This window comes from Lolium perenne, chromosome 3, assembly GCF_019359855.2.
Source record: "Lolium perenne isolate Kyuss_39 chromosome 3, Kyuss_2.0, whole genome shotgun sequence".
In the NCBI taxonomy this organism is placed as follows: domain Eukaryota; kingdom Viridiplantae; phylum Streptophyta; class Magnoliopsida; order Poales; family Poaceae; genus Lolium; species Lolium perenne.
Window position 1 is genome coordinate 224033409 of NC_067246.2, and position 72089 is coordinate 224105497.

The following is a 72089-nucleotide window of genomic DNA, read 5'->3' on the forward strand; positions in this document are numbered from 1 at the left end:
ATCAAGTGTTTTCGTTGCACACCAAAATTACTTTGCCGCATACCAAAATTGTTTTCCTGCAAAACAAAGTTGCTTTGTCGCGCATCAAAGTTGTTTGTTAAAAAATTGCGTTGAAACATATGAAAATATGGTCTAGTTTCAAAGCTCTCGTCGTTCGGATTCTAAAAGTGAAAACGGATTGTAATTTCGCCGCACGGTTTAAAAGTTACAGTTTTTTTAAACGACAAAGTGATATGAGCTAGCCTACCATTTCTTTGACAGCTGGACACATCTTTCCTTTTGTGTGAGCACTTTCCATTTTGATATGACTGCTCAGAATGACTAACGGGCATGCAGCCGCTCGCTAGACGTGTCCATCTAAAAATCCTCAGTTTTTTTGGAATCACTCTCTCGAATGTGCTCATAGAGGTATGGTATGTGTATAGCTGGGCATGGGCAGCCCGGCCCAGGCGGCCCAACCTGACTCGGCCCAAATATCCTGGGTCGGGCTGGGCTTGCATGTCGGGCCTGGTTTGGGCCTGATATTAGAGCCCGAATGTCGTGTCGGGCCGGGCTTGTATGTCGGGCTGGATTCGGATCTGATATTGGACCCCGAACGTCGGGCCAGGCAGGCTTGCAGAAAACAGAATTTAGGCTTAGTTCGGGCCGGACTTGTCATGTTGGGTTTGGCTTTTGTCTATCCGGGCAAGGTTCGGGCCTAGCATATAAGCTCGAAGGTTGGGCCGAGCCAGGCTTGGGCCTGGGAATTTAGGTTGTGGCTTTTTCGTGGCCCGAATCCTGTCCCGGACCGAGAAATGTCAAGGTGTGGGTGTGCATACGTTTATAGGGGTGCGTGTATGTATGTATGTATGTATGTATGTATGTATGTATGTATGTATGTATGTATGTATGAGCCTATTTGTTTGTACCGTGTTTCGCAAAAAAAAAAAACAATATAAGTCATACAAGGCATCATTTTTTATTTTTTATAATTAGTGAAAATTAATTAATTTATATAGTATAAAATGGGTTACTAAGGGAAGACATATAGGGAGTATATTATAAAACTAGCACTAGACCCAGAAGTAAAAAAAAGGAGAATCATCAGACACCTCCTCAACCGTCCCATCCACTTAAGTCAGTGAATTACCCGCGTTCGATCATGGTTCGGTTCGCATGTATCAAAAATTCATAGTATGTACGGTTGGTCCCCTACATTTTTTCATGTAGTCTACCGAAGTAGTGAAATATGGTGGAAAAAATCCGTCAATGGTACAATATATTCCCAAATGTAACATTTTTCACTGCATATTTAACATATTTATCTGTGTATGTAACACTTTTAAAATGTTACATCGTTTTGTAACATTTTTCTGTAGTGTATCATGTTGAAATATTGGTTCAACATTTAGTGGCCCACATTAGATTTCAGATTTCCTTGTAAATTTCAAAGCCCACATTGTGGCAGCCCCCGTAAGCCGTAAGTTTGAGTCCAAGTTGGTGACAGCTTATTAGAGAGTGGCAAGAGGTGGAAAGTTTAGTCTCACATGAAAAGTTGGGAGGAAGTTAGACCACCTTATAAGGTGGGTTGTTCCACCACTAGTAAGTGAGTGAGAATTGGAGTAGTACACGCGCTCCTCCTTCTCCTCGCCCGTCTCGTCACGACGCGACGCGCGTCGCGATCGTTGTGAGTGGATTGAGCCTCGAGCCGAGACTTTCCTTTCTTCTGAGTCTATTTAATTTCTTACCCCGGCTACCGCAGAAACACATCCAATACACGAGTTAGGGTTTCCACCTTTCTATGATTGCGCCGCCATCGTAGCCTACTCCATCCCGCCCGTCGGCGTGCACCGACGAACGGGGGAGTAAATCTCCGGAACCACTCGCCTTTGTGATCCTGTACGGGTGAGGGCAAATTAGATTTTTGGGAAGCGCTCTGTGCGACTGGTCAAGCTCTTCACCACGGGTCGTCTTCCGTCCAAGTCGGACGGTGCTGCCTACCGTCGTGTTCAACGCCGTCTACTTCGACATGTCGTCCATGTCGTCAACAACGTTGTCATTAACAACGTTACTGTTGCGACTTCATCTGCTACACCTCCACCGCCACCGTCACCAGATCGGTACGTGCATCATATCTCGATCTGTTTAGCGATAGATGTTTTATTATTTGCGCTGCTACTATTCATGTTGATTAATGCATCTTGTATGTTCGAGTTTCACATGTTATTAGTTGTTGTCGTTATGTTTAATATTCTAAAATTAATCATGAAAATTGAGCCTAATTATCCAACATATCCAATATTTTTTTCTAACTTATCCAACATTACAAGGATGCGTATGTAACATTGATGGAATCTCTATGCATCATATACACAAAAATCATTGTATCGCTTTGTATGTACTTACATAACAAAAACAAAGAACACATGTAACATATCATGACACTGTATGTAACATCAAAAAAATCTCCCACAAATTGGTCTTCTCTATCAACAATAGAGGCAATATACCCTAGATAAATCGAGCTCATCGATGACCAGTCCATCACTTTGGAGACCATTTGGAGAGGAGTAACAACAATCGTCTACCAATCGGCAGAAACGCGAGGCCGCTGGCGGGAGGTCGCGGCCTTTGGTGATGTGTTGGTGTTGCCTGCCAAAACCCACCGGCGAGCAGCGACGGGCAACACGGAGAGCCGGGAGGCTCCCAGGACTGCTGGTGGGCCATGGTCCCTCGGGCGACGGCCCGCAATGCTCCGGCACGCACGTCCAAGCTAGTGCAAGGGCGTGCCACCTGACCTATACCTGGTCAGGAAGGTGATGGATTGCTTCGACTAGTTTCCTGCATGGCATACACGTAAACATTAAATACAAGCCTCGATCGGCTCTCAGGTTATCCTGTGAATCGGCTCAGGGAGCCGATCCACCCATGATTCGCATTGAATCTACGATAACATGGTGGTCCTGCTTGATCAATACTAAGCTAAAACGATCTACGACGATTTAGGGTTTTCACCACATAACCGGAACGTCCTACACGTAATTGAGCCTGCCAGATACGAAAGATGACAGAAAACCAACCCTAGAAAAGGCCTAAAAACCAACATGGAGTTGATCCTCGGAACATCCCTTTTAGGATCAGCAAACCGTACCTTACGCACTACTGGATCATTCAATCCATTTGCAAGGCCTAACCATATGGATATCAAACTAATCCTTGAAGAACAAGGAACAACCGTAACAAATCGAATCTACTAAATAAAGACTAAGCAAGGTGCTGCCCTTACAACTAAGATGGGTGCAAGGGCAGCTAGATATCCAGGGGTAGCATGACTAAGCAAATACATCAAGAGAGTACCGATGCTAACCCTAAAATATCTATGATAACGGTGCTGCTCGCCATCAAAAAGGCTTCAGTACGAGCAACACATGAACAACGAATAAACAAGATACTGCCTAGATCGCACGCCTAGATTGATTTGTTGTGAACGTGATCGTCCTCCTTTCTCAATAACCCTAGATACATATTTATAGTCCGTAGACTCTCTAACTTGGGAATAATCCCAACCGTGTACGAGCTAAACTCTATCTTTTAATTCTAACCGACACGTAACCTACTATATTTTACAGATACACGGGCAATCTAGCCCAAACTCTTGCACGAGGCCGATTCATGAATATTTCCCGTGTATATTCTCCAAGCCCATCTCAATCACGGCCCACCTCTTGACTTGGTTAAAATCAGGTGATAACACATGCCCCCCTGGTTTTGGCAATGATAATTCCAAAACCACTCTGTTTTTTCTTCGTAGGGCCATGTCGTGGCAGAGCAAAACCGTCGCAGTATCCTTTCATCATGATGCCTTGCCTTCTCAACTTCTCTGCATGATTTGACAGTTCTTTGGCACCACTTCCTTGGAAACCGTTGTAGCATTAAATCTCCACTATATCCCCTTTATTTAACCGCGCCGAGCAGTTCGCCTCTTCATCCTCTCGCTCCGTACTAGCCATCGGCAAAAAAAACCCTTCCTCTGTAGCCATGTCTTCCTCCTCCTCCTCCTCTGCCTCATCGGATCTCTCCTCCTCATCTTCTTCCTCCCGTGAGCCCACGCCGGAGTGGGACTCGCTGGCGGTGTACGACCTCCGCGCCCCAGAGAAGTGGGACATCGAGGACCATGATTCCTCCGTCTGGTCCGAGGATGACAAGTCCTTGACCGACGGAGACGACGATTTCCAGTTCCTCGCCGATGGGGAGCTGGAGGAGGAGAGCGAAGATGACCTCTTCTCCTGGGACGACTTCACCTCCTCCGTCGAGGAGGAGGAAGAGGAGGACGACGACTCCTCCGACGAATATCCGCCGGCAAAGCGCATCCGCGCCGGGTCGGATGACAACGACGATGACGACGACGACGAGGAAGAGGCCCCCGTCGAGGGCTACGGGAGCATCGACGAGGAGCCCGCCGGCAGCAGTGCCGACGGCAGCCACGACGGTGACGACGAGGGCAGCGAGGGCCCTTAGATTAGCGACTACTAGCGTAGGACTAGTAGTAGTAATCGGCTCCTCTTTTGTTCTTCTTTTCTTGAGCAATCGGCTCTTCTCTGTAAAAACCCCTTCTATTAATGAAGAAAATGTTTCTATATCGATTTTTTTTTCATATCAATTTTGCCGATCGTCAAAGCAAGTCAACACGCAAAGAGCCGATGGCAGCGCATCGGCTTTTACCATAAAACGCGAGTAAGGCCAAATCAGTCTCCTATTCACACGGTAACATGCAATCTTCGTCTGAGATAATGAACTCAGATCCCCCAAATCGCCGTTCGAACAGATCCAATTCACGGCCACGCGAATCTTAGATCTCAATCCCGCAGATTCAACTCCTCAGCGAACCCAATGGCAGAATCATGCCACGCCAATGCCACGGTCTCTGGCCTGAAAGTAATCTGTTAACTGCTCAGTTGAGCTTGTTCCTCTAGAGTCGATGGCTGTGCATCGGCTTTTAATCTGAAGTCGATGTCTGTGCATCGGCTGTACTCGTGTCTTGTTGTTTTGCATATTTTCCTAAAGTCGATGTCTGTACATCGGCTGTGATTTGTCTGTAAAATTTTTTTTTACTGGCCGATTTTATGCATCGGCCCCCATATTTCACTGTCCATCATCCCACATGCTTGGGAAATATTTCTTGAGATGTTGACCATTGACAGCTACTGGTAATTTAACATCGTCCAGTTCCTCGAGCATGTATGCATTACCCTTCAAAACATGGTCGACTCTGTACGGTCCGTGCCAATTAGGAGACCATTTACCATATGCTTTATCCTTAGTTCCTAATGGCAACACAGCTTCCCATACTAGATCACCAACCTGAAACTCCTTTGGTCTCACCTTCTTATTGTATGCGCGAGCTACCTTGGCTTTGTTCTCTTTAATCTTCTCCAACGACCAAAGTCTGAGTTCCGTCAGATCCTCAATACTATCACTCATCAGGGCTGCATATTCTTCAGTTGTTAGATCATTCTGAAACGTAACACGTCTCGATCCAGTCGTAATTTCCCAAGGCAATACGGCTTCTTGTCCATAGACCAGCTGGTATGGCGAGGTTTTTATAGCCCCATGACATGACATGCGATAAGCCCACAAAGCTTCTGACAATACCTCATGCCACCGTCTAGGGTGCTCGTCAACTTTTCTCTTAATCAGCTTGATGAGGCTCTGGTTGGACGCTTCAGCTTGCCCATTTGCTTGAGCATAGTATGGGGACGATCGGATCAGCTTAATTCCCATGTCGTCGCAGAACTTTCTGAACTCTTTAGAAATGAAGACCGAACCTCCATCGGTCGTGATAGTCTGGGGAATTCCGAATCTATGAATGACATGTTCTTTCACAAAATTGATGACATCTTCTGATTTTACTGACTTCATAGGGACGGCTTCCACCCATTTAGTGAAATAATCTGTAATGGCCAAAATCCACTCGTGGCCTTTACTCGATGCAGGATGGATTTTGCCGATCATATCCATGCCCCAACCTCGAAATGGCCAAGGCTTGATGATGGGGTTCATTGCTGATGCGGGTACCATCTGAATTTTCCCAAACATCTGACACGCTTGACATCCTTTATAGTACTTAAAGCAATCCTCAAGCATGGTGGGCCAGTAAAACCCTGATCGCCTGATCAGCCATTTCATCTTATGAGCCGATTGGTGAGTTCCACAGGCGCCTTCGTGTACCTCGTGTAAGAGCCGATTCGACTCGGCTGGTCCCAGGCATTTGAGAAGTAACCCCTCCAAAGTCTTGTAGAACATGTCATCTCCTATAAGGACATATTTCATGGCCTTGTACCTTATCCGTTTAGGTGCCCCTCCGAGCCGAATCTTTCAAGTAATTGAAGATATCGGCTCTCCAGTCATCCTGTTTCGACAATCTGCATGGCCTGATGAACCCGGCGTCCAACATCTTCTCGGTCTCTTTCTTGACTTTTTCTAGAATATCGGCCTTCATCTGACGTGTACGTGGCTGGAACGGCCGAAATCCTTTATTGAGAGGGAGTCGATGCTCAATGATGCTTCTATCTAACCCAGTCATTTCTGTGTAATCCCATGCAAAGCAATTTGGGTATTCTTTCAACAGAGCTATCATCATGCTCCTCAGATGTGGATCTAACTTTTTGCTGATAAAAGTTGGTCGTGACTTATCCCCAGGACCAATGTCAACCTCTTCTAGCTCATCAGCCGATGTAAACCCATACCCTAGCTTTCCGTCACCTGCTAGATCGATGCTTGATAACCCACAAGTATAGGGGATCGCAGCAGTCTTCGCGGGTAGTATAACCCAATTTATTGATTCGACACAAGGGAGACAAAGAATACTTGGAGGCCTTAACAGCGGAGTTGTCAATTCAGCTGCACCTGGAAACAGACTTGCTCGCAAGAGTTTATCAGTAGTAACAGTTTTATAGCAATAGCAGTAGTGAAATAACAGCAGTAGAGTAACAGACACGGCAGTAGTGATTATAGTAAACAGCAGGATTAAAATACTGTAGGCACGGGGACGGATGACGGGCGTTGCATGGATGAGAGAAACTCATGTAACAATCATAGCAGGGCATTTGCAGATAATAATAAAATGGTGTCCAAGTACAAAGCAATCAATAGGCATGTGTTCCAATTATAGTCGTACGTGCTCGCAATGAGAAACTTGCACAGCATCTTTTGTCCTACCAGCCGGTGGCAGCCGGGCCTCAAGGGAATCTACTGGATATTAAGGTACTCCTTTTAATAGAGTACCGGAGCAAAGCATTAACACTTCGTGAACACATGTGATCCTCACATCACTACCATCCCCTCCGGTTGTCCCGATTCTTGTCACTTCGGGGCCATTGGTTCCGGACAGCGACATGTGTATACAACTTGCAGGTAAGACCATAAACAATGAATATCATGATGAAATAATAACATGTTCAGATCTGAGATCATGGCACTCGGGCCCTAGCGACAAGCATTAAGCATAGCAAGTTGCAACAGTATCATCAAAGTACCAATTACGGACACTAGGCACTATGCCCTAACAATCTTATGCTATTACATGACCAATCTCATCCAATCCCTACCATCCCCTTCGGCCTACAGCGGGGGAATTACTCACACATGGATGGGGGAAACATGGCTGGTTGATGGAGAGGCGTCGGTGGTGATGATGGCGATGATCTCCTCCAATTCCCCGTCCCGGCGGAGTGCCAGAACGGAGACTTCTGGCTCCCGAGACGGAGTTTCGCGATGTGGCGGCATTCTAGAGGCTTTCTGGCGACATCGACTTCTCCCCCATGCGTTTTTAGGTCGAAGGCAATATATAGTCCGAAGGAGGGCGTCGGAGGCCGGCCGAGGGGGCCACACCACAGGGCCGCGCGGGCCCCCCTGGGCCGCGCCGCCTTATGGTGTGGGGCCCTCGGGCCTCCACCTGACTTATCCTTCTGGCTCTGTCAGTTTTCTGGGAAAATAGGACCTTCTGCATAAATTCCGAGGATTTTCCTGAAAGTTAGATTTCTGCACAAAAACGAGACACCAGAGCAGTTCTGCTGAAAACAGCGTTAGTCCGTGTTAGTTGCATCCAAAATACACAAATTAGAGGCAAAACAATAGCAAAAGTGTTCGGGAAAGTAGATACATTTTGGACGTATCAACTCCCCCCAAGCTTAGCTTATTGCTTGTCCTCAAGCAATTCAGTTAACAACTGAGCGATAAAAGAACTTTCACGAACACATTTGCTCATATGATGTATATATTCTCATGCTATGGCTAATACTTAAGCAGTTCATAATGAGATACATGCAAATAAGATCATCTAATAGCTATGTCAATCATGGAGAGGTACCAACAATTAATAATAAGCATCATGAATCATGTATATAAGCAGGATTGCAATGTTCATAAGAGAAAATGATAAAGTGGTATCTCGCTTGCCCGTATTTGATCGGCAAAACATAAATGCCCAGGCACCTCTGGAGTTCATAGAAAGACTAGAAGTAGTGATTGTCAAAGATAAAAGCATCAAAGTTATACCACAATCAATCATATTTTGAGACAAGCATATTATACTAAGAATGATAGTTGTGCTCTCAAGATAGTGCTCAAAGAAAGAATGGAGACACAACATAAAAGTAAAAGATTGACCCTTCGCAGAGGGAAGCAGGGATTAACATGCGCTAGAGCTTTTCATTTTTAAAACAGGAGTAAAATTATTTTGAGAGGTGTTTGTTGTTGTCAACGAATGGTAATGGGTACACCAGCTACCTTGCCAACCGGACTCCCAAGAGCGGCTCCCATGAATTATTTTTATGTTTATGTGGCACTCCTTCCAACCTTTCTTTCACAAACCATGGCTAACCGAATCCTCGGGTGCCTGCCAACAATCACATACCATGAAGGAGTGCCTTTTTATTTTAGTTTTATTATGATGACACTCCCCCCAACCTTTGCTTACACAATCCATGGCTAACCGAATCCTTCGGGTGCCGTCCAACAATCACATACCATGGAGGAGTGTCTATTTAAGTTAATTAATTTGGGACTGGGAATCCCATTGCCAGCTCTTTTTGCAAAATTATTGGATAAGCGGATGTGCCACTAGTCCATAATGAAAGTCCGTCAAAAGTAAATGACAAGGTTGAAAGTTAAACACCACATACTTCCTCATGAGCTATGAAACATTAACACAAATTGAGAAGCATTTTGAAGGTTTTAAAGGTAGCGCATGAGAATTTACTTGGAATGGTTTGAAATGCCATGCATAGGTATTTATGCTGGACACTTTGGAACAACTTGGTTTTCAGGTGTTTGGAAGCACGAGCAGCGTTCCCGCTCAGTACAAGTGAAGGCTAGCAATAGACTGGGGAGCGACAAATCAAGAGAGCAGTAACTGTCATAATCATGCTTGCGGCAAAATAAATTAACGGAGGCATAAAAGTGATACAAGAACTCTGAAGCAATATAAATCATTGAGGCTTAATTGACTTTTATTCAGTCATATGCATGCGTGAGCATGTGCCAAGTCGATATAAATGAATTATTCAGAGGAGGATACCACAATGTCATACTTAATTATGAATAAAACAATGCAAGCAAACATCCATGATATGCTACTCATATTAATAAATTGGAGCTAAACATGAGAGATCATGAACTACTAGACTTTCTCAAATGACATATACCTCACATGAACCAATTAAGCATGCTCACATGGATGAGTATATGTACAAAAATGAAAACAAATAGAGTTCATACCAGCCTCTCACCACAATCCAATTGCCGTAGATCGTCATTATTGCCTTTCACTTGTGTAGCTTGGATAATATAAAATGAAAACCACGCTCCAGCCACCGAAGACCATTGAACTCAAGATGAACTTTACAAACCAAAGAAGAACAGCAAATATTTTTGGTGTTTACGAATTGGGAACGAGAACAAAAGTAAACAAGCGAACAAAGCAAAATCTTTTTGGGTTTTCTTATAGCAAACTAGCAATAGAAAATAAAGCGAAACAAATGCAAGAAACCAAAGCAAACAAATGGTGAAGAGAAACAACAGAAATATTTTTGGTCTTTTTGTGTTTTAGGAAGGAAACAAAGCAAAAACAAGAAACGGCAAACTAGAAAAGTCACATAAACACAAAGCAGCAGAAATTCGTCAAACTTGACAGCAGTACAGTACCCGATTTTTAATAAATTCTTCCACTCCTCAAATCGAAAAGTGTTCAACTAATGAAAGTTAGATAATAACCTGGGGAACATGCACAAAAATTGGCTTCGTAAAATACTGTTCTGGCTATATTTGAGAATTTTTTCGGTAACAGTCCAGAATCTGTTTTCAGGCAGCACTTCCCCAAATACCATCTCCCTCTCATTAGAAAACCACTCAAACCAACAAAACAAGTATATACAAGTATCCAGCAATCATAATATGCAAAGAATGAGTGATGCCGGTATACCTCCCCCCAAGCTTAGGCTTTTGGCCTAAGTGGAGTTCAATCCCATCGAGACCATGAAGTAGCATCTCCGTAGTACGACGAAGATGGGTCATATTCCGGGTATGTGCTAGAAGAAGCACCCGGATACGTGACGGTGTAGTCGTAGGAGGGCTCGGCGTCCTCGGATTCATGCTGCTGGTGGAAGTCTTGTATCTTTATCTTTTCCTCCACCTCCTCCTTAGTGCGCGACCATGGTTCCCTGTCAATGCTAAACAAATCTTGCTGGGGTAGAGGGATTTCCTTCTCATCCCCGTCAGCAAACAACATTCTATAGACCATATTATCTAAAGTGGAATCAGCGGTAACAAAATGATGGCTTTTCATAGCAGCAATATCAAGCCTCCTAGGGGTTAATGGCACATCATTAGAATCAAGAGGAAGTCTTAAATGTGTTAAAATGCGCAATGCAATAGTTCCTCCAAAAATAGGTCCCCTATTAGACAGGCGGCGAGCAATAAGAGAACCAAGATGATAAGATGTTCGTCCAGTAAGTGCAACATTCAAGAAAGCAAGATGGTAGCTAGAAATATTGCTAGTGTTCTCCCTACCAAGAATGCTAGTAGCAATGTAATAGGCAAAATACTTAATGGCGGGGAGTTGAATGTTCCTTATCTTGCCACGCTGAATGGTGCGACAATCATCATCGGTGATCCCTCGATAGAGCTCCAACAGGTCCCGGGGGTTGTCATCAATCCTCCTTGCTGTACCTACAGGGGCAATTTCCAATGCACGACAAAATTCTTCCAACTCCATAGTAATAGGGTTACCATAAATCTTGAATGCAACTGTCGGCACATATTGCTTGTTGTGGAACTTGAAGCTCTCGACGAAGATTTTGGTGAGCATGTAGTATTGCTCCCTTTCATCTCCCACATAGGCGGCTAAGCCCGCCCTGTTGACAAGGGTGGAGAAATCATCCAATATCCCTGCATTTCTCAGAAAATCATAACATGGGAAGGATGAAGCATTAGGAGCCCCATTGTCCTCTTCGGGCGCGAAGCTAGGCGCGATGATATCCTCATTGTAGGATCACCTAAGTCGGGTGGCGGTCCTAGAAGGCCTCCCGGTGCTGGTTGTTCCCCTCTGAAACAATTCTCCAAAGTTGAACTTCTTCATCTTCCTTTTCTGAAATTTTTCAACAAACAATATAAAATTTGATTTGGTGACATATAATCAAGGGGAACTACTATAGGAACTTTCTAGAGTGCTAATCATGCATCAAAACTAGTTTATACAACTTAGAACAAGCATGCAAGCTCACTAAACATGTTACCTACTGCAGCAAAATATTCAAGATATACTCAACCAAACAAAATTCTACTTGGATAATCGGAGGAGTCACATACCGGAGAGCAAATGTGCCAAATTTCAGACAGAAATCTGGGTTGAGCAAAGAGATCGAAAAATTCTGAGCTCTTGAGCAAAAACGCGAGTGAGAGAAAGCTGGTGCGAGTTTTTTCGGGAGAGAGAAGATTCTGGGAGAAAGAGATGCTAAAGTGGGGCAAGGAGGGGCCCACACCACAGGGTGGCGCGCCCCCCCCTCCTTGGCCGCGCTGGCTGGTGGTGTGGCACCCTGGGGTGCCCCACAGGTCATCCTCTGGTGCTCCCAGGTGCCTCTTCGAAAAATAGGACCAACGGCATAATTTTTGTGAATTTTTGAAAACTTTGAAAAATGCACATTTCTGGATATTAAGATTATTATTACTGGCCAGGAAAAAATTGAAATCTCTAATTAACTAAGGAGTTTTGCAAATCAAAAGTGCTACAGCAAGTAAGACAAGTGGAGGGAGAAAGAGATGTTGTTTACCTCATCTGTGCATATAAAAGGTATTCGTTAACAAGGTTGATCAAGTCTTGCCACCGAATAATTTTTACATAGCATAAGAAGAAATAAACCTCAAATCAATCATGTTACCTTGAATTGTATTGATATGGATCCAATCATAAGATTTTGATAACCTTCTTTAGGCTCATATATAGGACAATCGATAGTTCCAACTTTGATAGTTCTCACATTAGAAATAGTATTGACTCCACATACTTTATCAATCCTCTTGGGGAAATAAACAGTATGCTCCTTATCATCAACATTGAAAGTAACCTTTCCTTTATTGCAATCAATAACAGCCCCTGCGGTGTTAAGAAAAGGTCTCCCAAGAATAATAGACATATTATCATCTTCAGGCATTTCCAACACAACAAAATCAGTTAATATCAAGCAGTTATTAGTAACTTGAACAGGAACATCCTCACATATACCAACAGGAATAGCAGTGGATTTATCAGCCATTTGCAAAGATATATCAGTAGGTATCAACTTATCTAAATAAAGTCTCTTATAAAGAGAAAAAGGCATAACACTAACACCGGCTCCCAAGTCACATAGAGCAGTTTTAACATAATTATTCTTAATAGAACAAGGAATAGTAGGTATACCTGGGTCGCCCAACTTCTTTGGCACTTTGCCATTGAAAGAGTAATTAGCAAGCATAGTGGAAATCTCCTCATTGGGGATTTTCCTTTTGTTAGTAACAATATCTTTCATATACTTTGAATAAGGAGGCAATTTAATAGCATCAGTCAAAGGGATTTGCAAGAATAAAGGTTTCATCCAGTCACAAAATTTATTATAGTGTTCTTCTTCCTTTGATTTTAGTTTCTTAGCAGGAAAAGGCATTTGCTTTTGCACCCAAGGTTCTCTTTCATTACCATGTTTCTTAGCAATAAAATCTTCTTTAGTATACTTTTTATTTTTAGCATGCTTTTCAGGTTCATCTTCAACTTCTTCTTTATCAAAAGCATCATTCTTATCATTATCATTATTATTATCATGTTCATTACCACTTTCAGTTTCAGCATCGGAAATAGAAATACTATTAGGATCATTAGCAGGTTCAGAGGATCCTACAATATTTTTATGTTTCTTCTTCTTTTTCTTCTTAGAATGAGCACTAGGTTCAATGCGTTGAGAATCTTGTTCAATTCTTTTGGGATGCCCTTCAGGATATAGAGGATCCTGGGTAGAGACACCACCTCTAGTTGTTACTTCATAAGCATGTTTCTCTTTAGAATTATTATTTAGCAAGTCATTTTGCACTTTAGTGAGTTGATCAATTTGAGTTTGAATCATTTGAAAATGTTTAACAAGCATCTTAACATCATTGGAGGTTCTCTCCACAATATCATGCAAATTGCTAATAGCTTGAGAATTTTCCATTAGATGATTCTCTACTCTCATATTAAAATTTTCTTGCTTAACAATATAATTATCAAACTCATCTAAGCATTGCGCAGGAGGTTTTGAATATGGAATATCTTCCCTAGTAAAGCGTTGAAGGGAGTTTACCTCAATCATGGATGAAGGGGTAATTATCTCACATATATCCTCTATGGGAGGTAGATTCTTCACATCTTCAGATTTAATACCTTTCTCCTTGAGAGACTTCTTGGCTTCCCTCATATCTTCATCATTCAATTCAATTAAATGTAGGATAATGTTGCATAGAAAACAAAAAATTTCCTACCGCGAACACGCAATCCAAGCCAAGATGCAATCTAGAAGACGGTAGCAACGAGGGGGTATCGAGTCTCACCCTTGAAGAGATTCCAAAGCCTACAAGAGGAGGCTCTTGTTGCTGCGGTAGACGATCACTTGCCGCTTGCAAAAGCGCGTAGAAGATCTTGATCACGATCGGTTCCGGCGCCACGAACGGGCAGCACCTCCGTACTCGGTCACACGTTCGGTTGTTGATGAAGACGACGTCCACCTCCCCGTTCCAGCGGGCAGCGGAAGTAGTAGCTCCTCTTGAATCCGACAGCACGACGGCGCGGTGTCGGTGGCGGTGAAGAAGTCCGGCGGAGCTTCGCTAAGCTACGCGGAAGATATGGAGGAGAAGGGGGCGGCTAGGGTTTGGGAGGGGGTGGCCGGCCACTCAAGGGGGGCGGCCAGCTTGTGGTCTTGGGGTGGCCGGCCCCCTCCCTTGGCCCCTCATTATATAGGTGGATCCCCAAGGGTTGGTGTCCAAGTCTTCGAATAAGACCCGAACCAAAAACCTTCCATAAGAGGGGGAAACCTAGCCCATCTAGGACTCCCACCAAAAGTGGGGTTTCCACCTCCCATATGGGGGGGTGGCCGGCCCCCTAAGGGGGAGTCCACTTGGGACTCCTCCCCCACTAGGGTTGGCCGGCCATGGAGGTGGAGTCCCATGTGGACTCCACCTTCCTTGGTGGTTTCTTCCGGACTTTTCTAGAACCTTCTAGAACCTTCCATAGAACCTTCCGCGACATTTTAATTCACATAAAATGACATCCTATATATGAATCTTATTCTCCGGACCATTCCGGAACTCCTCGTGATGTCCGGGATCTCATCCGGGACTCCGAACAAATATTCGAACTCCATTCCATATTCAAGTACTACCATTTCAACATCCAACTTTAAGTGTGTCACCCTACGGTTCGTGAACTATGCGGACATGGTTGAGTACTCACTCCGACCAATAACCAATAGCGGGATCTGGAGATCCATAATGGCTCCCACATATTCAACGATGACATTAGTGATCGAATGAACCATTCACATACATTACCAATTCCCTTTGTCTCGCGATATTTTACTTGTCCGAGGTTTGGTCATCGGTATCACTCTATACCTTGTTCAACCTCGTCTCCTGACAAGTACTCTTTACTCGTACCGTGGTATGTGGTCTCTTATGAACTTATTCATATGCTTGCAAGACATTAGACAACATTCCACCGAGAGGGCCCAGAGTATATCTATCCGTCATCGGGATGGACAAATCCCACTGTTGATCCATATGCCTCAACTCATACTTTCCGGATACTTAATCCCACCTTTATAACCACCCATTTACGCAGTGGCATTTGATGTAATCAAAGTACCTTTCCGGTATAAGTGATTTACATGATCTCATGGTCATAAGGACTAGGTAACTATGTATCGAAAGCTTATAGCAAATAACTTAATGACGAGATCTTATGCTACGCTTAATTGGGTGTGTCCATTACATCATTCATATAATGATATAACCTTGTTATTAATAACATCCAATGTTCATGATTATGAAACTAATCATCCATTAATCAACAAGCTAGTTTAAGAGGCATACTAGGGACTTCTTGTTGTCTACATATCACACATGTACTAATGTTTCGGTTAATACAATTATAGCATGATATATAAACATTTATCATAAACATAAAGATATAAATAATAACCACTTTATTATTGCCTCTAGGGCATATCTCCTTCAGTCTCCCACTTGCACTAGAGTCAATAATCTAGTTTACATTTGTAAAGATATAACACCTTGGCCTTCCGGTGTTTTATCATGTATTGCTCACGGGAGAGGTTTTTAGTCAACAGATCTGACACGCTCAGAAACGTATGTATTTTGTAATTCATTTGCGTCTCAACGCATTACTCATTTCCAAATGAGTCGGCATTAAATATGTTTGATCTTCTGGTGGAACCTTAATTCCGCTGTCTGAAATATATCACTAATATTGTCACACACAATATAGCTTCAAAATTCTGACTCTGTCGGAACTACACCAAGTTCTCAAAGAACCTCTTGACTTTAACATCCTTTGTCATTTGTCAAAACAATGACATATTCTGCCTTCTTTTGTAGAATCCGTCACAATATTTAGAACTCTTCTAAATCTAGCATAGACAACTTCTAGCTCATTGTGCTACCTTTTAAACAACACTTAGTCTAATTTGAGATTTGAAATTATATTTTATATGTGACAAAACCAATATCGGTGTAACACCTTACAACAATTTGTTTGTCATTTCTTCATACAAAAAAATATATATATCCTTAGTTCTTCTAAAGTACTCAAGGAAATTCTTACTGTCGTCCAATGATCATCATATGAATCATTCTGGTATATGCTCATAACACTTTATAGCACATGATATCTGATTGTGTACATATTATTCGTGATCTATAATCACTCATGTGTTTTTACTCATTGAGTGTCAGATACACTCAAGTCTTGTTAAAACTTTAACATGACAAGAATATTTTCTTAATATTTCTATATTGAACCATTTCAATATCTATTCTATGTACTTTGACTTAAACTTATTTATGTGTTTCAATCTATCTTCATAAATCTTGACACTAAATTTGTTTCAGTCCATATCCTTTCATTGAAGTTTAATTTTCAATGAAACCTTTTAATCAAGTATATAATTACATCATTTATAACCAACTATATGTCATCTACATAAGTATTATAAATATGTCTCAGCGCTCCCACTTAATTTCTTGCAAACGCAAGCCTCTTCATCGTCTCTGATGAAATCAAAAACTCTTTGACTATTTCATCTGGTGAAGATTCCAACTCCGTAATACTCACTTCATCCAATTGAAGTTCATATACCTATCTAGTATTTCACGGACCAGCAAAACTCTTGGTTTGTATCTAGTATACACCTTTAATATACACTTCTGTTAAGTAGTGTATTTTGCCATCCTACTAACATATCTCATAAAAGAAATATGTAGTGATTACTAGAATAATCCATATAGACTATAAGCATTGCTACGGAAGATCTAATCTTATCGTAGTCAACTCTTTGAACTTTGTCGTAAACAACTTTTCAATAAGTTGAGCTTCTTCAAGGATATTTCATCCAAGTCCATCAATTTCATAGATCCATTTACTTTCAAAAAGTATTCATCTATCTTGGATTTTATGGCGTATAGCCATTTTAACGAAGTCAGGGCCCATCATAACTTCTTTGTTTGTAGTTGGTTTATCATTGTTCAAAATCAATCCTTTGTCCACAAATCATTTATTTGATCACAAAGTAAACCATACCTACAAGGTTCAATATGTACTTCGATCTCCATGGCTAAAACACTTTGTAGTCATGAGAGCCATGATCGTCGTGGCCGCTTCCGAAACCAATTCCGATGCTGCGCTACTCTGATCATTATGCTTAGGTTCATAAACCTTATCAAATTATATTGTCCTCCCACTCAAATACTTCACTCGAAACAATTTCTCGGAAATAAGAAACATTGACAAACACTTTTGTCTTTGTCTCGTGGGAAGAATTCCCAATTAAATCTCTGGGATAACCAACAAAGACATTCATCCGATTTTGGTTGACTATTAGGGTTTATACCCATGCCATAACTTGTATGGTGTCATTTCAACGGATCATGATGATGCTCTATTCAGTGTAAAAGCGGTAGTCACTAAAGCATAATCCACAAAAATATAATGGCATCAATATTTTATCTCATCATTGATCCAACAAAATTTGGATATATCTCTTGGATACTTCATCATCACTATGATACTCCAAGAAACGTAAGTTGTAGAACAATTTCATAACTCTCTTAGATGCTCGCTAAAACTCGTAATTCAAATATTTCCACCATGATCCAATCATAGATATTTGATTTCTATTACGATGATTTCCACTTCATACTGAAATTTATTTGAATCCATTCAAATGTTTCAAACTTCTTCCTTATCGAATATATCCACATATATATACTCAATTCATTGTTTGAAGTTTTCATGAAGTAGAAGAATCTCCCGCACACAACTATGCCTAGTGAACCACATACATCATCATGTATTTTTCACTAAGTTTGTTGCCCGTTCAACTCTTGGCCTATGAACGGTATTTTAATCATTCTCTTTAGAAAAGATTTGCAAGCGCCAAATGATTCAAAAAATCAAATGACTCCAAAAATCCATTTGCATGGAGTTCCTTCATGCGTTCCTTTCAAACATGACCTAAATGGCGGTTCCACAAATAAGTGGAATTCAAATCATTTGCCTTATGGCATTTTAGCGTCAGTGTTATGTATGTGTGTTTCACCATTAAGATTTATAATAACTTATCCATCGTACATGGAGTAATGTCATAATTTGAACAACTCATTGTTTTAAATTGACCAGAGCAAAATAACAATTTATTAAGCTCTTTATTATAAATTCTAAGGGCTAGATAGAATGCCAACGATGAACATAATAACACTTTATTTTTGTTTCTGACGTGCATTCCTATCATATTCCTTGTCAGTCACTTAGGCCATTGTATTCTTGTATTGCGTTGTTTTGTATGACACTTCATACCAACCAATATGGTACTAATACCCAAGAATTTCATTGTGTGACTTAACCAGGAATACAACCATAACATGTATATCATTTATATACACCTGAGCTAGACTTTCTAGTCTTTTCTTTTCTTTTTGCCAAAATATCTTTTGCAGTTTCTCTTTTAGCTTTCCTCATTATTCAGAAAAACACTTCAACATTAATAACTTCTAGGTTTGTTGGTCAAATACCAATAACCTTGAGGTTCTTACTTTGAAGTTGATCATCATATGACAAGTGTTCCAGATTTCACTATTAGTAACTTTGTAATATGATGAACAATTTCACTCATAATTTTATCCATTATATCATGACGACTTTCCGAGACCATGTCTGTACATGCTAGGCTCGTAAAGTTTTAACCTTGGTATTTGCATGTGCAAATCTAGCTTGCACCCGTTGTATGCACACGTAGAATCTATCACACCCGATCATCACGTGATGCTTCGAAACGACGAGTTTTAGTAACGGTGCATATTAAGGATGGTCACTTCATGGATATGCGAATATCGTTAGTGCTCCAATAGTTGGAGGATTGTGACGCCTTGCGTCTTCAACCTTCGTACATTCCCATAAAACTTATGAGTTCATGTAGTCTCACCAAATTATATTCTATCATCTTGCAATAAGGTCTTAGATATCACATATATCTCATACCTTGATTATTTCTGAAAACTAAATTTTCAGCTCCTTACTTTTCAAACAGATTTGAACTTCAAGTTTCACGGAGACAAGATAACTTTAGGTACTAATTGAAACCATAGCTCTTTGAATCAACAATGTGAGGTTTACTAAAAGTTTGCAATAGGACTTAATCAATTCTTGATTCTTTAACAATACGGTACCAATCCGTAAAGTTTCTTGTCAGATTTTAACAGTATTTCTATCTCAATAACAAGACTAGCGCATAGTAGAAAACGGATGCCAATTCTACAAAATTAATTCAAAATACTATTCAGACTATGTTTATGATAATTAGTTCATGTTTTAATCTAATTACTAATGAACTCCCACTTAATACAACATCCCTCATAGTTGTTAAGTGGTACACGATCCAAATCCACTACACCAAAACCGATCATCACGTGAGATGATGTAGCTTCAATGGTGAACATCAACATGTTGATCATATCATCCATATGACTCGTGTTCAACCTTTCGGTTTCCGTTGTCCCGAGGCCATGTCTGTACATGCTAGGCTCGTCAAGCAAACCCAAGTATTCCGCGTGTGCAACATGGCTTACACCCGTTGTATGTGAATCGTTGAATCTATCACATCCGATCATCACGAGATGCTTCAAACGATTTAACTGTTACAACGGTGCATACGAGGGGAGAACACTTTATTATCTTGATATTAATGTGAGGGATCATCTTATAATGCTACCGTCGCGTTCTAAGCAAAATAAGATGCATAAAAGGATTAACATCACATGCAGTTCATATGTGATATGATATGGCCCTTTTGTCTTTGCGCCTTCAATCTTCATCTCTAAAGCACGGACATGATCTCCATCATCAACGGGCATGATCTCCATCATCGTCGGCGTAGCGTCAAGGTTCATGGCGCCGGCTTCATGGTTGTTCACCTCATGTAGCAACTATTACAACTACTTTGAAATACTACTCAACATGAAAATTAAAGACAACCATAAGGCTCCTGCCGGTTGCCACAATACAATAATGATCATCTCATACATATTCATCATCACATTATGGCCATATCACATCACCAAACCCTGCAAAAACAAGTTAGACGTCTCTAATTTGGTTTGCATATTTTACGTGGTTTAGGGTTTTTCGAGAGTGATCTAATCTACCTACGAACATGAACCACAACGTTGATACTAATGTTTTCGATAGAAGAGTAAATTGAATCTTCACTATAGTAGGAGAGACAGACACCCGCAAAGCCTCTTATGCAATACAAGTTGCATGTCGAACGAGGAACAAGTCTCATGAACGCGGTCATGTAAAGTTAGTCCGAGCCGCTTCATCCCACTATGCCACAAAGATGCAAAGTACTCAAACTAAAGATAACAAGAGCATCAACGCCCACAAACCATTGTGTTCTACTCGTGTAACCATCTATGCATAGACACGGCTCTGATACCACTGTAGGATAACGTTGCATAGAAAACAAAAAATTTCCTACCGCGAACACGCAATCCAAGCCAAGATGCAATCTAGAAGACGGTAGCAACGAGGGGGTATCGAGTCTCACCCTTGAAGAGATTCCAAAGCCTACAAGAGGAGGCTCTTGTTGCTGCGGTAGACGATCACTTGCCGCTTGCAAAAGCGCGTAGAAGATCTTGATCACGATCGGTTCCGGCGCCACGAACGGGCAGCACCTCCGTACTCGGTCACACGTTCGGTTGTTGATGAAGACGACGTCCACCTCCCCGTTCCAGCGGGCAGCGGAAGTAGTAGCTCCTCTTGAATCCGACAGCACGACGGCGTGGTGTCGGTGGCGGTGAAGAAGTCCGGCGGAGCTTCGCTAAGCTACGCGGAAGATATGGAGGAGAAGGGGGCGGCTAGGGTTTGGGAGGGGGTGGCCGGCCACTCAAGGGGGGCGGCCAGCTTGTGGTCTTGGGGTGGCCGGCCCCCTCCCTTGGCCCCTCATTATATAGGTGGATCCCCAAGGGTTGGTGTCCAAGTCTTCGAATAAGACCCGAACCAAAAACCTTCCATAAGAGGGGGAAACCTAGCCCATCTAGGACTCCCACCAAAAGTGGGGTTTCCACCTCCCATATGGGGGGGGTGGCCGGCCCCCTAAGGGGGAGTCCACTTGGGACTCCTCCCCCACTAGGGTTGGCCGGCCATGGAGGTGGAGTCCCATGTGGACTCCACCTTCCTTGGTGGTTTCTTCCGGACTTTTCTAGAACCTTCTAGAACCTTCCATAGAACCTTCCGCGACATTTTAATTCACATAAAATGACATCCTATATATGAATCTTATTCTCTGGACCATTCCGGAACTCCTCGTGATGTCCGGGATCTCATCCGGGACTCCGAACAAATATTCGAACTCCATTCCATATTCAAGTACTACCATTTCAACATCCAACTTTAAGTGTGTCACCCTACGGTTCGTGAACTATGCGGACATGGTTGAGTACTCACTCCGACCAATAACCAATAGCGGGATCTGGAGATCCATAATGGCTCCCACATATTCAACGATGACATTAGTGATCGAATGAACCATTCACATACATTACCAATTCCCTTTGTCTCGCGATATTTTACTTGTCCGAGGTTTGATCATCGGTATCACTCTATACCTTGTTCAACCTCGTCTCCTGACAAGTACTCTTTACTCGTACCGTGGTATGTGGTCTCTTATGAACTTATTCATATGCTTGCAAGACATTAGACAACATTCCACCGAGAGGGCCCAGAGTATATCTATCCGTCATCGGGATGGACAAATCCCACTGTTGATCCATATGCCTCAACTCATACTTTCCGGATACTTAATCCCACCTTTATAACCACCCATTTACGCAGTGGCGTTTGATGTAATCAAAGTACCTTTCCGGTATAAGTGATTTACATGATCTCATGGTCATAAGGACTAGGTAACTATGTATCGAAAGCTTATAGCAAATAACTTAATGACGAGATCTTATGCTACGCTTAATTGGGTGTGTCCATTACATCATTCATATAATGATATAACCTTGTTATTAATAACATCCAATGTTCATGATTATGAAACTAATCATCCATTAATCAACAAGCTAGTTTAAGAGGCATACTAGGGACTTCTTGTTGTCTACATATCACACATGTACTAATGTTTCGGTTAATACAATTATAGCATGATATATAAACATTTATCATAAACATAAAGATATAAATAATAACCACTTTATTATTGCCTCTAGGGCATATCTCCTTCATTAAACCCCTCTTCTTCAATATTGGCGTTGGAGTTGGTTCAGGTGTATTCCAATCATCATGATTCCGGCTTATTTTAGCCAATAATTCTTCAGCTTCGTCTGGAGTTTTTTTCCTGAAAACACAACCAGCACAACTATCCAAATATGCTCTAGATTCAATGGTTAGTCCACTATAAAATATATCAAGTAGATCATTCTTTTCTAAATCATGTCCAGGTCGAGCTCTGATAAGAGAACAAAATCTTGCCCATGCCGCAGGCAATTTCTCTTCATCTCCTTGGTCAAACCTATAAATTCTCTGTAAAGCAGCATGTTGAGCACTAGCAGGAAAGTATTTTCGAAAGAAAACATCACGCAAATCAGATGGACTTTTAATAGAACCAGGAGGCAAATTATTATACCAAGTTTTAGCATCATCCTTTAATGAGAAAGGAAAATTTTTAATGACAAAGTAAGTACGCATCTTGTCATCATCAGAAAACAAGCTACTCATAGAAGAAAGTTCATTCATGTGCTCTACAGCACTTTCTTTTTCAGTACCACAAAAGGGTGCTTTCTCTACAATAGCTATATGAGATAGATCAAGAGAAAAATCATAATCTTTATCCTTAATGCATATAGGAGATGTGGCAAATTCAGGATCAGGAGATAGCTTACGTCTAACAGTATATTGTGTAAGAAACTTTTTAATGTTTCTTGCATCAGCAGTAGCATTGCATCTATTAATAAGATCATCATTAAGCTCCACATAATCTTCATCAGGATCATCACTAGAATAATCAAGTTCAGGTGAACTAACAGGTGTAGTGGCATTTTCATTAGGAGTTTCAGCATTTTCAATTTGTCTAGACCTAGCAATTGTAGCATCTAGAAAGGATCCCAACGAACCACTATCATCAAGCACAGCAGAAACATTATCAATATTATGAGAGTTTTCAGATTCAGCAGACCTACCAGCTTGTGGCGGTGAAACAAGTTGACTTATCACAGATGGTGAATCAAGTGTAGCAGAGGTACTCAGAGTTGTACCTTTTCTTGTAGTGGATGGTAATATGGCGACTTTAGAATCGCGAGCTTTACCCATGATGGAGAATTTGCAGCGAACAATATCAATCCAAGTGAACTTCCAAATAAAGCTATGCTCCCCAGCAACGGCGCCAGAAAACAGTCTTGATGACCCACAAGTATAGGGGATCGCATCAGTCTTCGCGGGTAGTATAACCCAATTTATTGATTCGACACAAGGGAGACAAAGAATACTTGGAGGCCTTAACAGCGGAGTTGTCAATCCAGCTGCACCTGGAAACAGACTTGCTCGCAAGAGTTTATCAGTAGTAATAGTTTTATAGCAGTAGCAGTAGTGAAATAACAGCAGTAGAGTAACAGACACGGCAGTAGTGATTATAGTAAACAGCAGGATTAAAATACTGTAGGCACGGGGACGGATGACGGGCGTTGCATGGATGAGAGAAACTCATGTAACAATCATAGCAGGGCATTTGCAGATAATAATAAAACGGTGTCCAAGTACAAAGCAATCAATAGGCATGTGTTCCAATTATAGTCGTACGTGCTCGCAATGAGAAACTTGCACAACATCTTTTGTCCTACCAGCCGGTGGCAGCCGGGCCTCGAGGGAATCTACTGGATATTAAGGTACTCCTTTTAATAGAGTACCGGAGCAAAGCATTAACACTCCGTGAACACATGTGATCCTCACATCACTACCATCCCCTCCGGTTGTCCAGATTCTTGTCACTTCGGGGCCATTGGTTCCGGACAGCGACATGTGTATACAACTTGCAGGTAAGACCATAAACAATGAATATCATGATGAAATAATAACATGTTCAGATCTGAGATCATGGCACTCGGGCCCTAGTGACAAGCATTAAGCATAGCAAGTTGCAACAATATCATCAAAATACCAATTACGGACACTAGGCACTATGCCCTAACAATCTTATGCTATTACATGACCAATCTCATCCAATCCCTACCATCCCCTTCGGCCTACAGCGGGGGAATTACTCACACATGGATGGGGAAACATGGCTGGTTGATGGAGAGGCGTCGGTGGTGATGATGGCGATGATCTCCTCCAATTCCCCGTCCTGGTGGAGTGCCAGAACGGAGACTTCTGGCTCCCGAGACGGAGTTTCGCGATGTGGCGGCGTTCTGGAGGCTTTCTGGCGACTTCGACTTCTCCCCCGTGCATTTTTAGGTCGAAGGCAATATATAGTCCGAAGGAGGGCGTCGGAGGCCGGCCGAGGGGGCCACACCACTGGGCCGCACCGCCTTATGGTGTGGGGCCCTCGGGCCTCCACCTGACTTGTCCTTCTGGCTCCGTCAGTTTTCTGGGAAAATAGGGCCTTCTGCATAAATTCCGAGGATTTTCCTGAAAGTTAGATTTCTGCACAAAAACGAGACACCAAAACAGTTCTGCTGAAAACAGCGTTAGTCCGTGTTAGTTGCATCCAAAATACACAAATTAGAGGCAAAACAATAGCAAAAGTGTTCGGGAAAGTAGATACGTTTTGGACGTATCAATGCTCAACACAGGCGAAACGTATGGCGAGGATAATATGGGCCGATTGCTGGAATCGGCCTCCATTTTGATTGCATTGCTCAATGAAGGTTTACATCTTGTTCGTGCTCTACTATATCTACGTGACATGCTTGAGTTGAGATCATTACTTCTTATTTTTTGGGGCCGATCACAGGGATCGGCCTTTCCACGTACGTCCATAGACTTTGCTCTTGCTACACTGTCAGGCCGGTGGATAAGACCAGCCTCACCCCGTTTTTTGTCACTTCGATGCGCTCACAGCCGTCCAAACTGACTCCAGAGAGTGGCTCTTGGTCTTCCGCTTCCCAAATGTTCATGCCAGCCGTTGAGATTTCGGCTGAGTCATCTGCATGGACGACCTCCACTTCATCTCCATCCCACTGTATCAAGCATTGGTGCATTGTGGATGGAATGCAGCAGTTGGAGTTAATCCAATCCCTCCCTAGCAGGACAGCGTAGGTGCTTTTGCTGTCGACGATGAAGAATGACGTGGGGATGGTTTTTTGGCCTACAGTTAGATCCACGTTCAGAACGCCTTGCGCTTCTGATGCTTGGCCATTGAAGTCGCTCAATGTGACGTTGGTTTTGATCAGATCCGCGCTAGAGCGTCCCAGGCGACGTAACATGGAGTATGGCATAATATTGACTGCCGCTCCCGTGTCGACCAACATCTTGTTGACAGGCTGCCCGTTGATATAACCTTTCAAGTACAGGGCCTTCAGATGTCTGTAGCTCCTTTCTCGCGGCTTTTCAAAGATAACTGGCCGTGGGCCGCAGTCAAGTTGTGCTACAGATGCCTCTTCTGGTCTTGGAGCACAAAACTCCGACGGAAGTATGAACACCATGTTTGTGCCAGCCGATGCCTTATCATCGGCTTTCTTTGGTTTGGGGCGCCATTCTTTCTTCTGTGGACGACCCTCCTCGTCCAAAGTTTGCTGAATTTTCGCGGCCAGATCGGGCCACGCCTTCCTCAACGTGTGCAGGTATAACCTCTCGGCTTCCTCCAGGCTACGTAGCCGCTGAACCCTGCGCTTTTGAGAGTGACTGAGTCCATCAGGGAACCACCTTGGTCGGTGGTATCTATCTCCTTCTTCATCTTCTAATTCCTCGAGATCTTCCACCCGAGAGGACTCAGCTTGCTTGTTCCGAGATGGGAGGGGCCCTAGACGCTTGAACACTGACACGTCTCCTGCGTCCTTCTTCCTCTGTCTACATTCTGGGCAGCTGTCGATTGTAGGCAATCGGCTCATTCCCGAGTCCCAGCAATGTTTAAAGAAAGGACAATCCTAGTGTCGGTCCATGTCTTCGCGCTCCCTTGACCTTCCCTTAGTGCGGCGCTCATATCCTTCATCGTCTCTATCATACCGACGATACTTTCTGTCGTTTTCATCGTACCGTCAGCGTCGGTCGTACTGAAGCTCATACTTGTTAAGGAGATGATCGGAGAGTGGTCGTTGGTACCGCACGCTTCTCACTTGTTCCTCGGTGACGTACCGTCTGTCATCATATCGGGGCCGGTCACGTGGACCGGCCTCCTCCTTTTCCTTACCACGAGAACGACTGCTCTCTTCTTTGTCCTTGCCAGGGTGGTATACAGGCCCTGCCATGTTAATACTGAACGAGAAATATGGCTGGCGTCTCACGGGGTGATTGCATTCCACCATGTTAACAGCAGGAAACGGTTGCGTGTCCACTTTCATGGCATACTGGCTGAAAATCAGACGGCCTTGTTCTATCGCCATTTGGATCTGCTGACGCAACACTTTGCAGTCGCTGGTGGTATGGGTGAACGAGTGGTGCCACTTACAGTATGGCCTTCCGTTCATCTCTTGGGCCGTAGGGATTCTATGGCCTTCGGGTAACTTCAGCTGCTTCTCCTTAAGCAAAAGATCGAAAATCTATTCAGCTTTGCTCACGTCGAAGTCAAACCCTTTTGCAGGACCTTGTGGTTTAACCCATTTGCAGGACACGGGGTTTGCCCCCCGAGCCCATTCAGCCACGGCTACTTCCTGGTCTCCTGCAGAGTCTTCATCCTCTTCTGCCTCAACCAGGCTTACCGGGCGTTTGAACTTGTCCTGGTACAATTCTGGGTGGCGCTGTTCATACAATGATAGTTTCTGAACCATATGCGCCAGTGAAGTGTACTCCGCTTGGGAAGCCATGTCCTTGATCGGCGACGCGAGACCCAACACTGCCAGATCAACTGCTTCTTTCTCATTCAAACGAGCCAAATAACATCGGTTCCTTACAGTCCTGAAGCGCTGAATGTATTCTGACACCGTCTCTCCACGCCTCTGTCGTACTTGTGCCAGATCGGCAATGCCAGCCTCGGAAGCCTCTGAGTGATATTGCATGTGGAACTGCTCTTCCATCTGCTTCCACGTCCGGATTGAATCTGGTGGCAGCGAGGTGTACCACCCAAAAGCCGATCCTGTGAGAGACTGCGCAAAAAACCTTACGCGTAGCTGGTCTGATGCTGAGATCATGCCCAACTGTGCCAAATATCGGCTCACATGCTCAATCGAACTAGAGCCTTCTGAGCCACTAAACTTTGAGAACTCAGGGAGCCGATACTTGGGCGGCAGTGGAATCAAATCGTACTCATTGGGGTACGGCTTAGAATAGCCGATTGCCCTCCTTTTCGGCACCATGCCGAACTGATCTCTCAAGATTGCACTGATTTGGTCCACTGTAGAAGCTGCAGGGGCTGAACTTTGCTGATTCGTTGCGGTGGCATATTTAGTCAGCCACGCCTGTTTATCGGCGTCTACTCCAGAAATTCCTCTTGTGGCTCCAGAAACTCCTCCTGCTGTAATCTGGTTCGTGCGCGCCAAGTTATTGCAGTCTGGCACATACATGCACGTGTATCCATGCGGGATTTCCTTAGGCGGTTCCAGCATGAACTGGTAATCAGCAGGATCGCCTCCAATCTTGTAGACGACGAACGCCGGTGAACCCGGCGGTTCTGGAGCTGCTAGCGAGAACGGCAGCTGCGGTCTGGTGTGGAAAGGTATCTCTCCTTGGTGAGTCCCTAGTGTAGGTCCTGACGGAGAGTACTGATGCTTCATGATTTCCTGGACCACGCGAAGCGCAACGCGCTCGAAAGCGTTCACCAGGCTCTCGGAATGACGGTGTAGCGAATGAGCTACCATGTAATTAACTTCCTGGCGTAGAGCTCTGGTGCGTTCTTCTGAAGCGGTAGATAGATCCACCCCATCGAGAGCGCCTTCAGCTGAGAACCCTTTCCACCTAACGCCACGTGTACGGGTTCTCTCGAAAGAGCCGATGAGGTCGGCTTCGAAGAGAGCTTTGAGCTCATCGTATTTCTTCTTGAGCTCTTCGGTCAGATCTTCGTACGTGACTGGGTCTTCCGCCATCTCTGATGCAGATGTCGATGCAGTTGATGTAGAAGAACGTCCCACCGGGCGTGCCAGAATGTGTTGCCTGCCAAAACCCACCGGCGAGCAGCGACGGGCAACACGGAGAGCCGGGAGGCTCCCAGGACTGCTGGTGGGCCCTGGTCCCTCGGGCGACGGCCCGCAATGCTCCGGCACGCACGTCCAAGCTGGTGCAAGGGCGTGCCACCTGACCTATACCTGGTCAGGAAGGTGATGGATTGCTTCGACTAGTTTCCTGCATGGCATACACGTAAATATTAAATACAAGCCTCGATCGGCTCTCAGGTTATCCTGTGAATCGGCTCAGGGAGCCGATCCACCCATGATTCGCATTGGATCTACGATAACATGGTGGTCCTGCTTGATCAATACTAAGCTAAAACGATCTACGACGATTTAGGGTTTTCACCACATAACCGGAACGTCCTAGCCTGGCAGATACGAAAGATGACAGAAAACCAACCCTAGAAAAGGCCTAAAAACCAACATGGAGTTGATCCTCGGAACATCCCTTCTAGGATCAGCAAACCGTACCTTACGCACTACTGGATCATTCAATCCGTTTGCAAGGCCTAACCATATGGATATCAAACTAATCCTTGAAGAACAAGGAACAACCGTAACAAATCGAATCTACTAAATAAAGACTAAGCAAGGTGCTGCCCTTACACCTAAGATGGGTGCAAGGGCAGCTAGATATCCAGGGGTAGCCTTACTAAGCAAATACATCAAGAGAGTACCGATGCTAACCCTAAAATATCTATGATAACGGTGCTGCTCGCCATCAAAAAGGCTTCAGTACGAGCAACACATGAACAACGAATAAACAAGATACTGCCTAGATCGCACAGCATAGCGCTTACCCGGAAGAAACCCTCGAAACAAGGGGTGGCGATGCGCCTAGATTGATTTGTTGTGAACGTGATCGTTCTCCTTTCTCAATAACCCTAGATACATATTTATAGTCCGTAGACTCTCTAACTTGGAAATAATCCCAACCGTGTACGAACTAAACTCTATCTTTTAATTCTAACCGACACGTAACCTACTATATTTTACAGATATACAGGCAATCTAGCCCAAACTCTTGCACGAGGCCGATTCATGAATATTTCCCGTGTATATTCTCCAAGCCCATCTCAATCACGGTCCACCTCCTGACTTGGTTAAAATCTGGTGATAACAGTTGGCCACTGGGCAGTGTGCACGCACTGACGCACCATAGTTGCATGTTTCTTGTCAAGAATGGTGGGGGCATGTCGTGCTTCAAGGCACCAGCATATTGGCCACTGACCGACTGATCGATAATAAGCTTTTTCCTAATACAATGAAGAAAATAACTTCTCTTGTTTTTTAGATGATCTATTCGCAAAGAGAAGGAAATTTCTTCTTTTTTATTTTTTTTCCTCCAACTCTTCATAATCCAGTTTGGCAAAGATAATGCTGACATCACACATACATGCCATTACTCGTATTGTAGTTGTACTTCGCAGCGCCAAATAAATAATCGGGAAGCATAGTACTCAGATACTCCCACACGCTAGCTCACAAAGCACGTGTATTTTTGAAGGCACACTAATTTGAAAAGTAGATGCACAATTGTATGTGAAGTACACAATAGTATGTGAAGTACACATACATACTATAGGTTGTAATTACAGCGTTGAAAAAGATTTGTCAATACACTAATATTCAAAAGCTCCACCCACAAGACCTAAAATTCGCACGGCTTCCTTGGGTCAAGGGCTCAAATTTGTTTCACTATATGTAAATTAGAATTCCAGTAAATCTTCTTGCAGAAAGATTCTCACAAGAGTTGAGAAGTCATTTAAAAATAAATCCTAATGGCCCGTTTACTGTCATGTCCTACAAATAATTTCGGCAGACAACTAAGTTAGATTCACATTCTCTTTAGGGTTGAGCACAAACCATTTGACAGTAAACAACCTACATAATGACGATTCACCAATCCTAACTACTAGAACAGTTATCAAGTTAACGTGTAACTCAACCGTATAGTGCAAGCAACCATGTCAACGAGCTACTAGCTAAGTAGGGGCACTGACATCAGGCATACACTACAGCAGCTTCAGATTATAACTGGTCATTATGCAGATTGAAAGAGGATTCAAGCTACAAAACTTCATTTAGCAAAAAGTCGGCCTTGCTTAAAACAGAACACTGGAGTTTGCATACATGACAAGGTCTGTTTCAATTCAACTCCTAACATCGAAATAGTAAGACATATTGTCGACCACCACAACTCCAGATAGGTGAAACCAATTTAGAAGAGAGATGTTCCCTTGCCCTTCTTGTCTCCACCGATCTCAAAGTGCTTGCACCTCTGCACAAAGGAATAAGAAAGACTGAGTAAGCACAACAGAGCACAAATATACATGTTTTGTTCGAGAGAGTAAATGAACAAACCTTGATGGCACGCTGGGAGTAGTGCTTGCAGCTCTGGCACTGCAGCTTCAGCACAATCTTCTTGGTGGTTTTTGCCTGAAGGAATTCACAGAATAAGAATCAGAAAACTGCCAATAACACAAAATAAGATGTATAAATTGAAGTGACGCCAAATGATAGATGACACTCACATTATATGCCAGTCAGACAAATCCTATCCTATAATTTTGTTTGGCAAATCAATAGAGAATCAGAAGAAATAAGCTGTAGTACCTTCTTGTGGAAAACAGGCTTGGTCTGACCACCATATCCTGACTGCTTCCTGTCATAGCGACGCTTTCCCTGGGCAGACAGGCTGTCCTTACCCTTCTTGTACTGAGTGACCTTGTGAAGGGTGTGCTTCCCACACTCCTTGTTCTTGCAGTAGGTCTTCCTGGTCTTCGGAACGTTCACCTATAAATCATTTGATAGATTAGACTCATACTAAACTTAGATTAAAGGAAATCAGGTACTAGGTCCAGATGACGTTGCAGTAGTAATAAAACACAACAAAGTAGGCAACTGTTACAAAACATAGAGCCAAATAATATGATGCAGACTCAAGAAGATTCCGCAGAAACATGCTAATAGTTGGCATCAAAAGGGTAATCAGGTCTCAAAGATTTCATGCTATCATAGGACCCCACAATTCTAATCACAAATACCAAGCAAGAAGAACTGAAATTGCAATACAAGTTACATAGTAAAGTGATAATCTCGCCATGAAAGAAGATCTGTCTTATATCATCCAAGATAAAAGTGAAAGATTGTAATAGATACAGAAATGGTAATCAGCTAAATGACTGCCTAAACTGCACATTATTGCAATACATAACTACATACAGCTAATTTCACCAAGTAAATCACTAGAAACTCCACAAGACTAGACCAAATTTAGCTGTGCAAAGCTTAACACCCATCAAACAGTTGAACAGTATAATAAAGAAGCTGAGAGTTTACTCTACCAAAATGCATCAAGACTACAATATCCTACGGCACACTCAGGATCCTCAGAATATCCAAGCACAACCCCTAGATACCGAAGGGCTTGAGAATCGATCGGTTCCCAACTAGGATACAGTAGAGCACAGGCTACCTTTGCCAAGTGATTTTACATTGCTAGCAACAAAACCTTATCAATACAATTTTTCTGTACCAGCGGCCTGGTTAGATACATGCGAGTATTCGACACACCACAATAAACCTACAGGTTCAAAGAAATTGAAGAACACATGGATAGGACCGACGCAAGGTCGACTCAGATCTACCACAAATGATCGAAAAGGAGGGGCCGAGGGAGCACATCATATCATCTAGTTGCGGCAAAATCCAACGATTTGGCACCTAGAAAGACTACGATCTCGCAGGAATACCGAATCGAATACTGAAACGAGTTCAAACCGCGCAGATCAACGAAATGTCGGAGAAGAATGGCCAGGAACGTACCATCTTGGCGTCGGCGAGCAGGAGGCGTCTGCTGCGGCGAGGACGGGGAGATGGCGGCGCGCGTGCTAGGAGCTCGGGCAGCGGAGCTGGAGGGACTTTATATAGCGGAGGCTAGGGTTTCGGCGCAATAAGGCTCAGGGCGACTGGGCTATTGCATATGGGCTGAATCCAGTGACCAGATAAATGGGCTTCACGTTCTACAGAGAACAGTGAGCTTTCTTCCGGAAATAAATATATGCCGCCCAAAGCGACACAATGCTCCCGCGCGGCCTGAAGGAACCCGCTAAAGAGCCGGCCCATTTGACGGTTTTTTTTCTTTTTCCAGTTTTTTTTCTTCATTTTTCTTTAGTGTTTCTTCCTTTTTCTTTTCCGTTTTCTTACTTTTTATTTTATTTTATGTTCTATGTTTATTTATTATTAAAAATATGATTTAAAATTATGTTTATATTTGAAAAATGGCTAGGTCTTTTTTAAAGAAATGGTTAGATTTGAAATTTGGAGACTTTTAACAAGTGTTCAGATATTGAAGTTGTGGATTTAAAAAAAAAACTTGCAAGTAGGAATCAACATTTTGAAATACATCAATATACGCACTCACTCAATTGTACATAGGTCTCTCGTGCAACGAGATATATGAGATCAGATCCATCCTTCTTTTGGGTTACCGGTGGAGGATGATGCACTTGAAACTATATGTGAAACTTAAGCCAGCTTTAGAAATTGAAATTGAACTTATGCTTATATGAAGTAACAAGTTAGAATGAAAACGAGAGAAGAAGAAACTGTGAGGCTTTTAGATGTTCTCCATTATACATATCTTTTTGGTCTCTTTCACGAAAAAATAGGTTTCAGATAATGCCTCTCGTGTATAAAACATGAAAGCTCGAACATACGTAGTACATCATTGTAAGATGATGTACTAACCTAATTGCAGTCCAAACAGCATTTCAAAATATATTGTTGACAAATGGAGATCTTGTTCTGTTGATTATAGCATTGTGCACTTTATCTAACCAGTCCTAAGGAAGTCGATTTCTTAAATAGCAACACATCATTCACGTACTAAATCATGTACATATAACACACATGTACTTTGTATATGGCATGCAGATATAACTAAATAAGAGTGTGATTTGAGTTAAACACAGAGGACTGGAAACCAAGCAGGCCATGGCCTCGAGCGCTCATGCGGGCGCTTGGGCGAACCCTAAGTCCACCCCCGCCTAGGCCCTCGCCCCTCCTTCCCCCGCTGCTGCCGCCGGCGGGAGTCGCCGGGCAAATCCTGGCCAGTGCTGGCGGTGGCGGACCTCCCTCTCCTCGCTCTCCTGGTCACATGCGCGGGCGGCGTGACCGGAGGAGGCATCTTCCGCGCGGATCTCGGCGCATCCAGGGTAGGCTGACCGGTGGCCGACGAGGTTCGTGCTCCTCGAGGCGGCATGGGGGAGCGATGTGGGCGTCGTCTCCGTGGGGGGCGGAGGTCGGCGGCTCCTGTGCTTCCCCGACGAGATCTGACCCGGCGGCGGTCGGCCCTCGTGGCGACGGCGACTAGCGACGATGGCGCAGACGTCTTGGCGCAGCAGGCAACTATGGTTGGCGTGAGGGGTGCTATTGGACGGCCGTGTCTGCGGGATATGGGCCAGTGGCCTGATCTAGGCATCGGCCTGCTTCGGGTGTGTCTCAAGTCGCTGAGTGGCCGGTTGCGAGATTGAGGATGTCGGGGCGGCGGCCCTGGACGGTGGGATCCTTGTGGGTTGGCGGGCGAGCCCGAGGTTGTGGTGCTGGCTGGAGCCATGGACATGGGGTTGTCATGGTGCTAAGTGTGCTACGCTTTGAGGGATCGTTGCGGATGCCACCTCGGTGGCGTCCCTCGCCATGTTTGGGTGGCGGAGAAATGATGTCGAGAGGAAACTCTCGCCCTAGATCTTCCTGGGCCACGACGGCGGCGTCCATGGACGTTGTTTCCTTCTTGAAGGTGTCGTTGTGGCTTCTCCCGGCCCCTTTCGTGCTTCGGGTGAGAACCCAAGATCTCTGCATCGGGCGGTGGCAGCACTCCGGTGTCGTGATCTTCTTGAAGACTTCGTCTTGGAGCTCATAGCTCGCGGCTCTCTGCTGGTTGTGTGGTGGAGGTGACTCTTTGTTTGGCAATCTTCGTGTTGAGCTACTTGTTGGAGATATGCCCGAGAGGCAATAATAAATTGGTTATTGTTATATCTTAGTGTTCATGATATATGTTTACACTCCATGCTATAATTGTATTAACCGGAAACATTGATACATGTGTGTTGTGTAAACAACCAGAGTCCCTAGTAAGCCTCTCATTTAACTAGCTTGTTGATTAATAGATGATCATGGTTTCCTGATCATGAACATCATATGTTATTAATAACAAGATTATATCATTAGGTGAATGACGTTATGGACACACCCATAGTAAGCATAGCATGAGATCAAGTCATTAAGTTCAACTTGCTATAAGCTTTCGATACATAATTACCTAGTCCTTCGACCATGAGATCATGTAAATCACTTATACCGGAAGGGTACTTTGATTACATATAACGCCACTGTGTAAATGGGTGGTTATAAATATGGGATAAATATTTGGAAAGTATGAGTTGAGGCATATGGATCAAGAGTGGGATTTGTCCATCCCGATGATGGATAGATATACTCTGGACCCTCTCGGTGGAATGTCATCTGATTAGCTTGCAAGCATGTGACTAGGTCACAAGAGATGACATACCACGGTACGAGTAAAGAGTACTTATCGGTAACGAGGTTGAACTAGGTATGGATATACCGATGATCGAACCTCGGACAAGTAAAGTATCGCGTGACAAAGGGAATCGGTATCGTATGTAAATGGTTCAATTGATCACTGAGTTATCGTTGAATATGTGGGAGCTATTATGGATCTCTAGGTCTCGCTATTAGTTATTGATCGGAGAGGAGTCTCGATCATGTCCACATAGTTCTCGAACCGTAGGGTGACACACTTAAGGTTTGATGTCGTTTTAAGTAGATATGGAATATGGAATGGAGTTCGAATGTTGTTCAGAGTCTCGGATGGGATCCAGGACATCACAAGGAGTTCCGGAATGGTCCGGAGAATAAGATTCATATATAGGAAGTCACTTTCCAAGTTTGGAAATGATCCGGTGCATTTATGGAAGGCGCTAAAATGTTCTAGAACCTTCCGGAAGAAATCACCATGGAAGGTGGAGTCCCGGTTGGACTCCACCAACCCTAGCCGACCACCCTAAGGGGAAGGTTGAGTCCATGGTGGACTCCACCACCATGGCCAGCCATGAGGGAAGGAAAGGAAGGAGACTCACTCCCCCTAGGTTTCACCCTTTGGAAAGTTTTTGAGTTGGACTCTTATTCGAATCTTTGGGCTAACCCTTGGGGTTCCACCTATATAAAGAGAGCGAGAGGGAGATGGCTGGCAACACTTGGCCGCACCACCAAGGGGCTCCCTTGGCCGGCACCCCAAGCCCCCCTCTCCCCAAACCCTAGCCGCCCCCTCCTCCTGCTTCTCCCGTAGTGCTTAGGCGAAGCTCTGCCGGAGATCTCCACCACCACCGACACCACGCCATCGTGCTGTCGGGATTCCGAGGAGGATCTACTACATCCGCTGCCCGCTGGAACAGGGAGAAGGACGTCGTCATCAACACCGAACGTGTGACCGAGTACGGAGGTGTTGCCCGATTGTGGCACTGTCAAGATCTTCTACGCGCTTTTGAAAGCGGCAAGTGATCGACTACATCAACAACGAGATCTAATCTTGTAGGCTTTGGAATCTTCGAGGGTTAGTCTCATGATCTTCATCTCGTTGCTACCATCTACTAGATTAGATCTTGGCTTGTTATTCGTTCTTGCGGTAGGAAATTTTTTGTTTTCTATGCTACGAATCCCATTAGTGGTATCAGAGTCGTGTCTATGCATAGATTGGTTGCACGAGTAGAACACAATGGTTTTTGTGGGCGTTGATGCTTTTGTTGTTTTTAGTTAGTGTACTTTGCATCTTGCGGGATGGTGGGATGAAGCGGCCCGGGCTAACTTTACATGACCGCGTCTCATGAGACTTGCTCCACGCTTGACATGCAACTTGTATTGCATAAATGGATTTGCGGGTGTCTGTCTCTCTCACCATAGTTAAGATTCAATTTACTCTTTGAACTGACAACATTAGTATCACCGTTGTGGTTCATGTTCGTAGGTCGATTGGATCTTACTCGAAAACCCTAAACCACGTAAAATATGCAAACCAAATTAGAGGCGTCTAACTTGTTTTTGCAGTGTTTGGTGATGTGATATGACCATGATGTGATGATGATTATATTTGATGTATGAGATGTTCATCATTGTATTATGGCAACCGGCAGGAGCCTAATCGTTGTCTTTAAATTTGTTAAGACATGCGTGTCTATTCATCATGTAATAGCTTTATTTCAAGTAGTTGTTATAGTAGCTATAAGTGATGGACAACCATGAAGCGGCGCCATGGACCTTGGGTGCAATGCTGGTGATGATGGTGATCATGCTCGTGTTCTTTGGAGATGGAGATCAAAAGCACAAGAAGAAAGGACATATCATATCACATATTATGAATTGCATGTGATGTTAATCCTTTATGCATCTTATCTTGCTTAGATCGCGACGGTAGCATTATAAGATGATCCCTCACATTAATATCAAGATAATAAAGTGTTCTCCCCTCGTATGCACCGTTGCTACAGTTCGTCGTTTTGAAGCATCTCGTGATGATCGGATGTGATAAATTCTATGTTCACATACAACAGGTGTAAGCCATGTTGCACACGCGGAAATACTTGGGTTTGCTTGACGAGCCTAGCATGTACAGACATGGCCTCGGAACACAAGAAAACAAAAGGTTGAACACGAGTCATATGGATGATATGATCAACATGTTGGTGTTCACCATTGAAGCTACATCATGTCACGTGATGATCGGTTTTGGTATAGTGGATATGGATCGAGTGCCACTAAACGACTATGAGGGATGTTGTATTAAGTGGGAGTTCATTAGTAATTAGATTAAAACATGAACTAATTATCATGAACATAGTCTAAATAGTATTTTGAATTAAATTTGTAGAATTGGCATCCGTTATCTACCATGCGCTAGTCTTGTAATTGAGATAGAAATACTCTTAAGTCTAACAAGTAACTTTACGGACTGGTATCGTATTGTTAAAGAATCAAGAAATGATTAAGTCCTATTGCAAACTTTTAGTAAACCTCACATTGCTGATTCAAAGAGCAATGGTTTCAATAAGTACCTAAAATCATCTTGTCTCCGTGAAACTTGAAGTTCAAATCCGTTTGAAAAGTAAGAAGCTGGAAATTTTGTTTTCAGAAATAAGCGAGGTATGAGATATATGTGATATCTAAGACCTTAAATTTTGTTTTCAGAAATAAGCGAGGTATGAGATATATGTGATATCTAAGACCTTATTGCAAGATGATAGAATGTAATCTGGTGAGACTACATAAACTCATAAGTTTTATGGGAATGTACTGTAGGGATTCGTAGCATAGAAAACAAAAAATTCCTACCGCGAGAACGAAAACCAAGCCAAGATGCAATCTAGAAGATGGTAGCAACGAGGGGATCACGAGACTAACCCTTGAAGATTTCCAAAGCCTACGAGATTAGATCTCGTTGTTGCAGAAGATGATCACTTGCCGCTTTCAAAAGCGCGTAGAAGATCTTGACGGTGCCACAATCGGGCAGCACCTCCGTACTCGGTCACACGTTCGGTGTTGATGAAGACGACGTCCTTCTCCCCATTCCAGCGGGCAGCAGAAGTAGTAGATCCTCCTCGGAATCCCGATAGCACGATGGCGTGGTGGCGGTGGTGATGGAGATCTCCGGCAGAGCTTCGCTAAAGCATATGCGGGACAGGTGGTGGAGGAGGGCGGCTAGGGTTTGGGGAGAGGGGGGCACCGGCCACTAAGGGGTGCGGCCAACTAGGGCTTGGTGTGGCCGGGCCCCTCCCCTTGTCCCTCTTTTTATAGGTGGAACCCCCAAGAGTTGGGCTACAAGTCTTCGAATAAGAACCCAACCCAAAACCTTCCTGTAAGGGTACATTGCCCCTATGTGTGGTTTTGGTAATTAATGACAACCCCTATGGACTAATGTTTTCATTGAGTTTATATGAAGGAATATTCCATAGGTACTACTTGCTCTCCATGTGTTGGATTCAAGTATGGATGCCATGAAGATAAAGGTATATCTTGTGTATTGGCATCAAGATCATCGGTATGAAGATATATATATGTGATATGATCAATAAGAAGAAATGAAGATGGAGTTCTTATGTGGAACTCAATATTAGCCATGCTCTATCTTATGTGAGTATGTGAAGATACAAGGTTGAGTTGGGCAAGTTCAAGATGAGCGTCTCAAGTGAATCACATACTTGAAGCTTGCCGTCCATTTGATGATAATGGACTTGTGAAGATGTGCATCAATGGATCTTTCCCATCATAGTGTATGGGGGAGCATTTGTGAGTCTTCACGAAGCAACATTGGTCAAGTGAGGCATTCCGGCTTGAGTGAAGCTTGAAGAGTTATCATCAAGATCAAGCGGGATGCGCAAGGCAAAGGTATGGCCTTGCTAGGTTTTCCTTTTACCGGTCTCAAGGTGGATGTTGGGAGACCGGATTATAGGATAGATAGCCGCACTATTAAGAGGGGCTTTCGGTTGAATAACTTGATCACATCGTCTTAGGGAGCTCAATCCTTTGCATACTTTGCATATCCTTATTGCCTCTTGGTGTTTCTCTATGTGAGGTTCTTGAGCTTGTTGTTAGCTTTACAACAAGCCCAAGTTCATCGAAAACGGAGTTCGCATGCATCTTCTATTGCGTTTTTGAGGTTGGGTGATTTTACCGGTTATTCATGATATAAGGTTCTACCCTTTTATATTCATGATAAAATCCCCTCCTACAGTTTCTTGAGTTTGCACTTTCTATTGGATAGCATTTGTTATTATCTTTCCAACGAAATTAGTTTCATGTCAATCGGAGTTCGGGAGCAATAGTTATTAAAGAAAAGGTAAAAGAAGAAAAAGAAAAAGAAAAGAAAAAAAAGGGGAACGGCTGCCCGGTTGCCGCCCGGCCTGCCGGGCCGCACGCCGGCCCACTCGGTCGACCGGGCGGCCACCGACCCCTTGACCGGCCTGCTGTGCACAGTGCCCCGGCCCGACCGGGGGCCTCGCCGGCCTGCTCGCCCAAGCGCTACGGGCCGCCTCCTCGCGCCGCTGGGCCGTCGCACTCAGAGGCCCACCCGCGGCCTGCTTCGCCCCCGCGCGCCGCTGGCCAATCCGCCGCCCGGCGCTGCTGGGCCGCCGCCGCCCACGCGGCCCGGGCCGCTCCCCGCGCGGCCTGTGGCCTTTCCGCCGCCCAGTGCGCTTCTGCCCCGCCCGGTCGGTGGGCCGGTCCGACCGGACAGGCCACCGGCCTCTCCGGCCCAGGCTCCGGTCGGCCGGCCTGCTGGCCGGCCTGGGCACTTTTTTAGCCCGATTTTAATGTGATTTTCACTCGGTTTTCTCCCCAACGGTTATTTTTCTCCCTAGACTATAAATAGCCCTTCTTCCACCTTGAGCAACAACTTCTTCCCCTTTCTCTCACCTCCATTGTTGCATTTGAAGAAGTTGCTCTCTCCCTTGATTCCTCCAACCATTCTTGCTCATATTTGAGGATTTGAGAGAGGAGATCTAGATCTACACTTCCACCAAACCGTTTCTTCTCTAAGTGAGGGAATCTCTTGGGATCTAGATCTTGGAGTCTTTGGTTGACTTTCCCCCTTGTTCTTCCTCTCCAATCTCATCCTAGCATTCGTTGCTTTGGTGGGATTTGAGTGTGAAGGACTTGAACACCTCCGGTGTTCTTGCGTTGCATCATTGCATAGTGTTGAGCTCTCCACCACGATTTGTTCGAGTGAGAAACCGTGAGCTTGTTACTCTTGGAGGGTGACCTCCTAGTTGGCTTGGTTGGTGTCCCGGTGATCTCTTCGTGGAAGATTGTGAAGGGGCCCGGGCTTCTCCTTCGTGGAGCTTGTGAAGTGGTTGTGGAGCTTGCCATCTCCGGAGCGGAGGAAAAGCTAACCATAAGGAAAGGGACATTATCCTTCGTGGGTGTGGTTCGGAGAATAGGGTGAGCCTTCATGGCGCGGGGAATCCTTCGTGGGACCTCCACTCCTCCAAACGTGACGTACCTTGTTGCAAAGCAAGGGAACACGGGAATACATCCTCGTCTCTGCGTGCCTCGGTTATTTCTATACCCGAGCTCTCTTTCCTTGTGATAGCCATCGTGCTTGAAGTACATATATCTTGCTATCACTTGTGCTACATATATCTTGTGCCTATCTTGCTTAGCTCTAGTTGCTATTGTTACACTTAGTTGAGCTTACCATATTTAGGGTTTGTGCCTGTAAACTAAACGATAGTTTAATTCCGCATTCTTACAAGACAAATCCGCAAGAGTTTGTAATTGCCTATTCACCCCCCCCCCTCTAGGCGACATCTCGATCTTTCAATTGGTATCAGAGCAAGGTCTCTCCTTGTTTAAGGCTTCACCGCCTTGAGAGTAAAGATGTCGGCTAGTATAGTGCACAATGACACAATTGTATTTAATGGCACAAATTATCTTTTGTGGCGAAATTGCTTGCTTTGTAATCTTTGGACCTTGTGTCCACATATAGAGCAATTTCTAGATGTCGGTTTTTCTCCTCCGATGGATTCTCGAGATCTATCTTTAGAGGATGAGAAAAACTTACATCTTGAAGCTCAAGTATCTAATGAGCTTTTATTCTCCTTGAGACCCGATTTTCGTAGGTTCTTGATATATATAAAGCGAAAATCATCTCATGAGATGTGGATCAAGCTTAAGGAAATGTTCGGTGGATCCACTTCTAAATTGGTCGGTGGTGACTCCGAGGAGCTCTCTTCCCCTTCACATCATGAAGAGCTCCAAGTTGCTTCCACCTCTGGTCGTGATGATATATCATCTACTTCCACTTCACCAACGTGTTGCAAGACACAAGGTAATGATATGGTGAGTGGTGAGGGAAATTGCAATGTTGATATTGTGCTCAATAGTGATGACTCTTCATCTCTATCTCATTGCAATGTTTCCTCTTTGGACTTAAACACATCGAGCATTGAAAATAATCTACATGCTTGTGTTGATAGTCCTTGCATATCATGTGTAAATTGCTTACATAGATCTCATGATGATATGCTTGCCTTGTCTTGCTCCCATAATCAAAATGCTTCTATTTCCTCTAGTTGCTTGTTGACTAACAATGTAGAGGAAACCGAACACTATATGGATCAAGACATGATTTCAAATGAGGATTCAAGAATATCTTCATCTTCATCCTCCGGTATGCACATGTGCCTTATGGCAAATGGATCAAAGGTATCTCCTACTTTGACTCCTAACACGTCCTCTAATGATGAGAATGATGATGATGATAATGATGAAGTATATAATACCTTGGTGCATGATATGGCAATGGTTTATGCTTCTCTTCGTGGTAATAAAGAAGCTCGTGCTAATCTCGAACACTCTATGGATACCTTGTATAAATATAGGGAAACCATAGTGGAGTTGGAGTCCCATATTGAAAATGGGGAAATGAGATTCACTCTCCTCAAGCATGAGCTAAAAGATGAGAAGCATACTAATTTTATGCGTACACAAAAAATTGAATCCTATGAGCTTGAAAATGAAAAATCTATTGATGATGCTTGTGCTACTAACTCTAATTCTTGTGAAGCATCGACCTTAAAGGAGAATGTTGAGCTAAGGGCTCAACTTGAGTTGCTAACTAGCAATTATAGGAAGTTAGAAGAAAGTCATAAAAAGCTCTCGGGCTCTCATGATGACCTTCTAATTTCCTATGATGGGCTTAAGTTAGCTCATGAGGCTAGTATCACTAAGGTAACATCTTGTGAGCCTCATGTGGACATTAGCACAATCTCTACTACAAATGCTATACTGCCATGTGCTAGTCCTTGTAATCCATCTAGTCAAACTAGTGATACACCTTGTGTTGGATTACTCACTTTGCCTTGTTGCTCTAACAATGAAGCTTCTACTTCCTCTAGTACTTGTATTTCTACTAACCATGTAGAGGAAATCAAAGAGCTCAAGGCCCAAGTCCTTTCTTTGAAGAAAGACTTGGAAAAACGTCATGAAGGGAAATCCGCACTTGACAAGATGCTAAGTGTGCAACAATCCCCCAATGACAAGAGTGGGCTTGGATTCAACTCCAATAACAAGAACAAGTCCAAGAGCAAGAGCAACAAGAAGAAGGGCCAAGACAAAGTCAAGGATCCGGCCAAGTTGGTTTGCTTCAAGTGCAAGGTTGAAGGGCATCATGTTAGATCATGCCCATTGAAGAAGAAGAAGCACTTGAGTGAGAAACAACAAGGGAAACGGCCACAAGGTCAAGGTCAAGCTCATGCTCGACCTCAAGTTGAAGATAGGCCACTTCCCAAGAAGAATCAAGTTATTGTTCCCCAAGAGAAGAAATCAATAAAGAAGAGAAAGGGGAACACTTGCTACTTATGCCGTGAGAAGGGGCACTTTGCTTCTTCTTGCTTAGGTGGTACCTCATCTAACCCTATAATTGTTGATAATGATTATTCTCTAGGGAAGGATAAGGATGGCAATGTGTTTGCCAAGTTTGTTGGAACTCAAAGTGGGTTCAAGAAAAGAACCATTTGGGTTGCCAAGCCTATTGTGACTAATCTCTTAGGACCCAACTTGGTTGGGGACCAACAATCTCAAACTTGATAAATAGGTACAAGTGGAGGGCATTGGAGACTTGGCTACTTCATGAAGAATTAAGGGATCTTCATACATTATATTTTTACCAAGCCAAGTCGTATGGATTATCATCTATATCTTATATCCAATGTTCCTCTTTGCGGTAACTTATACTTCAACTCTTCATGTTTATTGTAAGTTACTTGCCCCTTTTGCATGTTTGGTTTTGTACCAAATATGTGTATGTATGTGTTGTGTCTTACTTGCTTATCTTGTGTATTCAAGTATGTTTGTTTGACTCACCATATACTTGTGTATTGTTTTGAGCCTAATGCATCTTGATGATATCTTATTTGGCTCTCTTTGAAGTGATTAATGGAACATCCCATTTTGGGGGAGTGATATGCTTTGTGCATCTCTCTTTCTTTAAAATGTGTGTACATGGGTACCACCACTTAGTATTGATATTGCAAGATTATCTAGTCACTATGTGGTGTGTCATACTCATGAGAAAATCAAATTCTAAATATCCATTAATCATCTCTAGTTGAATTTTAGTTGCCTCTTATTTAGAAGAACTGTTTTATCACATTATGGGGGAGTAATATGTTTTGTACATATCACAAGCCTAGAAAATGTGAACATATGAGGTTATGCCACTTAGAGTTGATGCTCTTAATTACCTTGTTCCTAGGTGGCATGTTTGCTCAAACAAGCTCCACTTGTAGTAAAAAGATTTTATTGCTCATCTTTTGGCTCTTGTTTGAATATGAAATTCTTGGTGCGGTTTTTCCTCAAATACATATCTCTATATCTTATTTGGGACACCGTTTGCTTCAAGTTATTCTAATCATTGCCGTGCGTGATTGTGTGACTAGTTGAAGTTATCAAGAATCTTCATCCGTGCATAGTGCATAATTCTATATACTTATCCTATGCCTTTTATTGAGAAGTTGATCCTTACTATCATTGTCAATACTCCACCGGAAATTATTTCCAATATACTCATTGTCTTTGACAATTGATAACCTTGTATGTGGTTGAATTTTTGGATCATCTTCACCTTGGATTGTTTCTTACTTTCTTATTTTATTTCCAAGAAACCGTTGTTGCTCCCATATGTCTTCCTTGTCCCTTTGAAAAATCTTTTGATAAATCCTCTTGATTCATATCAAGTGTTTGTTTTGGAATACATAGCTTTTCTTTACGGTACATTGTGCCATTGTGAAAAGTGAGGGTTTGGTTTATTTGTTCGAACCTTGCTCTTTTGGGGAGTTTTGCTATCTTATTCCTTCTTCTATGCTTTATTTGTTGAATGAGATAAGATCTTTGAGCATGTTTACTTTATTTCATCCTTTATGCTCAATGGTATCTTCTTAGTTCATTTGTTGAACTTTGTTGAAGAAATCTTTTGTGATTTGCTTCTTAGATATAATTTGGACAACAAATTTGTTTTGTGAAACCTCTATGCCTTATTCAATTCTTTTGGTGTTTTGTCCAAAGTATATCTTTCTTGGATCTTTAAAAGTTTTGGTGCATGCTTATATGTAATTTGTTTATACTTGTAACATGCTTGCTCTCTTTTGATCCATTATGTAGGATATACTCCATCAAATCCTAAATGGCTAAGATGTGCATGAAATTCAAATTTCATCTAAATATGCACATGTTTATATGGAGTGTGTCCTATATATTGTGGTTAGTCTAACCATGTTGGACCCAATAAGTTTGGGGACCAAGATGTACTTGAATAATGTTTTAGGTACATTGGAGATGCAATGGAGGCTTGTCTCATCTATAAGGAAGGTGTTGTCACCATATGAGGATTGGAGTCAAGCTAGGATGATCGATGAACTCTTATCTACTACATCAAGCCATTGCCATCTCGGTAACAAGTATCTTATTCATGCACTCTCATATAGCATCCAACCTCTTGTAGGTTGTATCTTGGCATGAAATTATTTATTTCGAAAATATTGCGGTTCTTGAAAAACCTTTTTAAAAGTAAAAACTTCTTATTGAACATTTGAGTAATTTGAGAAGATGCATATGATAGGTTATATATATATCATATTGTATGATTCACCTATCACAAATATGCCCTCTAGCAATTTATTGCATATCAATTCCTCAAAGAGCTCTTGTGTGCAATATTGATGAAATTGCAAAATAAATCCATATTTATGATACTTGTTGCCTTTCTCAAAGCACTCCAACTAGCTCTACTTCCCTTATTGTTAGTTGTGATGTTTTTGAGGTTTAACTTGGTTGAAGTTCATTCATATACCATAAGTGAAAATTGGAGCCATAGGCTATATATGCTTCTTAAGCAAACATCCTTTGGTATATTTTATGACTTCATCTTGGATATCTTGTCTTATCTATTTTGTTAACCTCTTGTGTGTGCATGTTTCTTTATGGATCACTTTGTCCACTTTAGAAACTCATATACATAAGAGCGTTAATCCATCACCTTGATATCTTTGTTCTTTGCCAACTATCTTCTTATCCTTTTGATTTTAGTGTTATTGGTAAAGAAGATTTATGAGTGCTTGGTTTATTTGTTTCTCTTCATGCACTCATATCTCGTAATTGTTGGACTCAAGTTGTTCTTGATAAGCATATTCTCTTTATCTTTGTTGTGTTCTAAATGATATATAGGGAGTAAGGATTCCATGTTTGTGCATATTGTATTCAAACGCAAACATTATAAATTGTGCACAAACCTTGGGGAGCTTTCTTATTTTTAGAGCACTATATCTCTCTTATCATGATATCTTTGTTTGTCCAAGTGGATCTTTGATTGCTCATTTCACCATGTTATCTTTATGCAATCTTTGATCCTCAATATAGTTTGACTTCCTTCAAGTATTCATCATTGGATATGTGCACTTGATTCCACTCAAATTATGAGAAGTGCACACTTTTGGGAGGAACTCACATTATATTGGCCTTCTAAATTTTTCACCCATTTTGACAATCGATGCCAATGGGGGAGAAGTTTAGAGGGTTTAAGGGAATGGTTTTATACTTAAGTTTGGTTTGTGCTTAAGTGTTTTGCCTCTCATGCATTCCATATTTATATGCCTTGCATGGTTGTATATACATAGTGGAAACTATCCCAAAGGTTAATCTTGACAATGTATGCAATGAATTCATGTTCATCACACGTGCATACATTGTGGGGGAGTTTTCTCTATATATATTGGTTCTACTCACATCCATTGCATTTGTTGTAGTTGTGTGAGTAGAGCCGGTTTTGATATGGGCAAGTAGCTTTGTGTTACTTGACCATATCAAATACAACCTCTTGTACACAACTTATTCTCGGATAAGTTGTGTACTTGTCACTAATATTCATTATATAAACCCTCTTATTGTGGTTGTCATCATTTACCAAAATGGGGGAGATTGTAAGGGTACATTGCCCCTATGTGTGGTTTTGGTAATTAATGACAACCCCTATGGACTAATGTTTTCATTGAGTTTATATGAAGGAATATTCCATAGGTACTACTTGCTCTCCATGTGTTGGATTCAAGTATGGATGCCATGAAGATAAAGGTATATCTTGTGTATTGGCATCAAGATCATCGGTATGAAGATATATATGTGATATGATCAATAAGAAGAAATGAAGATGGAGTTCTTATGTGGAACTCAATATTAGCCATGCTCTATCTTATGTGAGTATGTGAAGATACAAGGTTGAGTTGGGCAAGTTCAAGATGAGCGTCTCAAGTGAATCACATACTTGAAGCTTGCCGTCCATTTGATGATAATGGACTTGTGAAGATGTGCATCAATGGAGCTTTCCCATCATAGTGTATGGGGGAGCATTTGTGAGTCTTCACGAAGCAACATTGGTCAAGTGAGGCATTCCGGCTTGAGTGAAGCTTGAAGAGTTATCATCAAGATCAAGCGGGATGCGCAAGGCAAAGGTATGGCCTTGCTAGGTTTTCCTTTTACCGGTCTCAAGGTGGATGTTGGGAGACCGGATTATAGGATAGATAGCCGCACTATTAAGAGGGGCTTTCGGTTGAATAACTTGATCACATCGTCTTAGGGAGCTCAATCCTTTTGCATACTTTGCATATCCTTATTGCCTCTTGGTGTTTCTCTATGTGAGGTTCTTGAGCTTGTTGCTAGCTTTACAACAAGCCCAAGTTCATCGAAAACGGAGTTCGCATGCATCTTCTATTGCGTTTTCGAGGTTGGGTGATTTTACCGGTTATTTATGATATAAGGTTCTACCCTTTTATATTCATGATAAAATCCCCTCCTACAGTTTCTTGAGTTTGCACTTTCTATTGGATAGCATTTGTTATTATCTTTCTAACGAAATTAGTTTCATGTCAATCGGAGTTCGGGAGCAATAGTTATTAAAGAAAAGGTAAAAGAAGAAAAAGAAAAAGAAAAGAAAAAAAAGGGGAACGGCTGCCCGGTTGCCGCACGCCGGCCCACTCGGTCGACCGGGCGGCCACCGGCCCCTTGACCGGCCTGCCAGGCACAGGCCCCGGCCCGACCGGGGCCTCGCCGGCCTGCTCGCCCAGGCGCTACGGGCCGCCTCCTCGCGCCGCTGGGCCGTCGCACCCGCAGGCCCACCCGCGGCCTGCTCGGCCCCGCGCGCCGCTGGCCAATCCGCCGCCCGGCGCTGCTGGGCCGCCGCCGCCCACGCGGCCTGGGCCACTCCCCGCGCGGCCTGTGGCCTTTCCGCCGCCCAGTGCGCTTCTGCCCCGCCCGTTCGGTGGGCCGGTCCGACCGGACAGGCCACCGGCCTCTCCGGCCCAGGCTCCGGTCGGCCGGCCTGCTGGCCGGCCTGGGCACTTTTTTAGCCCGATTTTAATGCGATTTTCACCCGGTTTTCTCCCCAACGGTTATTTTTCTCCCTAGACTATAAATAGCCCTTCTTCCACCTTGAGCAACAACTTCTTCCCCTTTCTCTCACCTCCATTGTTGCATTTGAAGAAGTTGCTCTCTCCTTGATTCCTCCAACCATTCTTGCTCATATTTGAGGATTTGAGAGAGGAGATCTAGATCTACACTTCCACCAAACCGTTTCTTCTCTAAGTGAGGGAATCTCTTGGGATCTAGATCTTGGAGTCTTTGGTTGACTTTCCCCCTTGTTCTTCCTCTCCAATCTCATCCTAGCATTCGTTGCTTTGGTGGGATTTGAGTGTGAAGGACTTGAACACCTCCGGTGTTCTTGCTTTGCATCATTGCATAGTGTTGAGCTCTCCACCACGATTTGTTCGAGTGAGAAACCGTGAGCTTGTTACTCTTGGAGGGTGACCTCCTAGTTGGCTTGGTTGGTGTCCCGGTGATCTCTTCGTGGAAGATTGTGAAGGGGCCCGGGCTTCTCCTTCGTGGAGCTTGTGAAGTGGTTGTGGAGCTTGCCATCTCCGGAGCGGAGGAAAAGCTAACCATAAGGAAAGGGCCATTATCCTTCGTGGGTGTGGTTCGGAGAATAGGGTGAGCCTTCGTGGCGCGGGGAATCCTTCGTGGGACCTCCACTCCTCCAAACGTGACGTACCTTGTTGCAAAGCAAGGGAACACGGGAATACATCCTCGTCTCCGCGTGCCTCGGTTATTTCTATACCCGAGCACTCTTTCCTTGTGATAGCCATCGTGCTTGAAGTACATATATCTTGCTATCACTTGTGCTACATATATCTTGTGCCTATCTTGCTTAGCTCTAGTTGCTATTGTTACACTTAGTTGAGCTTACCATATTTAGGGTTTGTGCCTGTAAACTAAACGATAGTTTAATTCCACATTCTTACAAGACAAATCCGCAAGAGTTTGTAATTGCCTATTCACCCCCCCCCCCCCCCTCTAGGCGACATCTCGATCTTTCACTTCCATATGGTGGGAAACCTACCCAAGGTGGGATTCCCACTCAAGGTGGACTCCCACCATTCCTTGGAGGGGGGGTGGCCGGCCACCAAGGTGGAGTCCACCTGGGACTCCTCCCCCTTAGGGTTGGCCGGCCATGTTAGGTGGAGTCCCTCTGGGACTCCACCTTCCGTAGTGATTTCTTCCGGACTTTTCTAGAACCTTCTAGAACCTTCCATAAATGCACCGGATCATTTTCAAACTTATAAAATGACTTCCTATATATAAATCTTATTCTCCGGACCATTCTAGAACTCCTCGTGATGTCCTGGATCCCATCCGAGACTCCGAACAAAACTTCGAACTCCATTCCATATTCCATATCTACTCAAACGACATCAAACCTTAAGTGTGTCACCCTACGGTTCGTGAACTATGCAGACGTGGTTGAGACTTCTCTATGACCAATAACCAATAGCGGGATCTGGAGATCCATAATGGCTCCCACATATTCAACGATGACTTTAGTGATCGAATGAACCATTTACATACGATACCGATTCCCTTTGTCACACGATATTTTACTTGTCCGACGTTTGATCATCGGTATCTCTATACCTTGTTCAACCTCGTCTCCTGACAAGTACTCTTTACTCGTACCGTGGTATATGGTCTCTTATGAACCATTCATATGCTTGCAAGCTAATTAGACGACATTCCACCGAGAGGGTCCAGAATATATCTATCCGTTATCGGGATGGAAAAATCCCACCGTTGATCCATATGCTTCAACTCATACTTTCCGGATACTTAATCCCACCTTTATAATGACCCATTTACGCAGTGGCATTTGATGTAATCAAATTACCCTTCCGGTATAAGTGATTTACATGATCTCATGGTCGAAAGGACTAGGTAACTATATATCGAAAGCTTATAGCAAATGAACTTAATGACGTGATCTTATGCTACGCTTAATTGGGTGTGTCCATTACATCATTCACATAATGATATAACATTGTTATTAATAACATCCAATGTTCATGATCATGAAACTATGATCATCTATTAATCAACAAGCTAGTTATACAAGAGGCTTACTAGGGACTCCTTGTTGTTTACATAACACACATGTATCAATGTTTCAGTTAATACAATTATAGCATGGTATATAAACATTTATCATAAACACAAAGATATATAATAACCACTTTATTATTGCCTCTTGGGCATATCTCCAACAGTCTCCCACTTGCACTAGAGTCAATAATCTAGATTACATTGTAAGGTACCTAACACCCATGGCATTCTGGTGTTGGTCATGCTTTGCCCTAGGGAGAGCTTTAGTCAGCGGATCTGCCACATTCAGATCAGTGTGTACTTTGCAAATCTTTACTTCTCCATATTCGATGTATTCGCGAATCGAATGAAAACGTAGCTTGATATGCTTCAGCCTCTTGTGTGTGACCTTGGTTCTTGTGCATTGGCGATGGCACCCATGTTGTCACAATAGATGACTAGTGGGTCCAATGCACTAGGAACCACACCAAGCTCAACAATGAACCTCTTCATCCATACCGCTTCTGATGAAGCCTCTGAAGCTGCTATATATTCCGATTCTGTTGAAGACTTCGCCACCGTGCACTGCTTCGAGCTGCACCAGCCATCGCAAAGCACCATTCAATATAAACACGTACCTGCATCGAGACTTAGAGTCATCAGGATCAGTGTTCCAACTTGCATCGGTGTAACTGGTTACAACGAGCTCTTGGTCACCTCCATAACAAAGAAACATATCCTTAGTTCTTTTCAAGTACTTCAGGATATTCTTGACCGCTGTACAGTGTTCCATTCCTGGATCACTTTGATATCTGCTAGTCAAACTAACAACATGTGCTATATCCGGTCTAGTACACAGCATGGCATACATGATAGAGCCTACTGCCGAGGCATAGGGGATCCGATTCATCCCTTCTCTTTCTTCTGCCGTAGCCGGACCTTGAGTTTTACTCAAGACCTTACCTGGCAACATAGGTAAGAACCCTTTCTTACTTTCATCCATTCTAAACTTCTTTAGAATCTTGTCCAGGTATGTACTCTGTGAAAGCCCTATTAGGCGTCTTGATCTATCTCTATAAATCTTGATGCCTAAAATATACGATGCTTCACCAAGGTCTTTCATGGAAAAACACTTATTCAAATAACCTTTTACACTGCTTAATAGTTCTATATCATTCCCAATCAATAATATGTCATCTACATATAATATCAGGAATGCTACAGAGCTCCCACTCACTTTTTTGTAAATACAGGCCTCTCCATGACACTGTATAAACCCGAAGTCTTTGATCACCTTATCAAAGCGTCGGTTCCAACTCCTGGATGCTTGCTTCAGTCCATAAATTGAACGCTGAAGTTTGCACACCTTGTCAGCATTTTTAGGATCGACAAAACCTTTGGGTTGTACCATATACAACTCTTCCTCAATGTCTCCATTAAGGAACGCCGTTTTGACATCCATCTGTCAAATCTCATAATCGAAAAATGCAGCTATTGCTAACAAAATCCTCACAGATTTTAGCTTCGCTACAGGTGAGAAAGTCTCATTGTAGTCAACACCTTGAATTTGTCGGAAACCCTTTGCGACAAGTCGAGTTTTATAGACAGTAATATTACCATCAGCATCTGTTTTTCTCTTGAAGATCCATTTATTCTCGACAGCCTTGCGGCTATCAGGTAAATCTACCAAAGTCCACACTTTGTTATCATACATGGATCCTATTTCGGATTTCATGGCTTCTTGCCATTTGTTGGAATCTGGGCTCACCATCGCTTCTTCATACGTCGCAGGGTCTTCATCATTGTTGTCCACAATCATGACATTTAGACAAGGATCAAACCAATCAGGAGTGGTACGTTCCCTTGTCGATCTGCGAGGTTTAGTAGCTACCTCGCTCGAAGTTTCATGATCATTATCATTAGCTTCCTCTATTACCGGTGTAGGCGGCACAGGAACATCTTCCGGTACTGCGCTACTCTGATCAACGAGAGAAGGTTCAGTAACCTCGTCGAGTTCTACTTTTCTTCTAGTCACTTATTTAGTGAGAAATTCTTTCTCAAGAAAGGTTCCGTTCTTAGCAACAAAGATTTTGCCTTCGGACCTGTGATAGAAAGTATACCCTATAGTTTCCTTAGGGTATCCTATGAAGACGCATTTATCCGCTTTGGGTTCTAGCTTGTCCGGTTGTAATTTTTTACATAGGCTTCGCAACCCCAAACTTTAAGGAACGACGGCTTAGGTTTCTTATTAAACCATAATTCATACGGTGTCATTTCAACGGATTTAGATGGTGATAAAGTGAATGCAGCTGTCTCTAATGCATAACCCCAAAATGATAACGTCAAATCAGTAAGAGACATCATAGAACGAACCATATCTAAGAGAGTTCGATTACGACGTTCGGACACACCATTTCGTTGTGGTGTTCCCGGCGGTGTCAACTGTGAAAGTATTCCGGATTTCTTTAAATGCATGCTAAACTCATAACTCAGATATTCGCCTCCGCGATCAGATCGCAGAAATTTAATCTTCTTGTTACGTTGATTTTCTACTTCACTTTGGAATTCCTTAAACTTCTCGAAAGTTTCGGATTTATGTTTCATGAAATAGATATACTCATATCTACTCAGATCATCTGTGAAGGTTAGAACATAACGATAACCACCGCGCGAGGCTACACTCATTGGTCCACACACATCCGTATGTATGATTTCCAATAAGTTTGTAGCTCGCTCCATAATACCAGAGAATGGAGTCTTAGTCATTTTTCCCATTAGACATGCTTCGCATCTATCAAGTGACTCAAAGTGAAGTGACTCAAGTAATCCATCGGAATGGAGTTTCTTCATGCGTTTCACTCCAATATGACCAAGACGACAGTGCCACATATAAGTAGAATTATCATTCAATTTAATTCGCTTAGCATCAATGTTATGAACATGTGTATCACTACTATCGAGACTTAATAGAAATAAACCATTCTTCTCAGGCGCATGACCATAAAAGATATTATTCATAAAAATAGAACAACCATTATTCTCAGACTTGAATGAATAACCGTCTTGCATTAAACAAGATTCAGATATAATGTTCATGCTCAACACAGACACTAAATAACAATTATTGAGGTTTAAAACTAATCCCGAAGGTAGATGTAGAAGGAGTGTGCCGACAGCGATCACATCGACCTTGGATCCATTTCCAACGCGCATCGTCACTTCATCCCTCGATAGGCTTCGTTTATTCCGTATTTCCTGTTTCGAGTTACAGATGTGAGCAACCGAACCAGTATCAAATACCCATGCACTAGTACGAGAACCAGTAAGATAAACATCTATAACATGTATATCAGATATACCTTTCTTCTTCTTGACAAGGCCGCTCTTCAGATCAGCCAAGTATTTGGAGCAATTACGCTTCCAGTGTCCCTTCTCCTTGCAGTAATAGCACTCAGCATCAGGCTTAGGGCCAGCCTTAGGGTTCACAGGAGGCGCGACAGCTTTCTTGCCGCCCTTCTTGAAGTTGCCCTTAGGCTTGCCCTGTTTCTTGAAACTGGTGGTCTTGTTGACCATCAACACTTGGTGCTCTTTCTTTATCTCGATCTCAGCAGATTTCAGCATGGAGAAGAGTTCAGGTAACTCTTTGTTCATGTTCTGCATATTCTAGTTCATCACAAAGTTCTTGTAACTAGGTGGTAGTGATTGAAGGACACGATTAATCCCCAGTTTGTTAGGAATCACTATCCCCAAGGCACTGAGTTTCTTCGCATGCCCAGTCATGATGAGCATCTGCTCACTAACGGAGCTGCCCTCTTCCATCATGCAACTGAAGAAGTGTTTCGATGCTTCATAGCATTCCACGGCCGCATGAGTTTCAAAGATATCTTTCAGCTCATTGACCAACTCATGTGGATCGTGGTGCTCAAAACGTTTTTGAAGATCGGCTTCCAGACTGCATAGGATGGCACACTGAACTTGAGAGTACCGAGTTTTCCGAGTCTCGTAAACATTCTTTACTTCATCGGATTCAGTTTCTCCAGGTGGGGCACCTAGCGGTGCATCGAGCACATATTGCAGGTTTTCACCAGCGAGGAAAATCCTCACATGATGGAACCAGTCGGTGAAGTTGCTACCGTTGCTCTTAAGCTTTTCTTTCTCTAGGAACTGGTTAAAATTGATTGATGGGGACGCCATGATCTACAACATATATTTGCAATAGTTTAGACTAAGTTTATGACAAATTGAGTTCAAATTTTAATTCAACAAAATTAAAAACTAGGTGAACTCCCACTCAAAACAATATCCCTCGCATTGTCTTAGTGATCACACGAACCAAATCCACCACACCAAGTCCGATCATCACGAGACAAGATGTAACTTCAATGGCGAACACTCAAAGTGTTCATCATATCAATCATATGATTCATGCTCTACCTTTCAGTATCCCGTGTTCCGAGACCATGTTTGCACATGCTAGGCTCGTCAAGGCAACCTTAGTATCCGCGTGTGCAAATCTGGCTTGCACCCGTTGTATGCACATGTTGAATCTATCACACCCGATCATCACGTGATGCTTCGAAACGACAAGTCTTGGCAACGGTGCTACTAAGGATGAACACTTTATTATCTTGATATTTAGTGAGAGGGATCATCTTATAATGCTACCGTCGCGATCAAAGAAAAATAAGATGCATAAAAGGATTAACATCACATGCAATTCATATGTGATATTGTAACATCCCAAAAATTTCAAGAAAAAAAACAAAATGAATTTCCCTAGTTCCAAATTTTGGAACCAACAAAAACTTTTATTAAATTAAGTTTGATACATAGAGATCTTGTTTAATTCTTGTGCTATTGCCATGATTGCTTGTTTAACTAGTATTTGAAATACTCTTAAACCCTAAACCTCACATCTCCTTTTTACCATCCAAGTTAAAATAAAATAAAAAGAATTTAAATAAGAAAAAGGCATATGTGCCTATGGCTATTTTTATAAAACTTTACCCTAGGCCTTTCCACTTTATTTAGAGGATTGGAAAACAATCATACACCTTATCTAGTACTTCTCAAACCCAATCCAAGTTGAAACAAAAGAAAATGCAAAGAAACTAAAAATGCCATAGAGGCATATGAGAGTAAAATAGCAAATTTGTGAAATTGAGGATCTTGACCCTAAGACTTGTGGTGAATAGTTGGATCACTCCTATATACCATTTCAACACTCAACAACATCAAATGGGCCAAGAAAAATCAAATTAAAACTCAAATGCAACATATGCATAGAGGCATATGTGACACATAGCCATAATACCCAATTCTTGTCCTATGCACTTCTACCCTGACCAAATGATGTGAAACCATCTATAAACCTAATCTAACACTAAATTGACCCTCAACCTTGCCCAAGTAAAGCAAGGGGAGCAAATTACAAGAATAAGAAAATTTGACATGTCATCTCTTATGTGTTATGGCCAATTTTGCAAATCTTTGAGCTAGACCCTTTGGAATGGTTTCAATGGTTTGGAAATGTTCCTAAACTAATAAGAATCACTTCGGAGTCAAGAAAAATCAAATCAAGAAGAGAGAAAACAAATAGGGAGAAAATCCCATTTTCACTCACATACACATTTAGCCACTTTTGCAAATCTTCAACCAAGGCCACCATTGCTTGTGCAATTGTTTGTAAAACACTTATACATCAATAACACACCCTTTTGAATCAAAGAAACCCAATTCAAATCAAAGAAGAATTCAAATTCAACACACATGTGATAATGGTCAATTTGCCCATTTATAAAATGTTACCCACTTTGCACCCCTGGTTTTGACTTTTCCTAAACCAACCTTGACCAATTCTCTCCATGTCATCCAAGACCATGCCAAAGTGAACCACTTTGCTGTTGACCACTAGTGCCAACTTTGACCAGGTTGACCAGAATAGATGAGGCAAGTAGAGACATTGAACTAAAGAGAAGATTCACCCACATTTTGGAAACTTGCAAACCATCACCAAATTGACCACCACCACCACCATTTCTGCCTCAAATAATATATGGATGCAATCCACCAAAAAGATTTCCAAATTTTGAAAATAAATTTCTTTCGGCCATTTCTACAAACACCTTGTGGGCAGCAACTAAATTGGTGCCCATGCTGAGTTCTTGCTTGGACCAAGTCCACCTCTGGCCACCCCTGCTGCTCTGGAGCATCCCTGCACCTCTCCTCTACCTCACCATCCATTTTTCACATCAGTCAAAGCAAAGACTTGACCAGAACAACACCATGCCGGCCACCTTGTCAACCACCATGCTCACCTCCTCTCCTCTCCCATCCAAGTCACCTCAGCATGTCCTTGAGCTTGCCCTCACCTCGCTGACCACGACCATGCACACCCTGACCCCAGGAGACGACGACACTGCCCAGGACCTGTGCGCCCAGACGCGCCCAGCACCTGCCAGGATCGGCATGGACGCGCGCCAGGACGCCTCTGGACGCGCCAGAGCATCGCCGTGCCCCTTTGACTCTGACCTCCCCCTCGCTCTCCCCAGGCACCAATCGCGTCGCCATGGTACCCTCTACCTCACGGACATCTCCACTTGGACGCGCTCGCCCTGTAGCCATCATCACGGATGACGATCGCCCGCCACCGTACTGCCATGACGCGAGGAAGAGGACGACACGACCACTCCATCTCTGGCCTCGCCACGAAGCGCGTCAGCACCACCACGACGTCGCCTACACGATGAGCCCATTCCTTGCCCCTTCGTCACCTTGGACCGACGACCTCGCCGTCGACCTGCCCGAGCGCCACGGCCACCCTCTCGACCCTATAAAAGGAAACCCCTCCGCGAAGAAATCCTCACACCATTCGACTCCTCTCCTCTCTCTGAGCCTCCTCGACCACCTCTCCCCCTCAATTATCCACCGGAGCCCTCCAATTCGTCGCCGGAGCCCGCGGAGGAGCTGAGATCACCGCCGCCGATTGCGGCCACGATTGGAGACGCCGTCTGCACCATCTACTTCCTCGTTGTCAACAACATCGCCTAGCACCAGCGCCGCCCCTCGCCGGAGCTCCAGCACGCCGCCGACCCCCTACCTCCGCCGCTCTAGCATGCTCTTCTCCCCGACGGTGACGACGACTGTGAGCCGTAGATCCTCGATCTAATCCGACGGCTTCTATTCCAAGGTACCGATTCGGTAGATATGACTCGCTGACCACTGGGCCCCACGCTGTCAGCAGCCCATAGCAATGCTGGGCCGGCCCACTCTCTCTCTCGCTATGCAGCCCACCTTGTTTCCCGCCAGCCCAGCTATTTGAATTCCATTTTCCAGACTAGAGAAATATTACAAACTGGTGCCAACTTCAAATTTAATTTTCTCCAAATCTACTTGGCCAAATTTTACAAATTTTACATATTTGGAAAGCATAGAGTTTTCTCTACACAATGCCACTGGTTTGAAAGCTAGATCTGTTGTAGAATTAAAGTAGCAAAATAAACAAACAGGGACTTTCCTGACTTAGAATAATTCTTAAAAATCAACCAAGAATGCTTTTGAGTTAATTCCAACTCCTATAAATCACATTTCACTTGCACTAATTGTTTCTCCAAAAATATGCCAAGCTTACTTTGAATGATCATGGCCTAGATTAATTAAAGGACTATATGACTATTTCTAGTCAAATATATTGTCCAAAACTATTTAAAAATAACATGGGAGTGTTTCTCTCATTTAAATTTTGTCATGAACTTTTCAAATGAGATAGAGCCTCTGGTCATTTAGGTCTCATGTGAATTGTTCGATGATATTAAATCTTTACCATGTTAGGATTAAATTGTATGAGGTGCTACACCTCATTTAAATCATTTTCTTAAATGATAAGTATGAAGAGGTTGACTTTGGTCAACCTAGGTCATATATTATTCATGAGAGAAATTAAATCTTAATAAGATAATGAGAGGAAATTATTTCTCTAAGTAATTAAAAGTAACACCTAAGTTAGTATGAGAGGAAACTATTTTTCTTAAATAAGAAAACACATCCACCAACTTAATAGTAATGTGTGATGCTAGATTAAGTTGTGTGACCTATGTGTGTGCTTAGTTTAGTATGTAAGCTTGGTATGATGATTGTGTACCTCGTATTCGTATTTTAGACGCTAGTACCAAGGAGTATCCAGAGGAGGAGGAGGTCTACTTCCAAGGAGAAGAAGACCACTTTGACCAATTCCCCAACCAAGGCAAGATAATACTCTTGCAAAGTGCAAAGCTCACCATGAGCAAGGCATCCCCCATTTATTTTATGTTCATGATCCTATTTTCCAAGTTTTACTTTACAATCTTTATTACTTTTGTTTATCAAAGTACTTTTTGATTTATGATTCACTTGGTTAGTATTGGATTAGTACAAGAGTATCAAAGTTAGCCTAGAAGCAAAGCAGATTACTTAGCACCCCTCACACTTAGATGCTAGTGCTAAATTAAAATTGACTACTCTAGATGGGAACATGTGTTGGTGAAATAATGATGGTGAAAACCTTGGAATGATGAGTAATTTCCATTGAAAGATTTTGAAGGTGAATATGACATGATTTTGACTTGGTGAATTTCACAAAAACTGATGGTTGGGTTCGGATGCGATACCATTCCAATTTTACAAGTACCCCCACAATACCTGAATTTGGGTAAGGCTTAGCCGAAAATTTATGTGTCTTAGTATGGGTTCCCTCTAAAACAAGCGTCATCGGGGTTATGCCGGAGGCTGCCTCTACAACAAAAGGAATGATGTGAAATTTCGTGAAATGAGGTGAATGTCCGGCCCAAGCCCTGTGCAGTTCCCAGGGCTGACTGTCTGTCTTCACTGGGAGGCCAAGCTCATAGGGAGAGGTGCCTATACTAGGGTATGTAAATGAAAGGCTTAGGATTGGTAGTTCGCGTACTGCGTACCATAAATCAGGGCCAGTTACCCCTGACGAACTATTGCAATTGTTGTGGCACAAGTGTACAACCTCTGCAGAGTTTAACCTATTCGAATAGCCGCGTCCACGGTCATGGACAGTTGGGAAGGCCATACTGTTCCATCATCAGAATTTTTCTAAAAATATGAATGGTGACTTGTGAATTTGAATTTGAATGGTGACTTTGACTTTGAATCACAACAGAGTTGTGTGAATGACACTAGTGTTCCCCCTTGAGTTAGTTAGCACTTGAATAAGTCTTTTCTCAAATACTTGTGAACTAAAATTGGCTTTATGCAAAGTAAACTAGGGCTTAGCACCCCCTCACTAGAATTGTTAGTACTTACATGAGTATTAGTTTGCGAGTACTTTAAAGTACTCACGGCTGTGTCCCTGGCTATTCAAATGGCCAGACTACGAAGAGGAGCAGAACTATCAAGATGACGATCAACAGGACGCCTACGACAACTAGGGAATCTTCTGACGTCAGACGTTGGCCTGTGGCCTAGAGAGTCCCTTCCATTTAGGCTTCCGCTATGAAACTATGAACTTTGTGTCCGTTGATCAATAGATCAACTATTTGTGTAATATGGATCATGTGATCTGGATTTGTAAGACGACTATGGTATGTAATGAATGATGACTTATGATATTCAACTGTTATGTCTCGCAATAACAATATTCCTGGGATTGCGATGTATGGCATAACGGGCATCTGGACTTAAAAATCCGGGTGTTGACAAGTTGGTATCAGAGCCATTGTTTGACCTTAGGAGACCCTAGTTAGAATGGACGTCTGCAAAACTATGTTTCAAAACCAAAGAAGTGAATATTTGTGAAAAACTTATTCTCACCCTTATCCTTGAGATCTTTTTCAAAATAAGAAATTCATGTTCTACTTTTCTTTGCCATCCTACATAAAATTTTGCACACTGGACTACTGCTCTAATTTACTCCTCCTCTTTGTTCATAGATGGAATACAAATGGGAGTGCTATCAGCTTGGTCACGGAGGAGAACTGATGTTCGAAAGGGATTTGAAGCAACTAGTGGAATATCTAGGACGCCCGTATCCCGAGTTCTTCGGAACACCCCTCAAAAATCAGTTGGGAGGACCACCTCGGTGGGAAGTTTCGGTAGATCTACGAAGAAATCTTGGAGCCCCAATATGGGAAACCATATGGTTTTCTATAACGGGAAACACCTGGAAAGAAGGACTAGTCAGAGCCATGCAAGAAGGAATTGCCCGTCTGTGTGGACAGAATATGAACAAGCTCAAGAATACCCGCTTCACTTACTACCCAAGACTTGATCCCATGGGAAGACCAATAACCATGCCCCCGCACCCGGAGATGAACCATTATGTAGCACACCTGGACTACATGCTGTACAAGACCCGCAAGGAGTTGGACAACGCCCTCGCTTTTCGCCAAGCACATTACCCGTGAAGATGAAGAATCCCCCCCTGAAGAGTAGTATCATTTAAGCACTTTCGTAGGTGTGAGTTGTATCAGGATTTCCCTTGTATCGTAGAGCGAATGAATGGTTCTTCAAACCAATGGTGTGTTAGATTTGTGATGTGTGATGTTTGGTATGAATGAAAAAGTGTTGTTGGTTTTTACCCTCGCAACACTACTCACAATTTTCAAGTTATGAACTTTTTGAACTTCAACAAAACAAACCATAGAAATTTCCCTCTTATCTTATCATCTACCTCACTGCTCAGATGGCCCCTCCCACTCGTAGCGCAAGTCAAGAGGCCATGATGCAGCTATTGCAAGTTATGCTGGAAGATAGAGAAGCAGAAAGAGCTGAAAGGCAAGCCAACATTGCAGCACTTCAACAGCTTGCCAACAACAATCAGGGCCACCATGATCACCCAGGATCGAAGCTAAAGAACTTTCAGAACACCAACCCTCCAATATTCAACAAGACTGAAGAACCCCTTGATGCTGATGACTGGCTCCAGACAATGGAGAACAACCTCGAAGTTGCAGGAGTTGAAGCCGCAGAGAAAGTGTTGTTTGCCACGCACTACTTAGCAGGACCAGCAAGAGCTTGGTGGACCAGCACCCGTGCCATGAATGCAGGACAGATGATGACCTGGGAAGACTTCAAGCTGAAGTTTAGCAAATACCATGTGCCCCAAGGACTGATCAAGAAAATGAGAGACGAGTTCCGGGAACTCAAGCAAGGAAGAATGTCCGTGGTGGAATACCGCGACAGGTTTCTTACTCTGTCAAGGTACGCCCCGGATGAGACCGACACCAACGAGAAAAGGAAGGAGAGATTTCTGAACGGACTGCATGATGAAATGCAAATGGTGTTAGTGAACATTCCGTTCGCTGACCTCGAAGCCCTGGTGGACTCAGCCATCCAGATGGAAGGGAAACTGCACCAAGCCAACGAGAACCGCAAGAGAAGGATGATGAACCAGAATGGACCCAACAACGCCCAGAAGTACCGCAACAACTCAACTGGAGGATTTGCCTCAAGATACAACAAGCCCCCAGCTCAGACTTACCGCCCAAGCAACAACAACAACAACAACCGCAACACCAACAACAACCGCAACAACAACACCAACAACACCACCACCAACAACAACAACCACCCCAATGGCAACAACAACCACCCCAATACTGCCCCCGTGACTGAGAGTAACGATGTTCCCGTCAACCCCAAAGACAAGTCCACCATCAACTGCTATGAATGTGGAGTTGTGGGTCACTACTCCAACGAGTGCCCCAAGAAGCTTGCCAAGATTGCCGCCAATACCGCAGCACCTGCTCAGCAACAACGCCGCTTTGCAGGAAGAAGGAACCATAACAACAACAACGGCCGTTTCTACCACATGACGGCCAATGAAGCCCAGGAAGCCCCTTAGGCCATGCCAAGTATGTTCTCCTGTTAATCTCACTGCTCAATCTTTCTTAGGAACCTAACTTTTCTTAAAATCTCGGGACGAGATTTGTTTAAGGGGGAAGGGTTTGTAACATCCCAAAAATTTCAAAAAAAAAAAAACAATTTCCCTAGTTCCAAATTTTGGAACCAACAAAAACTTTTATTAAATTAAGTTTGATACATAGAGATCTTGTTTAATTCTTGTGCTATTGCCATGATTGCTTGTTTAACTAGTATTTGAAATACTCTTAAACCCTAAACCTCACATCTCCTTTTTACCATCCAAGTTAAAATAAAATAAAAAGAATTTAAATAAGAAAAAGGCATATGTGCCTATGGCTATTTTTATAAAACTTTACCCTAGGCCTTTCCACTTTATTTAGAGGATTGGAAAACCTTCATACACCTTATCTAGTACTTCTCAAACCCAATCCAAGTTGAAACAAAAGAAAAAGAAAAGAAACTAAAAATGCCATAGAGGCATATGAGAGTAAAATAGCAAATTTGTGAAATTGAGGATCTTGACCCTAAGACTTGTGGTGAATGGTTGGATCACTCCTATATACCATTTCAACACTCAACAACATCAAATGGGCCAAGAACAATCAAATTAAAACTCAAATGCAACATATGCATAGAGGCATATGTGACACATAGCCATAATACCCAATTCTTGTCCCATGCACTTCTACCCTGACCAAATGATGTGAAACCATCTCTAAACCTAATCTAACACTAAATTGACCCTCAACCTTGCCCAAGTAAAGCAAGGGGAGCAAATTACAAGAATAAGAAAATTTGACATGTCATCTCTTATGTGTTATGGCCAATTTTGCAAATCTTTGAGCTAGACCCTTTGGAATGGTTTCAATGGTTTGGAAATGTTCCTAAACTAATAAGAATCACTTTGGAGTCAAGAAAAATCAAATCAAGAAGAGAGAAAACAAATAGGGAGAAAGTCCCATTTTCACTCACATACACATTTAGCCACTTTTGCAAATCTTCAACCAAGGCCACCATTGCTTGTGCCATTGTTTGTAAAACACTTATATATCAATAACACACCCTTTTGAATCAAAGAAACCCAATTCAAGTCAAAGAAGAATTCAAATTCAACACACATGTGATAATGGTCAATTTTCCCATTTATAAAATGTTACCCACTTTGCACCCCTGGTTTTGACTTTTCCTAAACCAACCTTGACCAATTATCTCCATGTCATCCAAGACCATGCCAAAGTGAACCACTTTGCTGTTGACCACTAGTGCTGACTTTGACCAGGTTGACCAGAATAGATGAGGAAAGTAGAGACATTGAACTAAAGAGAAGATTCACCCACATTTTGGAAACTTGCAAACCATCACCAAATTGACCACCACCACCACCATTTCTGCCTCAAATAATATATGGATGCAATCCACCAAAAAGATTTCCAAATTTTGAAAATAAATTTCTTTCAGCCATTTCTACAAACACCTTGTGGGCAGCAACTAAATTGGTGCCCATGCTGAGTTCTTGCTTGGACCAAGTCCACCTCTGGCCACCCCTGCTGCTCTGGAGCATCCCTGCACCTCTCCTCTACCTCACCATCCATTTTTCACATCAGTCAAAGCAAAGACTTGACCAGAACAACACCATGCCGGCCACCTTGTCAACCACCATGCTCACCTCCTCTCCTCTCCCATCCAAGTCACCTCAGCATGTCCTTGAGCTTGCCCTCACCTCGCTGACCACGACCATGCACACCCTGACCCCAGGAGACGACGACACTGCCCAGGACCTGCGCGCCCAGACGCGCCCAGCACCTGCCAGGATCGGCATGGACGCGCGCCAGGACGCCTCTGGACGCGCCAGAGCATCGCCGTGCCCCTTTGACTCTGACCTCCCCCTCGCTCTCCCCAGGCACCAATCGCGTCGCCATGGTACCCTCTACCTCACGGACATCTCCACTTGGACGCGCTCTCCCTGTAGCCGTCGTCATGGACGACGATCGCCCGCCACCGTACTGCCATGACACGAGGAAGAGGACGACACGACCACTCCATCTCTGGCCTCGCCACGAAGCGCGTCAGCACCACCACGGCGTCGCCTACATGATGAGCCCATTCCTTGCCCCTTCGTCGCCTTGGACCGATGACCTCGCCATCGACCTGCTCGAGCGCCACGGCCACCCTCTCAACCCTATAAAAGGAAACCCCTCCGCGAAGAAATCCTCACACCATTCGACTCCTCTCCTCTCTCTGAGCCTCCTCGACCACCTCTCCCCCTCGATTATCCACCGGAGCCCTCCAATTCATCGCCGGAGCCCACGGAGGAGCTGAGATCACCGCCGCCGATTGCGGCCACGATTGGAGACGCCGTCTGCACCATCTACTTCCTCGTCGTCGACAACATCGCCTAGCACCAGCGCCGCCCCTCGCCGGAGCTCCAGCACGCCGCCGACCCCCTACCTCCGCCACTCCAGCACGCTCTTCTCCCCGACGGTGACGACGACTGTGAGCCGTAGATCCTCGATCTAATCCGATGGCTTCTATTCCAAGGTACCGATTCGGTAGATATGACTCGCTGACCACTGGACCCCACGCTGTCAGCAGCCCATAGCAATGCCGGGCCGGCCCAATCTCTCTCTCGATGTGCAGCCCACCTTGTTTCCCGCCAGCCCAGCTATTTGAATTCCATTTTCCAGACTAGAGAAATATTACAAACTGGTGCCAACTTCAAATTTAATTTTCTCCAAATCTACTTGGCCAAAATTTACAAATTTTATATATTTGAAAAGCTTAGAGTTTTCTCTACACAATGCCACTGGTTTGTAAGCTAGATATATTGTAGAATTAAAGTAGCAAAATAAACAAAACAGGGACTTTTCTGACTTAGAATAATTCTTAAAAATCAACAAGAATGCTTTTGAGTTAATTCCAACTCCTATAAATCTCATTTCACTTGCACTAATTGTTTCTCCAAAAATATGCCATGCTTACTTTGAATGATCATGGCCTAGATCAATTAAAGGACTATATGACTATTTCTAGTCAAATATATTGTCCAAAACTATTTAAAAATAACATGGGAGTGTTTCTCTCATTTAAATTTTTTCATGAACTTTTCAAATGAGATAGAGCCTCTGGTCATTTAGGTCTCCTGTGAATTGTTTGATGATATTAAATCTTTACCATGTTAGGATTAAATTGTATGAGGTGCTACACCTCATTTAAATCATTTTCTTAAATGATAAGTATGAAGAGGTTGACTTTGGTCAACCTAGGTCATATATTATTCATGAGAGAAATTAAATCTTAATAATATAATGAGAGGAAATTATTTCTCTAAGTAATTAAAAGTAACACCTAAGTTAGTATGAGAGAAAACTATTTTTCTTAAATAAGAAAACACATCCACCAACTTAATAGTAATGTGTGATGCTAGCTTAAGTTGTGTGACCTATGTGTGTGCTTAGTTTAGTATGTAAGCTTGGTATGATGATTGTGTACCTCGTATTCGTATTTTAGATGCTAGTACCAAGGAGTATCCAGAGGAGGAGGAGGTCTACTTCCAAGGAGAAGAAGACCACTTTGACCAATTCCCCAACCAAGGCAAGATAATAATCTTGCAAAGTGCAAAGCTCACCATGAGCAAGGCATCCCCCATTTATTTTATGTTCATGATCCCATTTTCCAAGTTTTACTTTACAATCTTTATTACTTTTGTTTTATCAAAGTACTTTTTGATTTATGAGTCACTTGGTTAGTATTGGATTAGTACAAGAGTATCAAAATTAGCCTAGAAGCAAAGCAGATTACTTAGCACCCCTCACACTTAGATGCTAGTGCTAAATTAAAATTGACTACTCTAGATGGGAACATGTGTTGGTGAAATGATGATGGTGAAAACCTTGGAATGATGAGTCATTTCCATTGAAAGATTTTGAAGGTGAATATGACATGATTTTGACTTGGTGAATTTCACAAAAACTGATGGTTGGGTTCGGATGCGATACCATTCTAATTTTACAAGTACCCCCACAATACCTGAATTTGGGTAAGGCTTAGCCGGAAATTTATGTGTCTTAGTATGGGTTCCCTCTAAAACAAGCGTCATCAGGGTTATGCCGGAGGCTACCTCTACAACAAAAGGAATGATGTGAAATGACGTGAAATGAGGTGAATGTCCAGCCCAAGCCCTGTGCAGTTCACAGGCTGACTGTCTGTCTTCACTGGGAGGCCAAGCTCATAGGGAGAGGTGCCTATACTAGGGTATGTAAATGAAAGGTTAGGATTGGTAGTTCGCGTACTGCGTACCATAAATCAGGGCAAGTTACCCCTGACGAACTATTGCAATTGTTGTGGCACAAGTGTACAACCTCTGCAGAGTTTAACCTATTCGAATAGCCGCGTCCGCGGTCATGGACAGTTGGGAAGGCCATACTGTTCCGTCATCAGAATTGTTCTAAAAATATGAATGGTGACTTGTGAATTTAATTTGAAAGGTGACTTTGACTTTGAATCACAACAGAGTTGTGGGAATGACACTAATGTTCCCCCTTGAGTTAGTTAGCACTTGAATAAGTCTTTTCTCAAATACTTGTGAACTAAAATTGGCTTTATGCAAAGTAAACTAGAGCTTAGCACCCCCTCACTAGAATTGTTAGTACTTACATTAGTATTAGTTTGTGTTATCACCAGAATTTGACCGGATCAGAGGTGGGCCGTGATTAAAGATGGGATTGAAGAATATACACGGAAGATATACATGAATCGGCCTTGTACACGAAGTTTGGGCTAGTTTGCCCGTGTATCTGTAAATATAGTAGGATACGTGTCAGTTAGGTAGAATTTGGCTCGTACATAGTTGGGATTATTCCCACGTTAGAAAGTCTACAGACTATAAATATGTATCTAGGGTTATTGAGAAAAACAACAATCACGTTCACAACAAACCAATCTAGGCGCATCGCCAACCCCTTGTTTCGAGGGTTTCTTCCGGGTAAGCATCATGCTGCCTAGATCGCATCTTGCGATCTAGGCAGTATACGTTTATTCGTTGTTCATGCGTTGCTCGTGCTGAAGCCTTGTTGATGGCGTGCAACGTAGTTATCATAGATGTTTTAGCGTTAGCATTGCTTTACCACGATGTATGCTTTTGTCCATGCAACCCTTAGACGTCTAGCCATCCTAGGTGTAAGGGCGGCACCTTGCTTGATCCGTGTTTAGTAGATCCGATCTGTTATGATTGCTCCTTGCTCTTCAAGGATTAGTTTAATATCTGCATAGTTAGGCCTTGCAAACGAGTTGAAGGATCCAGTAGCACGTAGGGTGTAGTTTGCTAGCCCTAGATAAGATGTTCCGGGAATCAACTCCATGTTGGTTTTTAGGCCTTATCTAGGGCTGGTTTATTATCATCTTGCGTGGCTGCCAGGCTCAATCACGTGTAGGATGTTCCGATTATGCGGTGAAAACCCTAAATCGTCGTAGGTTGTTTTAGCTTTATATTGATCAAGCAGGACCACCATGTGATCGTAGACCTCATACGAGTCATGGGTGGATCGGCTCCTGGAGCCGATTCACAGGACAACCTGAGAGCCGATCGAGGCTCGTATTCAATGTTTACGTGTATGCCATGCAGGAAACTAAGCGAAGCAAATCCATCACCTTCCTGACCAGGTATAGGTCAGGTGGCACGCCCTTGCACCAGCATCGGGACGTGCGTGCCGGAGCTTTGCGGGCCGTCGCACGAGGGACCAGGGCCAGCCGCAGTCCTGGGAGCCTCCCGGCTCTACGTGTTGCCCGTCGCTACTCGCCGGTGGGTTTCGGACGCCAACACATTCTGGCACGCCCGGTGGGACAGTCTTCGACATCAGCTGCATCGCCATCTACATCTGAGATAGCGGAAGATCCAGTCACGTACAAGGATCTGAAGGAGGAGCTCAAGAAGAAGTATGACGATGTCAAAGCTATCTTCAAAGCCGACCTCATCGGCTCTTTCCAGAGGACCCGCTCACACGACATCAGGTGGAAAGGGTTCTCACCTGAAGGTGCGCTCGATGGAGTGGACCTGTCTACCCCTTCAGAAGAACGCACCAGGTCTCTGCGTCAGGAGGTTAATCACATGGTAGCTCATTCGCTACACCGCCATTCTGAGAGCCTGGTGAACGCTTTGGAGCGTGTCGCGCTTCGGGTGATCCAGGAAATCATGAGATACCAGTACTCTCCGTCAGGACCTGCTCTAGGGACTCACCAAGGAGAGATACCACTCCAGACCCGACCACCGCTGCCGTTCGCGCTGGCAGCACCAGAAGTGCCGAGCTCACCGGCATTCATCGTCTACAAGATCGGTGGTGATCCCAGTGATTACCAGTTCGTGTATGAAGCACCCAAGGAGATCCCGCACGGATACACGTGCACATATGTGCCAGACTGCAGTAACTGGGCACTCACGAACCAGACTGCAACAGCAGGGGTTTTTGGAACAGCAGGAGGGGCTTCTGGATCAGATCTTGAGAAGCAGGCGTGGCTAGCTAAGTATGCCACTCCAACAAACCTTCAAAGCTCAACTCCTGCAGCTGGCTCAGATCTTGAGAAGCAAGCGTGGCTAGCTAAGTATGCCACTCCAGCGAATCTTCAGAGCTCGACTCCTGCAGCTAGCACCGCGGATCAGATCAGTACAATCTTGAGAGACCAGTTCGGCATGGTGCCGAAACGGAGGGCAATCGGCTATTCCAAGCCGTACCCCAACGAGTACGATTTGATCCCACTACCACCCAAATATCGGCTCCCTAAATTCTCCAAGTTTAGTGGGTCAGACGGCTCCAGTTCAATCGAGCATGTGAGCCGATATTTGGCGCAGTTGGGCACGATCTCAGCATCAGACGCACTACGCGTGAGGTTCTTCGCACAGTCCCTCACAGGATCGGCTTTCAGGTGGTACACCTCGCTGCCACCAGATTCAGTCCGGACTTGGAAGCAGATGGAAGAGCAGTTCCACATGCAGTATCACTCAGAGGCTTCCGAGGCTGGCATTGCCGATCTAGCACAAGTATGATAGAAGTGCGGAGAAACAGTGTCAGAATACATCCAGCGCTTCAGGACCATCAGGAACCGATGCTATTCGGCTCGTTTGACTGAAAAAGAAGCGGTCGAGCTGGCAGTGGTGGGTCTTGCATCACCGATCAAGGATATGGCTTCCCAAGCAGAGTACGCTTCACTGGCGCATATGGTTCAGAAACTGACATTATATGAACAGTGCCACCCAGAGCTGTACCAGGACAAGTTCAAGCGTGCGGTAGTCCTGGTGGAGACAGAGGAAGATGAAGGCTCTGCAGGAGATCAAGAGGTGGCAGTGGCTGAATGGACTCGGGGGGCAAGCCCCGTGTCCTGCAAGTGGGTTAAGCCACAAGGTCCTCCAAGAGGGTTTGACTTCGACGTGACCAAAGCTGAGCAAATTTTCGACCTCTTACTCAAGGAGAAACAGCTAAAGTTACCCGAAGGCCACAAAATCCCCACGGCACAGGAGCTGAACGGAAAGTCATACTGCAAGTGGCATAACACGTTCACCCATACCACCAACGACTGCAGGGTGTGGCGTCAGCAGATCCAAATGGCGATAGAATAAGGGCGTCTAATTTTCAGCCAGTACGCCATGAAAGTCGACACGCACCCCTTCCCCGCCGTTAACATGGTGGAGTACACTTACCACGGAAGGTGCCAGCCAGGTTTCTCGTTCAGCATCAACATGGTCGGGCCTGTGCATCACCCTGGTAAGGACAGAGATGAGGGCAGCCGCTCTCGTAGCAAGGACAAGGAGGAAGCCGTTCCACGCGATCGGCTCCGAAACGATGGCAAGCGCTACATCACAGAGGGAGAGGTGAAGAATGTGCGATATCAGCGACCTCTCTCTGATCATCTCCTCAACAAATATGAGCGTCAGTACGACCAACGCCGGCGATACAACGACGGCGACGAAAGAGATCGTCGGGCTAGCAGGGACGCCAGGAAAAATCGTCGGCATGATCGGGACGAGAAAGGATATGAGCGCCATGCCAAGGAAAAGCCAAGAGAGCAAGATGACGTGGACAGGCACTGGGACTGTCCCTTCTTCAAACACTGCTGGGATTCAGGAATGAGCCGATTGCCCACAATCGGCAACTGCCCAGAATGTAGACAGAAGAAGAAGGGCACAGGAGACGTGTCAGTGTTCAAGCGTCTAGGACCTCTCCCATCTCGGAACAAGCAAGCTGAGTCCTCTCGGGTGGAAGATCTCGAGGAATTAGAAGACGAAGAAGAAGAAGGTAAATACCACCGTCCAAGGTGGTGCCCTGATGGACTCAGCCACTCCCAAAAACGCAGGGTTCAGCGACTACGCTGCTTGGAGGAAGCCGAAAGGTTATACCTGCATACGTTGAGGAAAGCGCAGCCTGATCTGGCCGCGAAAATTCAGCGAACGCTGGACGAAGAGGGTCGACCACAGAAGAAAGAGTGGCGCCCCAAACAGAAGAAAGCCGATGATGAGACATCGGCTGGCACAAACATGGTGTTCATCCTTCCGGCGGAGTTTTGTGCTCCTGGAACAGAGGAAGCACCTGTGGCACAATTTGACTGCGGCCCACGGCCAGTTATCTTTGAGAAGCCATGAGAAAGAAGTTACAGACACCTGAAGGCCCTGTACTTACGAGGTTATATCAATGGGCAGCCTGTCAACAAGATGCTGGTCGACACCGGAGCGGCAGTTAACATCATGCCATACTCCATGCTACGTCGTTTGGGACGCTCTAGCTCGGATCTGATCAAGACCAACGTCACATTGAGCGATTTCAACGGCCAAGCATCAGAAGCACAAGGTGTTCTGAACGTGGATCTGACCGTAGGAAGGAAGACAATCCCTACGACGTTCTTCATTGTCGATAGCAAGAGCACCTACGCTGTCCTGCTAGGGAGAGATTGGATCCACGCCAACTGCTGCATTCCATCCACGATGCATCAATGCTTAATACAGTGGGATGGAGATGAAGTAGAGATCGTCCACGCAGATGACTCAGCCGAGATCTCAACGGCTGGCATGAACGTTTGGGAGACGGCAGGACAAGAGCCACTCTCCGACATCACTTTGGACGACTGCGAGCGCATCGACGTGACAAAAAACGGGGTGAGGCTGGTCTTATCTCAAGAGCAAAGGCTATGGACGTACGTGGCAAGGCCGATCCCAGCGATCGGCCCCAAAAAATAAAAAGTGATGATCTTGTCTCAAGCATGCCACGTAGTCGTAGTGACGCACGAAGAAGATGTAAACCTTCATTGAGCGGTGCAATCAAAATGGGGGCCGATTCCAGCAATCGGCCCATATTATTATCCTCGCCATACGTTTTGCCTGTGTTCAGTGTTGATCTAACAGGAGACGGAAAGCTAGGGTATGGGTTTACATCGGCTGACGAGCTAGAAGAAGTCGACATTGGTCATGATAGAGCCGATGTTCAGGTATAATTCTTTGGATAACTGCAGAGCCGATATCTGCAGTAACCTGACAGATTCGGCTCGGGGGGCACCTAATCAGACGAACATGTGCGATACATGTGGACAGTGAAATATGGGGGCCGATAGAAAAATCGGCCAGTAGTAAAAAATAATAATAATAATAATAATAAAAAGCCGATGCAAAGACATCGACTTCGGAATAGAAAGCCGATGCACAGCCATCGACTCTGGAGGTACAAGTTTAACAAAGCATTTATCAGTTTACGCAGAGAGGCTCTACTGAAGAAACGCGTTGAGGGCATGAAGGGCGTCAGCACGGATACGATCCACCTCGGCGATCTCAGCCTCGTCGTCCTCGTCTTTGCCCGTCACACCACTGATCGCTCAGTGGCACGAATTTCAGCCAGATCGGTCTTCAGATCCGCTGTGAGGCCTTTTGCTTCCTCTTGAGAGCGGGCAATAAGAGCTTCCTTGTCTTGGATAAGCTGCTTGGTCACCCTGACCCTCTCTTCAAGGTTCTCCAGTTCCTTACGCAGGGTTTCGAGTTCGGCACTGTTGGCGGAGGTGTCAGTTTTGGCGTCCAAGGCAGCATTTTTCTCGTTGAGCCGTTGACACTTGTCTGCAATATCGGCTCTCAATGGTAGCTG

At 43.8% G+C, this 72089-nt stretch overlaps 1 protein-coding gene and 1 non-coding gene across 2 annotated transcripts; both read right to left on the reverse strand.

Annotated features, from left to right (window-relative positions):
- Positions 1-30612: 30612 nt before the first annotated feature.
- On the reverse strand, positions 30613-32570 carry LOC127343498 (large ribosomal subunit protein eL42z/eL42y). The gene is made up of 4 exons (XM_051369627.2): positions 32416-32570; positions 31204-31383; positions 30952-31026; positions 30613-30868 (listed from the first exon to the last, which is right to left on the reverse strand). The coding sequence occupies exons 1-4, from the start codon at positions 32416-32418 to the stop codon at positions 30809-30811; spliced, it is 318 nt and encodes a 105-aa protein (XP_051225587.1). The 5' UTR covers positions 32419-32570; the 3' UTR covers positions 30613-30808.
- LOC127346272 (small nucleolar RNA R66) lies at positions 31539-31610 on the reverse strand. Its single transcript, XR_007879440.1, has one exon. It is a non-coding gene; the product is annotated as a small nucleolar RNA R66 (small nucleolar RNA).
- Positions 32571-72089: the final 39519 nt, after the last annotated feature.

Coding starts and splice junctions, on each gene's coding strand:
- LOC127343498 (XM_051369627.2), bottom strand. Junction 31,027..31,203: donor AGCCTGTTTTCCACAAGAAG/GTACTACAGCTT, acceptor GAATTCCTTCAG/GCAAAAACCACCAAGAAGAT. Junction 30,869..30,951: donor ACTCCCAGCGTGCCATCAAG/GTTTGTTCATTT, acceptor TCCTTTGTGCAG/AGGTGCAAGCACTTTGAGAT.